The sequence below is a fragment of the Crinia signifera genome, chromosome 6, assembly GCF_055691185.1.
Source record: "Crinia signifera chromosome 6, ASM5569118v1, whole genome shotgun sequence".
Classification (NCBI taxonomy): Eukaryota; Metazoa; Chordata; class Amphibia; order Anura; family Myobatrachidae; genus Crinia; species Crinia signifera.
In genome coordinates this window covers 263,083,174-263,145,388 of record NC_139222.1, presented here as the reverse complement: position 1 = coordinate 263,145,388, position 62,215 = coordinate 263,083,174, and the positions used below count along the sequence as shown (strand labels likewise).

Here is a 62,215-nt window from a genome sequence, read left to right as displayed (position 1 = left end):
CCTAACTAAGTTTGCTCCTTATTGTACCCCACCTAATATATTCTCATTACACCATATCTCACTACATGATTACTTACTGATTAGACATTGACACACATACAGACAAACAACAATAGAAAATTAACAATGAAAAATTTAGACTTGTACTGTTGGGTACACTGTGTGGTCCGTGTGGGGGGGCTGTTGGGAGTCCCCCCTGTCAGCTGCTAAGCAGTGGGGAATAGACGCTGTGCGCATGCGCACAGCGTCTATTCCCGCAGCCAGGGGGCATGGCTAGAGGCTCACAGAGCCTCTGGGTCATGCCCCCATAGCGGCAAATTGGGGGCGTGGCCTCGCGGAAGAGCCACGATTATAGGCCACGCCCCCAATTAGGCCACGCCCCCCGAAAATTTCAGCACGCCTCCGGCGCGCAGCAGCAGCGTCCCGACTGCTGAGCTGCAAATGTTGGGAGGTATGATTTTAGTGTGGGCAGGCAGCATTCCCTGCCTCCCAGCCTACAGCCAGACAGTACATGTCTGTGAGCGTACTGACTGGTGGATGGCTACAGCTATCTACCAATCGGTGTGCCCACTGTATGTAAGCATGTGGAGAGATGGTGAGAGGCCACAGGAAGGGGTGAGATGTTCTTTACTAGTTAAAAGCCCATCAAAATGATGGCTTCTGCAATGTAATTTCATGTTGAGCTGTGACAGTTTTTACTTTCACTTCGAGTTGTGACAGCTTTTACTTTCACTTTGAGCTGTGGCAGTTTTTAGCCCTCAAACTCTTCAGCCCACCCCTTTTCCCTATCTGCTCCTACCTCTAATCTCTGTCTTCACAGCTCCCTCTTTCCATATCCAGCAAGCTTGAAGCAGATCAGTGTCCCTGCAATAATCACTTTCATAGGTACAAAAGGAAATGTGCCGACAGGCGGCATTTCATGCCCTACCATCCACCAGGACGTGTTGGGAGAATAAAATAGTGTGCCCGAAGCATGGCGAGCGGACACTTTTTTAGTGTCCATGTCGATTGTGTTGACATTCGGGATAAAAGTGAAAAACCTCAGGTCAACCATGTGACCATGTGACTGTTGACCTAGCCCATGTCGACCTAAAGCTTGTGTCAACATAATGACATGTCACATCAACCTTCCCATGTGTCGACATTGACTCGTGTCGACCTTCAGTGGTCGACCCAATGCATAATAACCTTATGGCGCATACCCAAGTGTAGCTTGTAGTGAACAGCTGGTGTCTGTACATGTGTAATACCCCTGCACTACAGCACATGCTATTACACAGGTATGGATCGTAAATACTATACGGACGGAGTTTGACTGACATTTGCACAGACTGGGAAAACCATTAGATGTTTTGTGAATTGCAAATGTATTCGCAGGATTTGCGAATAGTGATCCATCCAAAATACACTTACAGATTAGCATGGAGCGGGTGTACACTTTTGCACTGTGGGCGGCGGCTATCTACTCGCAGTTCTCTGAATCAGGCTCTGTGTGTGCTGGAAAGATGACAGGGTAGACTGAACCAGCTGGGTGTGTGGGAGCTGTCCAGTGCTGAACGGATGTACAGTATGGGGCACATGTACGAAGCATTGGAGAGAGATAAAGGGTCAGATTCAGCCCTTTTCGTACAGGTTGGAATTTGGCGCCATCACCGATGCTGGGGGTGCGCATAGTCACCCATGAGAAAGCGTCCATATGAAGAGTAAGTCTAGGCTTACTTTTCATCACGAATAGGGAAAGAATAATTTGATGATGAGTAACCATTGAAGGGCGCGGGGGCATGCGAGCTGTTTGCTAGGCAGTGAATATATGCAGCCTAGCGATCAGGTCTGAATTACCCCCAAAGTAGACAATATGGTACAGGTTGTCTTTAAAAAAAGGACAGAAGCTAATTGGTCTATCGCTCCCGCAGGCATCCCATCGCACAGTAGAAAAAGTATATGCTACACATACTTTTTGTACTGTGTTTTGATCGCATCGCATGCACATCGCATGCAATGTGATGCAAAGCAATGCTATTTTAGCACAAAACGTACTGTACAATCGGTACGTGTATGGGCACCTTAACACTTCCCAGAGTTAATTACTTGTAGAATGCTCAGCAGTGCACTTGTGTACCAACACCAATCAGGTGATGCACACATCCAATTCTATTTAGCAGGCACTATTGGTGCTGCTGAACCCACGCACCCTCTGTAAGGCTGTGACACCAGCCTCAGTCACATTTGAGCATAGATGTGAGGCAGAGGTGAGGCAAAGTACATGCAAATAGTGCACCACAGGTTACAGAGGCGTAGCTAGGGTGGAGCCGGTGGAGCACGAGCTCCAGGCGCAGAATTATCACCTGGCGCCAGAGTCGTGCACCCTGCCACCGGCTCCCCCGCTCCCTACTGTGCCCGGCCTCAGAGTGCATAGTGCAGTGGCGTCACTAGGCACCCCCACTCCGGCATTTACTGCCGCTGTATGCAGACCCGCTGTCCGTGTCCCAGGCTCCCAGCAATTACCTTCACCACCCCCCATGATACATCCCTTGGCGGGCCGACCCGAGAGGACAATCCCTCGGCCGGCTGACAGGCAGGCTTGCTGTTGCTGTAAACCAGAAGCTGTTTTCAGCTAGCCGGGAGCAGCACTACAGCAGCCAGCCAGAAAATACTCCCAGGCCAGCGGGTAGTGGTGGCTGAGGGATGAGTGGATCGGCGCTGGGGCGCCGTGGCCAGCTCAGGGGTTAGAACGCCACGGTTCAGCAGGTAGTAATGCCTTCCAGTGGAGAAATGCTGAAAGCTACTTTAGTGCGGCTGTCGCCACAGAAACAGTTTGCGCGACTCTAGAAAGTTATATTTCCGTTGCAGTGTTCACTAGAGATTCTTCAGGTTCCCCAAAGCATGCAGGACAGTGGAAGTAAATCATCACTGTCTGTACCCTGGTCCTGGAGAAGTTTGCAGACGGATTGCTGCAGCAGGGCTGGTGCAGAACAGTAGTTGCCCCCCTCTTTGCTTTCCTCTGCCCTCCTACCCTCCCCAAATTCGTTCTCTTCCCGCCTGTTATGAGATGAGCGGCGCTTGATGCCTGGTGCCCTCCCCTCTTTTCCTCCTGGCAAACCTGTCACCTCAGTGCTTATGACCTATTCCTGTATAATCTGAGTGCCTTTCTCTGGCTGCTGGGGTGAGTAACAACTGCTTTATAAGTTCCAATGTACAGTCCAGGTTATGTGCAAACATCTGTGGGCTGTATACTGTTGGCTGAAATACAGTATGTGTGGGTGTGGGGTGTGTGCATATACAGTATGTGTGTGTGGATATATGGTGTGTGTGTGTAGGGGGGTGCATATACAGTGTGTGTGTGTGTAGGGGGTGCATATTCAGTATGTGTGTGTGTGTATTGCTGGGTACACACCAAAACGATTTGAATTGGATGCAAATCGTATGCAAATCGTATGCAAATCGTATAGTACGATTTGCATACGATTTGCATACGATTTACATACGATTTGCATACGATTTGCATACGATCTGTATTCAGATGAATGGATCTTTTACAGATCCTACCTGCGGCAGGTAGGATTGGATTAGGATCCAATTCAGATCCAACCAAACGATTTTGACCAAATCTGCATCCAATCTGCATCCAATCAGTCTGAATTGGATCCAGATTGATGGGATTGTGCCAAAATCGTTTTGGTGTGTACCCAGCATATGTATGGTGTGTGTGTAGGGGGGTGCATATACAGTATGTGTGTGTGGGGGGTGTGCATATACAGTATGTGTGTGTGGATATATGGTGTGTGTGTGTAGGGGGGTGCATATACAGTGTGTGTGTGTAGGGGGTGCATATACAGTATGTGTGTGTGTGTGTGTAGGGGGGTGCATATACAGTATGTGTGTGTGGGGTGTGTGCATATACAGTATGTGTGTGGATATATGGTGTGTGTGGTTGGGGGGGTGCATATACAGTATTTGTGTGTGTGTGGGGGGGTGTACATACAGTATGTGTGTGTGGGGTGTGCATATACAGTATGTGTGTGTGGATATATGGTGTGTGTGTTTGGTGTTTGGGGGGTGCATATACTGTATCTATAAATTATATATAAATATCTATAAATGAAGGAATAGGAAACGGTTACGGTGTGTGGTATAATGTTAGGCCCGCCCCCTTTTCGCTGCGCAAGAGCCCCGCCTACTAAAAATCAGGGGGGGGCATAACGTGCCCTTGCTCCGGGCACCGTGGCACCTGGCTACACCACTGACAGGTTAACAAATGAAGCTAAATAAAAACGACTGATTGTTATTTAATCCTGTTACCATGTGTCTCTGAAACACTACCATCCGTTGGCAGCAATTGAAACTACATCTACTAGCTTTCAAAGCATTTGCTTCGAGCAGGCTTACTAGTAACGCTATGTAAGTTGATTTATGAGTATTTTAGAGAATACTGTACTCCTGATCATAAAACAGTGGGCACCAATAAGCAAAGTGTCCATCGATGGCGTTATATTCACTTCCATCGCCAGCGCTGCCAAAGCCACATGCATTTTCTGTATAAACTGGTTTTAAGGCGCAAGCTCAAAGTTCTAATAGTTGCAGCTTGCCCTAAATCAATTTTACTTATGCAAGTTCAACTGTATAAATGAGTGACAATGCAGAAATATAGTATTTATTATCTAGTAAAATAATGATGGTCTAAACTTCTCAAATTGTTATATTTTTTAACTCTCGCACTGCGCATGTCAGAGTCTCTCCATCAGGCGCTCGGCGCTCTGCCAGCATGGTCTGGGAAGAGGCTGTCACTTGAAGCGCCGGTCACACGCTCCCAGTCTCTGATCAGTTACTCGGCGCTCGGCAGCTCCTTGTTTCCCGGCGGTAACATGGCGGCAGCGGTGGTGGAAGCCGCTTCGGTTCGGCACTTTGAGGAATTGCTCCAGAAGAGCGCAAAGTAGGTGATAGGATGTGAGAGGTAGTGTGTGAACACCTACAGGGGCGACAGCACGGCGATGGTGACCTTCGGGGGGGAGCCTGTCACTGCAGGGGGGCAGTGACGTCACTCACGTGGCGTATAGATGCTCTGCTCAGAGAGTGTTCTTTGGTATGTGCTGGGGCCCCTAATGCTGTGTGCTCTGCAGTCTGTGCCGGGGCATCCAAGTCTGTGCTGCCTGGGGTCCCTAATGCTGCAGTATGTAATGCAGGCATGTCCAAACTATGGCCCTCCAGCTGTTGTGAAACTACACATCCCAGCATGCATTGCCACAGTTTTGCTATTAGGGAATGCTAAAACTATGTCAAAACCTGTTGGGAGGTGTAGTTTCACTACAGCTGGAGGGCCACAGTTTGGACATGCCTGAAATGAGAATCCCAACCTCTGCATTCTGTACTGGGGCCCCCAGTGCTGTGCTCTGCATTCTGTACTGGGGCTCTGCAGTCTGGGGCTCATTCAGACTGTGTGCTCTGCAGTCTGTAACATGGATTCCTTGCGGTGTGCTCTGCATTTTGTACTGGGGCCCCCAATGCTATGTTCTCTGCATTCCTGGCCCCCAGTGCTGTTTTCTCTGCAGTCTGGAATAGTAAACAAAAATTTTCTTTACATTTTACATCCTACTCGCATAACGGAGGCAGCGAAAAGCCGCTCAGTGTGCCAGATAGATGCAACATTAATAGTCCCGGAAATTTTTTACACATGTACAAAGGGTCTGATAAAGCGTTGATAGAAAAGCAAAATCTTTCTCAAATTGGCAAAACCATTTGTAGTGCAGGTGGGGCAGATGTAACATGCAGAGATTTAAGGCCCCCATACACTTATGCGACTTCTCAAAGTCGTATAAGATTTCCTTTAAACTGCCCGGCAGCTTCTTGGAAGACAGGATCGCATAGGATACGGAGCTGAATCACATGCAATTTGACATTTTTCATACTGACTTATCTGCCCAATCCACCAGAATGGGATGAAAAGGGCACAAAGCGCACTAGTGTATGGACACCATTAAGGTGCCCACAGACGCTACAATTGTACTGTGCTATGCGTTTTTGACTGTACAATGGTTCTATACAATTTTTCTTCCAGCTTGCGATGCAATGTGCACTTGGATGCATGCGATGCGATGTGATGAACCCATGTTTGTAATGTTAAATTTCAGATGTAGTCTAAAAAGTATGTGCAGCACGTACTTTTTTAGACATACAATATCGGGCTCCCGGGAACGCGCATCGCACAAGCCCATAAACACCATCCAATAATTGTACATAAGATGCGTTTTGTGCTTAAAAAGTACAAAACGCATTCGATTATTGTAGCGTCTGTGGGCACCTTTAGATTTGGGTGAGGTATTTTGTTTCTGTGCAGGGTAAATACTGACTGCTTTATTTTTACACTGCAATTTAGATTTCTGTTTAAATAAACTGCACCCTAATCTAAAGATGCCTATAGACTATGTGACTCAACCCCCCCCCCCCCCCCCCCCCGGAGAGGTCACATCCAATCCCCCTTCAGCTGCCTTAGACACTCCCGGGTGCTAGGATCACATGTGATCCCCTTGCCGCAGGGAGGGGGTCCGACCTTAAGATCTTACATGCAGCATGTATGATCTCCAATCGGATTTGATGTCGCACACATGGTATTTGGGGCGATTTCACCCCGATTTCTTGGCCCGAACTGCCGTAATCATGTAAAGTCGGACCCAAATCGCATAGTGTATAACTTAACTCTCTGCACTTGTCACATCTGCCCCACCTGCAGTGCATATGGTTTTGCTGTTTTGAGAAAGATTTTGCAATGAACTCTGAATTAGACCCAAAGTTACCAATGGAGCACAATAAGGGATGTGAGGAACGACACTGGTTGCTCACGTGAGCTGTTTTTACACCAATTCACACTGTCGCACACAGGTGTACAAATGTAATTGATCAAATTTGTTAGTGTGAGCTAGCAATGTAGTTTTGCTGCTCCCAGTTTTATCTACACAAATAAAATGCACATTTTGAGTGAGAAAGCCGCTCAGCCGCATTAAAACAGTGTTTGGTGCTATTTAGTGCAACTGAAGCCATTGACAGAAAGGATATTTGTCTATACACATAGCTGGCTCTGGGCATTCCAACTGTGTGGGACTACTAATCCCATCATTTCCTGCCAGCTTCTTCCATAGTATTAGGTTTCCCTTAGTTTTGCAATGAAAATCAAAGTCACACATGTGATCTGATGATTATTATTGTTCTAGTGATGGACATAGTAAACCGATAGTTGGAAACCATTGATGATCACAATTCAAAGGAAATGCTTTTCCATTTACACGGGGTTTTCAGTAGTTGCCACATGTTGGTTTCATTCAGTTTTCGAACACCAGTATAATGTTCATTCTAACTCTGCACTTGTCATCCGTGCAGTTCTACTTTCCTGTCTGTGGTGTCACTCTCAGTGCTGTTGCTGCGTCTAGCACATTCTGGTCTGTATGTCGGCACTGAGACCAGAGCAAAGACCTAGACAGGAAAGCAGAATCGCACGGATTGTAACTTGCAGAGAGCAGAAAAATTCTAATTGCATTTTGCAAATTTTGTAACGCCCTCTCTCCCCCCAAAATAAAATGTCAATAATAAGCACACACAAATGTTACTTGTCCTAAACGCAGCCTTAATGTCACTTAGACTTCTGATTACAGTGCGCACAAGTGAGGCCAAACTGAGCAGTATATTGCAAATAAACTGAAATAATTATTATTAGAATGGAAATCCCAAGCCTGGCAATCCGACGGGCTGAAAGAAGGGTTTACCCGGGTCGGACCCGGGTTACTGGGCAGTTTGAACAGATAACCCGGGTCAAGCGTCCCGGGCCCCGTTCACACGATAGGGAGAAGGCACCGCTCCAAGTGCTGCCTCCTCTCCTGCCCCGGTGATGCTACGTCCCACCCTCCCGATGACGTCAAGGAGGGCGGGAGCTTCACCTCCAAAATGCCTGATCACTCCCGGGACGGACCCATGTCCGAATCCCGGGTGCGACGCGTCATTTGCGATATAAAAGGGTTGATACCATGTTTCCAGGTCAGTGGCAGTAATATAATATTTTTACACATTAGCTAGGTATACAAATTAACGTCCATCTATGAATAAGACCCTATGATGTCAGGGTTATACTAGTGCACGGTACGCTGTCTGTGACCGTATGGCGTTCTACTGTACTACACACACATCCACAGTGGAATGTCAGGTTACTGCTGTGCGGAGAATGTTACCCTGCTTCATATGAATCCCCATTATGTGGTGTGCTGGTGATACTACTACTGACACTTATAGGTGACTGCTTCTTTTTATTCATATTAATAACTGCGATGATCGATAGATGTATATAATTGTCAGCATACTGTGCGATATAGTGACGCTATAATATATATGATGTCACTATAACGTACAGTAGACTGCAATGTGTGTATGTATTTATATATTTCTACACCAGTCAGGAACTTGAGGTGGAAAGACCTTTTTATACAGATGTTCTTAGAAGAGCAATAGTTCCTTCAGCCACCTCCTGAATGCGGTACGTGGAACCATCCTCTAAACCATGGTTGTCTTCATTTTCAGATCTCTGCTTGTTGTGCATTTCTGGGCACCATGGGCTCCTCAATGTTCTCAAATGAATGACGTTATGGCTGAGCTGGCCAAGGTCCACCCTGAAGTCACATTTGTGAAGGTATGGCCTCATTGATAGCATCCACATAGCTCCACACTGTGCTCAGTAGTTGGGTAAATGATCTGTAAATCATCAAATTGTCCTGGATATAGAAATGGTTTCCTAACGGAACATTCATTGGCTGCACGTTCTGCAGTAATCCATGGAAATGCATTACAGCAGGGCTCGACAAATTATTTTAAAGTGTAGGAGCCAGGATGAAAGTGTAGCAGCCAGACAAACTAATAGGGGCCGTACGTGCCGAAAATTTACACTGTAATCCCTATTCCCTAACACTCATTCCATATTATACCGCATGACATAATGCCCATTACACGTTATGCCACGCACTGTAATGCCTATCGCATGTTATGCCACGCACTGTAATGCCTATCGCATGTTATGCCACACACTGTAATACCTATTACATATTATACTACACACTGTAATGCCCATTATATATATATATACCACACACGTAATGCCCATTACACATTATACCAAACACCGTAATGCCCATTACATATAATAACACATGCTGTAATGCTTATTACATATTATGCCACATAAGTGCCGCTTACCTACATGCTTATTGCTACGGGTTTTTCGCTTTACTCCAGGGGTTGCATGCTTGCTGCCGTGGTCGATTACCCCTCCTCTTCTTACCTTCCCCTCCGTAACAGCCGTGCAGAGCGGTGGAAAACTCACCTGACTGTATCAGATCAGGTCCACGGTACGGCTATTTCAAACACGAGGCAGCTATTAAGCCTATCGGGAGCTACCACCGCCGTTCCTGAATGGCTGCCAAATCGCAAGCTCCGATTGGCTTGCGAGCCACCTCTAGTTTTGAGAGGTGGCTCGCAAGCCAATGTCACCCAGGTTTTGTCGAGCCCTTCATTACAGTTAAAGGCCAGATAGTGCAGCTTAAAAGCACCCAAGTGGCTTGAAGCATCTGAAATCATCCTCCAAGATGCAAATAGCATTTTATTTTCTGAGAATACTTTCAATTTTATATGCAGGCTTCCCCTTATCTAAATGAGCATAAAGCGTTCTTTATTTGTGTAACGTGAGCGTGCACTGCAGTCTATTGTGACTTTTAAAACACAGAAGCAGCCGTTTTGATGTGCTGGGGTTCTAGATTTGTATTTCTTAAAATGCGGCCCTCCAGCTGTTTTGGAACCACACATCTCAACATGTCCTGCCAGTGTTTTGCTGTTAAGGCAGGCCCACATACATCAGAACAACCTACATACTACCGGTCATATGCAGGTCATAATTGCAGTCGAACAAGCGATCTTATGCTTTAAAAGCGCATAAGATCTGCTCAAGAGTGCAATGTAAAGGCCCCCATACACTATGCGATTTTGGCACAATTTCACCCGATTCGGATGAATTGGGCCGTGAAATCGGCCCAAATCGCACTTGTAGACATCCCGTCCGATCCGATGCGTGGTCCCGTGCACATTGGATCGAGGTCGGACGGGCTGCACATAAGATTTGCTAAATCTTATTGGACATTCACATCAGTACCTGCCCCAGTGGAGCTTACAATCTATATTCCCTACCACATATACACGCACACAGACATTCTAGTGTTAATTTTGTTGGGAGCCAATTAACCTACCAGTATATTTTTGGATTGTGGGCGGAAACCGGAGTACCCGGAGCAAACTCATGCAAGCACGGGGAGAATATACAAACTCCGCACAGTTAGGGCCATGGTGGGAATGGAACCCATGACCTCAGTGCTGTGAGGCACTAATGCTAAACCATTACACCATCCGTACTGCCCATGGTTAATATGTTGTAGTACAAAATAGCACCTTATTTATCGTTCAATAAGAGATGTGCCAATGCGGAAGGGAACATTGCATTTATCCACATCACACGTTTTCCCCCATAGAGATGAGCAGGAAAACTTGAGAGGTCGGCAGAACCTTATATGGCTGATATAAGTAATGATGTTTGGTGGTATACTGCTTTGAACTGATTCCCCTCCCCTCCCTTGTATGTCTTTGTGGGTACAAAAACTGCCTGGGATGCACTAAGGGGCAAACTATTTTTAAATGTCTTTTTTTATCCATTACATAATCTTCAATTGTTTTTTATACAGGGGGTGTTTTTTTTATTTTATTTGGTACTTGTTTCCTAGCACGGCCACAATCGTTGGGATCGTGTACCTTTAAGTTAAGGTACACGATCCCAACGATGGACCCGATTTCCTTTGAAATCAGGTCCATTTTGCCGGCATAGGTAAAAAATCGGGGGCATCGCGTCGGTCGGGACCATTAACATTGGTCCCGACGCGATGCCCCCGATTTTGCCATAGGCTTCAATGTTAAAATATTTTTTAACATTGAAATTGTGAGCATCGCGTCGGTCTTGTGCCATTATAATGGCACAAGATGAGATGGACTTGATTAAGTCCATCTCACATAGTAAAAAATGTGAAATGGGCCAATATGACCCATTTCACATTATAGCCCCCGTCGTCACCCCACGATAGACGCCAACCCGAAGCGTGGCGAGCGCTGCGAGCCCGCGAGGGGCAGCGGTGCGCGTATACCTGTGAAGCTATATGCGTCCCCTCGCGGGGCTCGCCACGCTTCGGGCTCGGTGGCTCGCTGCGCTCGCCACACTATATATTCTCAACTCCACGCCGACGTGGATAGTAGGGGAATTAAAAGGTCGGAGGACGCGCACCGCCGCCCCTCGCGGGCTCGCTGCGCTCGCCACGCTGTGGGGTGGGGTTTACGTTGAAAAATTTGGGGGTCTAGGGAATATTTTACATTGAATCCAATGTAAAATCGTATCCCAGGGACCCTATTCACATTTGATTCAATCAAAAAATCGGGTCGATCGCATCGCATGCGACCAAATCGCATGCGATGCGATCGACACGATTTTTCCGACACGACCACCCCGATGTGAATGCAGGAAACCCATTTGTTACGGATGCCAGTTCTGTCCTGTCCCCTAACTTTGGAAATAATGTAAGTACGTTCCCAAAATGTTTAAACCAGTAACACACAAAAGAAATGCATTCAAATCTTGCTGGTGCCATAACAAGGGAGGCAGAGGTGGGTTATTACCGGGTTAATTAGAACTGGGTTCTTCTCAAGGTGTATGAATGTTTTTCAGAAGGAGGATGGAGCACACGGCCGCTCTCATCTGTCAACCGTTACAGATTTCTATATTACCCCCCCCCCCCCCCCCCCTTCACTACTGTAAGGGCATGGGTCATAGACCCGACACTATGACGGTTGACATACATCATTAGGGGTTGACACTTGAAATAGGTCGACATGGTCAGAAGGGCGCAACACAAGCATTAGGTCGACAGTAAAAAGGTTGACATGAGTTTTTCACTTTTTTTTTGTCCTGAATTTCACTATAAGTGGACATTGATACCGTATAAGTGAACCGGGTCCCCTTGCATGACTCACTGCACTCTGCACACTATTATATTCTCCCTGCATGCCTTAGCGGGTGGTAGGGTAGGAAATACGCCTGTCGGCACATGTCGGTTTGAAAAATAAATGAAACGCTCATTTCAGCCTTTTGACCGTGGACCGATGCTTGTCGACCTTCGGACCCTGTCGACCTTAGCCATGTTGACCTATTTCATGTCTTGACGTAAGTCCTGCTTACCTTTAGTGGTTAATGTATGTGGACCTTAATACGGTCGCCCTAGCAACCGTATCCCCTACCGTAGCAGGTGGCAGCTGTACAGAGGCCCTGTCCTTCTTCTTATGCCAGAAATGATCTGACGGTGATTTGATCCGTTTAACGATCCTCTCAGCTAGTGACCACACACTGGCATTTTGCTGTTAAAAGATCCAGAGGACATTGCTAACGGCCTGCGTGAATGCGCATCGCTATCGAAATAGCCCCTCATTTAGCTTCAGTTGTAGTTTTGCAAATCTTCCCAAAACTCCAACTATCGGCGGCTTGCAGGTGGCCGCCCCGTACGCTGCGTTTTTCCCCGCTATGCGACCGCAGTATTTTGCAGTCGCATCACTATTAGTGTTCATTCTAGCACCCGCCATATTTTAAAACCTATGCAGTTCCTCTTCCCTGCCTGGGGTGTCGCTGTCTGCTGTGGTGTTTCTAGCACAGGTCTGTTTTGCATATCAGTGCTGATATACAGACCACACTGTGCTAGAGACATACAGCAGACAGCGACACCCCAGGCAGGGAAGAGGAACTGCGTGGGTTTTCAAATATGGCGGGTACTAGAATGAACACTAACAATTGTGTGAAAGCTTTGGTATTGTGGGAAGCGCTTGCACATTAAGGGTAGCACCTGGCTGTGCAGCCCAGATGCAAAGCCAGTCGCGGAGCTGCCATTTTTTCCGTGGTGTTATGCAGCCACCACTCCCGCTCCTCAATAATGCTGCATCATGCCCCGATAATGCTCCGTGGCACCCTAGACTGTGGAACCCTAGACTGCGGTCACATTTATTGCAATGTACAGTAACTGCAGTTTAAGAGGTCGCACACGTGCAGATCACTGAAAATCCCATCTAGCCATTTTTCGGGAATCTGCTTACCATGCCGAATGAGGGCCATAGTGCGTATACACTAGACCAGGCATGTCCAAACTGGCCCTCCAGCTGTTGTGAAACTACGAGTCCCATCATGCCTTGCCGCAGTTTGCTATTAGGGAATGCTAAAACCATGGCAAAGCATGCTGGGATGTGTAGTTTCACAACAGCTGGAGGGCCACAGTTCGGACATGCCAACACTAGACGATATGCACGAAAATGTTAGGACTCGTCGTTATCGTGCATATTGTTTAAAATCTCATCTAATATGTGCGCAGATTATGTCCCCTGGTAAGATCTATTTGCTTAGAGTTGCTGACACATCCCTGCCCATAAGTAGTCATTTACCTACTGGAAGTGCCGACATATTAAACTGCAGAGAAATATTTCAATGTCTTGTAATTAATTTATTCCATTTAAAAAACAAAACACTGCTTGAATCAGACGATTATAATACAAAAAATCTGTATCATTTTTCTTTCTTTTTTTTTATTTTTAGGTCATGTTATTTTAAGAGCAGCAGACGGGTATGGGTCATTAGATCAGCACATGAAATAGGTCGACAAAGGCAGGGTCAACAGTCAAAAGGTTGACATGAGTTTTTCACGTCCCCCCCCAATGTCTACATGGACAACGTCCAAGTGAACCGCGTCCACTCGCATGGCTGGCTGCACTCGCCATGCTTTGGGCACAGTACCTCACTGCACACTATTATATTCTCCCCCCACGCCCTAGTGGAGGGTAGGGCATGAAACGCCGCCTGTCGGCTAAAAAAAACCCACACCAAAACGTGAAAAACACGTCGACCTTTTCACTGTCAACTAGGGAAGCCAATCCCGGGGCATTTTTTCTATCCCAGGATACGGGATTGAAAAATGCTCAATCCCGGATTTCCTGGGATCCCGGGATTGGCTTCCCTAATAATAAAAAAAAACCTGGCCACCCGCATATTACATTTGGGGAGTGGGCGTCCGGGAGCCGGGTTGCTCGGTGGGAGGGTGGGAGGGCTGCTGGCTTGCCGGGTTAGTAGGCCGTCTCGGTACTTATGTAGTATCTGGGCTGCCGATTTTTTGATTGTATGCCTTAAGTTAAGGCATACAATCAGATGCGATGCGATGCGATGACCCGATTTTTCCATAGGAATCAATGTTAAAATGGACTGAGTCCATTTTAACATGGAATTCAATGGGAAAAAGGGGTCCTTTTCATACCCCTACTATCCAAGTGGGCATGGAGTTGGATATAAACCTGTGGCGAGCGCAGCGAGCCACCGAGCCCGAAGCGTGGCGAGCGAAGCGAGCCCCGCGAGGGGACGGTATTCTGTGTCCCCTCGCGGGGCTCGCTACGCTCGCCACGCTTCGGGCTCGGTGGCTCGCTACGCTCGCCACAGGTTTATATCCAACTCCATGCCCACTTGGATAGTAGGGGTATGAAAAGGACCCCTTTTTCCCATTGAATTCCATGTTAAAATGGACTCAGTCCATTTTAACATTGATTCCTATGGAAAAATCGGGTCATCGCATCGCATCGCATCGCATCCGATGGTCGCATGCGATGCGATGCGATGTACCCGATTTAGAAATCGGCAGCCCAGATACTACATAAGTACCGCCGTCTCCTATGGCTGGGTGGCCGGGAGCCGGGAAGGCTGGGTGGGCGGCCGGACGGCTGAGGCGGGATTTGCGACTGTGCCCTATGCAGCGTGACCTCTGACCTCGTCACGCTGCGCAGTGCTGGGTAAGGGAGAAGCCGGGCAGCGTCTGAGTGCTCAGACGCTGCCCGGCATTAGACTGCGCATGCGCAGTCTAATCCCGAAATCCCGGGATTGGAAACTCCAATCCCGGGATTGAAATCCCGGCGTTTTGGGGGCCAAATCCCGGGATCCCGCTGATCCCGGGATTGGCCACCCTTCTGACGACTATGCCATTGTCAACCTAGTGCTTTTATAGACCTTAGCCATGTTGACCCAATGCATGTCGAACTAATGGCCATACACCCAGCAGATTTGTGTAAAGGTTGACATAACCAGAATCTGCATCTTTGTACAGGGTTAATACTGTAAAAGTAATGTCTGGGTTATCCTGCACTGGAACCACAATGCCTCTGTCATTCGCCTTTAAGAGTCAGCTAGCATTACACCGCTCATTGCTCTAACCAGAAACGAGCTTGGCACCGGAGCTGCCACGCGAAGGGTTAAGTGTAAAATTTACTAGACATCAATAGCGTATTGAGAAAAAAAAAATTCTCCTTTCTCCCCCTTATTTTATTTTTTGCTTCATAATTTGCAGAGAACTGAAAATGTCAGCCTTGATGTACTGCCTCTCGAAATTAGTCAATAGAGCAAACAGCTAGAATTGCTCTGGGCAGAAAATAAGCACTGTAATCATGACATAACTGGGGTCAGTGAGTTATGGATTCCAATATAGTCGTAGCTGCATATGATTGAAAATTTACTAGGTCACTAGTGCACCAAAATTTTTATTCGCAGCCTCCGGGCGTCTTTTGAAATGTGCAACAAAATAAGAACCCTTGAACCTGTTTTGTCATAGTGCAAGCACGCCGGATGACAGGGCAGCCCGGCGAGCCTCATTTAAATGCAAATGACTTGCAAACTTTTGCATTGAACTCCATTTTAAACATCCTAAGTATCCCTGCGAGGGTTTCCTAAACACGTGCCGTAAAAAGGGGACATGAAACTAAAATCACTTCAACATTGTATTTTTTTTCCATCCTTTTTTTTTTTACTATTTGTAGCTGGAAGCGGAAGCCATTCCTGAAGTATCCGAAAAGTACGAAATCATCTCCGTGCCAACGTTTTTGTTCTTTAAGGTAAGAAATGCACGGAGGTGCCCGCGCTTTAGCATATTCTGATTGTGACCATCAGCGGAGGGTGGGTACTGCAATAGGGGCGGCCAAATCTAAAGGTGCCCATACACTAGTAAGATTTATCTTCAGATCTGGCTGGTTGGAACAAAAACATGGTTATGGATGAGTGACAGTTTGTTAGTTTTCCAGCATTTCCAAGCAAATGGTCAACTGTCATTTGCTCTCATCCATAACCATGTTTTTGTTCCAACCAGCCAGATCTGAAGATAAATCTGCGTGTGTATGGCCACCTTAACGCTCAGTATTATCACATATATGTAAGGCAGCACAAAGCCTATTCAGCAATGCCTCCTGAGCCTACAGTAACTGATAACAGAGAACAATAGCATGCAAAGAGGCGGCTAACAACATTTAATGTCACACATGGCCAGATGTATCAAGCTTCAAAAAGTGATAAAATGGAGAGTGATAAACCACCAGCCAATCAGATCCTACCTGTCATTTTTCAAACACACCCTGTGACATGGCAGTTACGAGCTGATTGGCTGATGGTTTATCACTCTCCATTTTATCACTTTTCAAGCTTAGTACATCTGGCCCCTAAACTTGTTCACATTGTGATTATAGCATACATGATTGTGAAGTTGTATTTCAGGTTCAGGGGGCCTTAAGCCTACATTATGGATATAAAATATATTTTTAATCATTAATATTATTTTTTAATGCATGCAATTACGTCTGTTTTATAGCCATCTTTAAGATGTTACACTTTAACTAAAAAAGAAATCATGCATATTTCTGGAAAGAATCTGTAATTTCCCTCATTATCACATGCTCGCTATTGTTAATGCTTCTGCTAGAAGTGGGACTGTCTGGAAAGGAGAAGATCATCCTTCAGTGGGTACACAGCCCCCTCTATTGGTCACATTGGTGTATTACCTCTTCATCAGCCTTTGGTAGACATTTCTGTTTGAACACTAAGCACTAAACTCTTTGTTACTCCCCCATTAGGACTAGATGGTTTATCATATTTTGGCGGTTGGTACAAATAAAACTTGCAATTCTTTAGTCCATTTAAAAATCATTTATTAATTTATTTTTTTATTATTTTTCTTAATCTATCTCATTAAGCAAAGTAAGAAATACGTTCCTATTGCTTGTATAGTGCTAACAAATACACAGCCATGTACAGAGAATATTCATTACTGAGTCTTAATGCGCACACACATTGTAGTCAGTTGCCAACTGATTTACCAGAATGTGGAAGGAAACCTGTGAAAGTTTGGAGAGAACACACACACACACACACACACACACACACACACACACACACACACACACACACACGTCCACGTCCTTGGTCAGAATTAATCAAAGATAGAATTAGGCAAATCAGTCTACACCAAATAATTTCTCTAAATAAGTCGTTCTACGGAGTATAAACCACATCTGGACACTTCCTATAAATACTGACATTATAGGTTTGTGGTTTTAATATCACACACACACACACACACACACACACACACATCCACGTCCTTGGTCAGAATTAATCAAAGATAGAATTCGGCAAATCATTCTACACCAAATAATTTCTCTAAATAAGTCGTTCTACGGAGTATAAACCACATCTGGACACTTCCTATAAATACTGACATTATAGGTTTGTGGTTTTAATATTTGTTTTTGTCCGGCCACTTAGTGCTGCAATGAAATATGTATATTACCCATGGGCGCTCATCTTTAGGGTCTAGGTTTGAGGGGTGTGGGGTTGGCATTACATGGACAGATACATTAATAGTAGGGGAGGTAAACACACCTTTTTTTTCCTTTTAAAATCTTAGTGTGACCCTGAGTCTGTGTGACACACATGTATGCACAATATACTGTATATATGACTGGTGGAGTTTTGCTGTGTAGGGGTAGAGTGTAAATGAAGGAACATATTCTATTTTATCACTTTTAATTAGTTTATTGCAGTATCTTCCTATGAGAAACCCCTTTTATAGTGAGGGGTTGGTCTGGTGGATTTTCCAGGCAACTCGCCCTAGACCAAGTAGATCGAAATTCAGTTTTCTTGAGATCGCGGAGAACCGTAGAACCTTCCCTGCACTGAGGGGTAAATTGTATGAAGTTCAGAGAAGTGCAAGGTGATAATGCTCCAGCCAATCGGCTTCTCACTGTCAATTTACATATTGGAGCTGATTGGCTGGTGCATGATGATGATGACCTTGCACATAACGTTCTTTGGGGCAGATGTATTAAGCCTGGCGAAGAGATAAAGTGGAAGGAGATAACGCACCAGCCAATCAACTCCCAACTGTCATATTTCAAACACAGCTGATTGGCTGATGCGTTATCTCCTTTCACTTTATCTCTAGTTTATCTCTTCGCCAGGCTTAATACATCTGGCCCTTTATGGGGAAAGATACCACATCATTCGATTTAGTTCACTGGGAGTGGGGGCTGTAGGGACCACTGGCGGTGTCTGTCTGTGTACTTTAGTGCTGTGAAGGAGTGCTGGCGGGCGGTGGGGATCAGCGTTGGCGGCAGAATTTGAAAAACTGTTTAAAACACCCGGCACGCCTCTGATTGGCTGAGCTCTCTCCGCTAATCAAAGGGCCGCTCAGTGTTTTACATTTTTAGTTCCTCCCGCTAACGCTACTTCATAGCATTATGCTACTCCATCACCCTCTGCCCGCAATGTTCCATCGCAAGATGGCATGCGGCATCGGCTGCTGAAAGTGGGCATTTTTTTACACCATAAGATGCGATCAGATGCAATGTACGTCGCACTTCGATGTCGCATCGAATCCGAACACGAAAGTGTATGAGCAGCGTCACTGTTTGATAATAACAAGTATTGTGGAGAATAACTCCTAACGCTAGATACACAGATCTGCAGCAATATAAAGAGACTTTGTGTCTTTAAATTGACTTAATGTTTAGCTTGCTGTTGCTATTACTGATCATATTAACTGAAGATAAGGAAATGACATTATCCAGTACTGACAACTGCCCATTGTGATACATTCACTGCAATCAAGTGAGGATTTATTTGGCATAATGACATTTACACTTCCACAACTACTTCGAGCAGCAAGACCTTGTAATTGACAGTAAAGTACATTTATTCCATGATGTCCTGTGAGGGATATGCTGCACACCGTGCCCAGCGGACCTGCCGAAGCTTCAGAAATCAGTGCTAAGTTAGTTAGAGATCTCCTGCCTCTCCTCATTGTGACTATTTCATGTGCCTGCTTTCATTGCCCCGGACCGCTCAGCATGTCCTGTGTTGTGTCTTTAGAACTCTCAGAAGATTGACAGGCTAGACGGGGCCCATGCACCTGAGTTGACCAAACGAGTCCAGCGCCACGCTTCAAACGCCTCCTTTCCAGCTGCCCCCAACAGCACTCCCAAGGAGGATATCTCTGTGAGACTGAAGAAACTAATCAGCGCTGCCCCTTGTATGTTGTTCATGAAAGGATCTCCCCAGGAGCCCCGGTGTGGTATGTACTCTATGTGAATGGGGTCATCTTTAGCTGGGGAAAGATAACAAAGGATGAATTATTATTATTATTATTATGAAAAATAAATGTGGGTGTTTGTGTCGATGGTCACGGACAAGCAACGTCTGACTAATACTGATTAGTAAAATATTTGTGTCTTCCACTGGATAAAATGTGGTAAGCGGAATGGCAGAGTGCTAGGGATAACATAAGGGAAGTAGACCTAAATCGTTATCTGTGTACGTGTGGTGGCTGGGAACGGGATACGGTCGCTAGTCGACATTGTGAAGGTCGACGTAAATTAGGTCAACGCAAGAAATAGGTCAACATTGGTAAGCGGAATGGCAGAGTGCTAGGGACAACATAAGGGAAGTAGACCTAAATCGTTATCTGTGTACGTGTGGTGGCTGGGAACGGGATACGGTCGCTAGTCGACATTGTAAAGGTCGACGTAAATTAGGTCAACGCAAGAAATAGGTCAACATTGTAAGGTTGGAAGGGTAACACAAACATTAGATTGACAATGGAAAGGTCGACATGAGTTTTTCATGTTTTTTTGAGTCGACAGGCGGTATTTCATACCCTACCATCCTCTAGGGTGTGGATGGAAAATATAATAGTGTGATGAGCGCAGCGGGCCATGCAAGGGTACGTGGTTACGGTGTCCATGTCGACTTCCGTCAAAATTTAGGGCATAAAAACGTGAAACCGCATGTCTACCTTCCCATTGTCGACGTATTCTATGTGTCGACCTAAGCCTTGTACTTGTATGCCCACTGGGATCGGGAAGTAAGTTTGTTTAAAAAAAAAAATCAAGAAAAACGGACGTTGACCTTTACCTGTGTCGACCATTGGTATGCCAACCTTTTCAATATGTTGACCAATTGGCTGTCGACCTAGCAACTGTTGACCCAATACCCGTAGAGATGCCATTCTTGCCTGTTGCACAGCCGTGTGCCAGCACTCCAAAGTAGGTGCACTGCAAGGGGTAATAAACTGTTTGTATTATGATTCTGGGTTAAATGTGATAAATCGCATATTTGAAGGGGGTCTTTAAAGTTGCGATTTAAAAAAAAAATTAAAAGCCAAATTCAGATGGGTTGGGCTTAAAATATGACTTTACTGATCGCTGTAATGTAGGTTGATCTTCATACAGTCGGCCCTATGACCCCCCCCCCTACCCCTGGGAACATCTGTAAATGCAGAATTTGATCCCTACCCAACTAGGGCGGAACCCACTGCAGGGTTCACCAGGTCCACATTGCAAAGCCCATTTGTTTCACTTTGCCCCATGTTCAAACTTTTTTGTCCACCCTTGAGATTTCATGACACCCTCTTCTGTCTGTATCATTACGGCTTGTCGCGGCTGAAGCTCGACTTTGTTATCTTATCGGTAAAGTAATGTGTTTAATGATTTTCATACTCCAAGGTTCCGCAATAAAATGCTCTGAAGCTGATGCCTAAACCCCATCTAGCAAAACTGAACGTGCCCCTCCCCAGCACCCTTACACTGACCCCCCTCCGGCGTCCCATTCTCTGTCTGCCGTCTGAGCCTCCCAAGTCTGGAGAATATTCATAGTGAGTGAGGCTGATACTGAGCTGCAGGCGGTGGGATAAAGACTGGAAGATTGATGGTCTGGGATTCAGTTGTATGAGTGCAGGATGCACAGTGGAAATATTGTGCTTTGGGACAAAACTATACAATGGTTTTATTTTAATATTGAAACAAGAAAAGAAGAATTGTTACACAATATCATGCAGCATCTCCAGATTTCTTATGTCCTGCAACAGAATTGTGGCAAGACGGCGTTCTTCTCTATCTTTCACCTCCTGATAACTTTGTTTTACTTATGATTTCTCTGCTTTATTGTTGTCTCTCAGGTCTACGGATGTATTTGTTGTCATAAAGCTATAGGAGAAATAGCGCTACTGGATCTATTCCATGTTCATATCCCTTGTTTTAATTTTACATTCTTTACAGACCTAAAAATCGCTGCTACAGATTCACGTCTTTAACCGTGCTACTTATCTCAGTACTTTTTCTTTGTCCGAAATGTTGTTGCAACAGACGTTGTCCTGAGCGCTTGAGAATGCAGAGTCCCCCCCTCTAACCTTCCGCTGCATGAATCTGTATTAAATTCTTATATAGCGCAGCATATTTCGTTGTGCTTTACAATAGGAGACAGGGATACAACAAACTGACTGTCTGTAAATACCCAAAGGTATGAGGGCCCTGCTTACAAATCTATAGGGAAATAGGCATTAGTTTCACCAGAATGCAAGGTTTCTGGTGTGCTGTAAGATACGGTGGCCCAGCAGTTTGGCCAGGGGTCAGAAGCATGAAAAAATGTGAAAAAGAAAGCGTGTACAGTGGGGATGTGATTAGATAGGAACGGTATATGAAGGTTAAGTGGCTGGTTCTGGAATTTGATAAGCTTGCCTGAAGAGGTGACTTTTCAGGGAACGCTTGTAGGTTTGGAGACTGGAGGAGAGTCTTATTGTGCAAGGGAGGGCATTCCACAGAGTGGGCGCAGCCCGAAGAAAGTCCTGCAATCGGGAATGGGAGCGAGTAATGAGTGTGGATGAGAGACTCAGATCTTGGGAGGAGCGTAGAGGTCGGGTTGGATGATATTTTGAGTTCTTTCTGCCTTTATGTTCAAGTTTGTTATCTACAACTCTGGTTTATTACCCCTGTTGATGTGCTACTACAGATAGGTGTCTTTGTTTGAAAATATATATATATATATATATATATATATATATATATTGCAATAACTTATTACCCATGTTATTCCTAGGTTAGAGGGCCACCCATGCGGCCTTTTGAAGTGTTTCCATTTGCCTGTCGCAGCTTTAGATTATGTAGCGTACTCACCGTTACGTTACCCAACTCATACCTTTTAATGTTTTTAAGAAATCTATCCGTAGTGTTTATTCTAGAAACCTGCACTTTTCAAAACATGTGCAGTTCCTCTTTCTTGCCTGGGGTGTCACTGTCTGCTGAGTTGCATCCAGCACAGTGTGGTTTGTTGATCAGTGCATAGAAGCAGACCAGAGGCACCACAGCAGAAAGCGACACCTCTGGCAGGAAAGAGGAACTTCACAGATTTTAAAACACAGCCCCCCCCCCCCCTCCCCCCCCCAGCTTGGTTTTAGTGTGTAGAGCCAAAATGCCATAGGTAATAATTTTATTTGTCTCCGCATATAGTATTGCATCTAGTTATTCATCTCTCCTTGCTGCAATGCTGAATAAAACCCTGCGATAGTTTTGTCCCAAAGCACAACATTTGCTCTGCAGCCTTAACCCTTAAAATTGAAATACAGGCCATCAATCTTCCCAGTCTTCATCCCATCGCCTGGAGCTCTAACAAAGCTTTCTGGTGGGGCCAGTACAGTAAAAATGATTGAATGTATTGGAAACAGAATATCCAAAAGCAATCAGCCTACAGCTATTTACTAATGAACTCCCACATGAATGACACATTTCACAATCTGTGTTTTACTCCAGGCTGTACATGAACTTAACAATGGAGGAGCAGCCTTCAATAAATAAAGCACCGCGGCACCTCACACCTCACCGCCGTATGCAGATGGCGGCAGCATCGAATCTCTCGCTCCAAGGGAAAGCCCATATTTTTTAGCAACATCTATAGGAACGGAGGTCACATAAAGGGTATTCACGTACCGTGGGTTGTAAATATGATTCTGCTTGGATAAAGGGGACTTCTTAATGAAGACGCATGGTTCTTGTTATCCTGGGAAACATCCAGGGTTATGGAAATAACAGCCTACAGTTGTGCCATTCTGTTTCTACGTCTTGTCCTTTGAAATTCCAAATCGCCAAAACTGTATCTCTTGTATGTAAAGGAAAATGAATATAAGCTGTGTTCCTTACAATGGATTAGATAAAGTCATGGGTTCCATTTATTTATTACCAGTTATTTATATAGCGCACACATATTCCGCAGCGCTTTACAGAGTATAGTTGAACATTCACATCAGTCCCTGCCCCAGTGGAGCTTACAATCTATGATCCCTACCACATGTACACGGCACACAGACATTCTAGGGTTAATTTTGTTTAGAGCCAGTTAACCTACCAGTATATTTTTGGATTGTGGGAGGAAACTGGAGTACCCGGAGGAAACCCACGGAAGCACGGGGAGAATATACAAACTGCACAGTTATACATTGTTAACGCCACCCCACCATCAACGCCAACACGAAGCATGGGGAGCGCAGCGGTACGCGTCCTCTGACTTTTTCATACCCCCATTATCCACGTCAGCGTGGTGTTGACTTTATATAGTGTGGCGAGCCACCGAGCCCGAAGCGCGGCGAGCGGACGCGGAATACGAGCCCGAAGCGTGACGAGCGCACGCGGATTACTTACATGTATTCCGCGTCCCCTCGCGGGGCTCGCTGCGCTCGCCATGCTTCGGGCTCATTTTCCGCGCCCCCTTGCGGGGCTCGCTGCGCTTGCCACGCTTCGGGCTCGGTGGCTCGCCACACTATATAAAGTCAACTCCACGCTGACGTGGATAATGGGGGTATGAAAAGGTCGGAGGACGCATACCGCCGCCCCTCGCGGGCTCGCCATTCTTCGGGTTGGCATTGATGGTGGGGTGGCATTTGACCTAATAATTACCCATCAGGGTGGGTATACAATTAAAAATGGGGTCTGGGGGCATTTAACATTGGTTCCAATGTAAAATCGGGTCTCGGACCATTTAACATTGGATCCAATGTAAAAATGCGATCGATTTTTCCGACCCGATGTCAAAATCGGGCGCCCAGATAATACACAAGTACCGGTTCTGATTCTCTGTCCACATCGTCTGATGGCTGCCTACCTTACGACTGCATGGGGCTCTAGGCACTATTATGGTTTAAGGCCCCTTCATGTACAACTGATACAGGCTGATCAGTATACACAGGCCACACTGACTGCAGGCCTCATACACACAGGCCACACAAATATCACATGCCTGATACACACTGATCACTCATACACCTCAAATCGACTGATAACTATAATCTCAGTGACCGGAGCAATGCCGTAGCTCATCTGTAATATGCTAATGTCCAGCTCTGCCAGTATCTCTCAGCATACACCCCAATTTTGCTGAACAGGAGGTCAGAGCAGATTGTGACTGGAGGTAGTACACACACATTCTCTTTTGACCCCTGTGATTGGCTGAGAGGAGAGAGTCTGCTGTGCCAGGAGCTCCGGTGCCACTACTAGGCTTGCAGCCTGCCAGTGCCCCGGAGCTGGCTCTACAATCAAGGCCCTGTAGCCTGCCCCAGCACGGGAATTCAGGCCTACAAGGGGGTTTTTCATTAAGTATTTTTCATTTGGGCACTTGGTGGCCCTCCCCTATGTTGCCTGGAAAATACAACCGTAACCTTATTATTTATTTATTTACAGTTTCTTATATAGCGCAGCAGATTCCGTTGCGCTTTACAATAGTAGACAGTGATAAGACAAACTGGTTAACAACAGACAGACTAGGAGGTAGGAGGGCCCTGCTGCAAGCTTACAATCTATAGGGATATAGGAGGGAAAAATAAGGACAGGCACCAGTAATAGCATAGCAGTTACAGGTCCAGAAGGGAAGCTATATAATACATAAGTGCCTCGGAGGGTTAAGCATGTAGAACTTAAATATGATAGGCTTGCCTGAAGAGGTGAGTTTTCAGGGAACGGTTGAAAGTTTGGAGAGTCTTAATGTGTGTAACCTTACCCTTATTTCAATAATAAGTTAAAAACCATACATGTAATGAGTGAGGAAGATGTCTATTATGTCATCTCATATCAGCAGGCGTGTGAGTGTCGGCAAGATAGGTGTTACAAGCTCCATACACATTTAAAGCAACATTAGACAATATTTACCCAGCCCAACAAGTACAGCTGGTGATTTTAGAAAGCAAAGGGATATGTGTAAACCTCAGTCTTTTTTTACGTGTTTCTCTGCTCCCAATCCATACAGCGGTTTCATCAGAAATCATTTGATCCTACCTCCGATCTCTGTCCTCACAGCTCCCTCTCTTCATAACCAACAAGCTTGAAACAGATCGGTGTCCCTGCATAAATGTTTTTCACTTTCTGTTATGACATTTTTTAGCACACAAGAGTGATTTGGTCTGCGTGCCCTCTAGTGGTCACTGGCAGTACTTCACCTCATAGTGAGGCGCGGTTTGCTGTAAAAGCAGTATGTATTGTAAAGTACATATACAGCTGTATAAATTTGAATATAACTAATAAAAATAGAAAAACTTTGAACCTGACCATTTTTTTTTTTTGTCGCTTCCAGGGTTCAGTAGGCAAATATTGGCCATCCTTAACCAGCATAAAATCCAATTTAGCACCTTTGATATATTGTCCGATGAGGAAGTGCGACAGGGACTGAAAACCTTCTCCAACTGGCCCACTTACCCCCAGCTGTACATCAATGGAGAGCTTGTCGGAGGCCTGGACATAGTCAAGGTGAGTTCCGTTGCTAGCAGCGACTGTCATTGTACATCTAGGAAACGGCTCTTGTCATTTATCCTATGTTCACCTTTATAGGAGCTGGAGGCATCAGGGGAGCTGAGTACAATGTGTCCCAAGGCCCAGAGCCTAGAAGACAGGTATGAGGAGTGTTCCTAGTGTACCCCTTGTGTCTAGTTATTGTCCTCCCGGACAGCCACATAATCTGTGTACAAACACTGAGATTTCAGCTGGCATTAAGGTAATAATGTAACAGAAACTGGAGATGCTCTCTGAATATTGGACACACGGTGGTACATGCGATGTGTACTTAGAAACAGTGCAGATAATTCTAAATACATTTTGTGCATATCCTTTTTAAGTTGGTTTTCGTTTCTAAAAAATATGTATGAATTTACCTTGGGGACCATTATTGGCTAGATAGGACAAGTGGGTCTTATCTAATGTCTAATGCCACGTTTCCACTGCACTCAGTCTCCTACAGCTTCCATTCCTTCTTCCACTTTTCATCACATCATCACTTGGCCTCTCCCAATGAACATACTCACCCTCCAAATAAGTGGACACTCACTTGATCTGGTCTTCACTAATTTGTGATATTTCCTCACAAGGCTACCATCACTATTGCCACCATATCCTCCCTGCTCGACTCGCTTCTCTCCCCCTATCTTACTTATGCACTTCATTCTGTAGCTCGGGCGGTCACTACTTACCCTCACAGAGCCACACCTCAACCCTTGCACTCCAAAGGCACCAGATACATGCAAAAGTTCCCACAAACCGCCACACGACAATGAAGGCGTAAATGATGCTCTTCTGCAGACTTTACACCATTTTATATTTCAATAACCTAAAATTGACTCCATGCATCAGGACTTCACATTCTACCAGACCTTTAGCACCCCAACCCCTCCTTTACCAGACCACACCACCCTAACCTTCTTACCAAATCTGACATCTTTCTCCCCTGTATCTGGAGATGAAGTTATGCCCTCTTCCCACCTTGACCCTCTCGCCGCCGCCTCTATCTCTGTCTCTGCCCTTGTCTTCCTCATTATTAAAAAAAAAACCCCTGTCTTAAACCTAACACCATCTCCAACTACCAACCAATGTCTCTTCTACCATTTGCCCCCAAACTCCTTCAGCATAATGTATACCGTCACCTTACTGCTTTTCTGTCTGCCCACTTCCTGCTTGACCTGTTTCCCAGTCACAATATGGAGGAGGCAGCACTTGGAGCAGCACCAGCTCTAAGCGCTGCCTCCTCCCCTGCCCCCGATGACACTCCGCCGTGCCCCCACATGACGTCAGTGAACTGGCAATATTGCCGGTTCACTGATGCGATCTGAACAGACAGACCGCACATACAGGGTCGCACCGGGACTGAACCATTTCAAAGTCCCGGTGCGACCCTGCATTTGCGGTCTGAAAGCGGCATCACGTTCTACAACTAAAGAAAATATTGAGGTTCAGGTAGTTTTACAGTTTAGCTACTGTGGCAATAGTAAATAGACCTTTTTTATTTTTTAGGCTCAAGGCACTTATTAATAAAGACCCAGTCATCCTTTTTATGAAAGGGAACAAACAGGTATGTCGTGTCGTCTGTATTTGTATTTATTTTCTTTAAGGTAAAGACTTCAGTGACATGGTCATTTCTCCTGTGTGTTCCAGATGCCTAAATGTGGGTTCAGCCGACAGATCCTAGAAATCCTGAATAACACCGGGTGAGTGAAGCTGTTTATCCGCACACCGCTCTCCGGGCGATCTATCCTGTGCACGCCATAATTGATATGCTTTGTTGGCCAGTAGTAAATACTAATATGCAGCTCTGGTTATTGACGAAATGTCATTTCTGTCTCCTGAAGTTATTTTTCCTCGTAGGCACGGGCTGGCGATTTTTGTTCCGTTTCACAATATTTATTTGTTTTACAGTGGAAAGTATTACAAATCCGCAGTATTATAGGCCGGAAGATTCAATTAGCCGCTGACATTTTTGTCAAGTTTAAAGATCTTGAAATATAGATTACAATGTCTGCCTGAGTGCCGTGCAACATTCGTCTTACATCCGGTTACGGTCTCTACTTGTGTGGTTGTTCCGCAGTATTCCAGAGGCGGATCGTCTTATACCCCTTTCACATTGCAGCTGTAACACGGTATATTGCCGTTTTTTTAGTGCTTTAAAACGGTTCCAGCTGCAATGTGAAAGCTACATTGTCAATTTACCGGTTACAGAAAACCAATATTTTGACACGTGTTAAAAGCAGGATCCTACACGTTTCTGAGCCGTTTTCCCTGCAGTCTGAACAGCTCAGAAACGGTATTTGCTACAAATGACACATTATCCCCGCCCACAAGCAGGAAAAAAAACATTTAAAATGACATTGTATGGCTTTCTATGGGTGAAACGGGTTGAATCTGAAAGGTACAAAACGGTATTTAAACTGCAATATACCTTTACATCATGCAATATGAAAGGGGTTTAACTGGCTTTTGACCAGTTTTAAGACACGTTTAGAAAAACGGGTTGAAAGCAGGTTTTTGCAATGTGAAAGCAGTATTAAACAATAGTGCGATTTAAAAAGAGGTTTTTTAACAATTACAAAATGTTACTCAAAGAACAATTAGTGGTTTATTTGCTAAAGCTCGATTTTACGTAAATGTTGGGCTTCATTTACTAAAAGATTGTGTTTTTTTTTTTTATATACATTTATAATGTTCGCTCTGGAAGTTTTAGCCCTGGAATACTAACACGGATGGTTCTGGTAGAGCAGATCGACAATCACATGATTGACCACTCATGGCCGAACGTATCTAGATAGATCTAGATAGATACAGTACCTAAAGATAGTCAACCAAGTCTAGATTGACATTAATGGAAGATAGATGCAGACATTAGGTCAACGGGAACGTGATAAACAGTAACAAAGTCTACAAGGTTTTTTTTGGTATTGGTCGCCATAGGTCAAGATGGACACCTTATAAGTGTACCGTGTCCCTTCTCGTGGCTCCCTACGCTAGCCATGCTTTGGGCACAGTGCCTCACTGTGCTCCCTCTACTGTATGTCCACTGGGATGTTAAAGTAAGAACAAGTCGGTTTAAATAAAACAAAAAATCACAAAGTCACGTTGACCATGTGACTGTCCATCACGTTCTTGTCCACCGAATGCTTACGTCTATCTTCTGTTACTGTCAATCTAGACACATTCCACTATCTTTAGATGTCTAACTAGTTACATTTGACCATAAGTGGTCAAGCATGTGATTGTGGATCTAGACGCCGTCGCTGAGATCCGAAATGGATTTAGGTAAAAAAAAAATTATTATAGATTTATAATCCATGAAAATCAACCATAAGTAAATATACCTCTTATTCTTTGTGTAAAGAATAAAGCGTTTTGTTCAATGATTTTGTATTGTCATCACCATCCTGAGCCGTATCGCCACATTTCTTGGCAAATAGACAGTTTGCATCACCAGAGATGGGCTATTCACGCTTTATTGAATAGCGCCGTTCATCCCTTCAGAAATAAAGAACATGATGGATACTGGGAACTACTGGATAATGAGTGTTCCTGCTTGCTCAGATGCTTGAACTTTTGTCAACTTACAGTAATTGTTTTGTTTTTGTTTGTTTTAGCGTGGAGTATGAAACCTTTGATATTTTGGAGGATGAAGAGGTGAGCGAGATTGTAATGTGGTGGTTGAAAGGAAACTTGTTCTGAAATAAATGTATTTTTCACTGGAATTGATTGTTTATAGGTGTGGTATAGAATATCTAAAGTGTTTAGGTTGACACTGGTTATGATCGACACTGTTTTATCATATGTGATCACAATCAGTAGTATGCTGCTGGATTCAACATGGCCACCACCAGCATTTGGCAAGTGTATTTGCCCTTAGATTTGCCTGCTCCCCCGCTGGGTTCCGTTGCATGTGATCTCACTGGGTACACACGTGTAATGTGTACCTGGGATTAAAAAAATAATGTTTGGACAATAATCAGAGGGATCTGGGATAAGCTCCCTATCCCATGCGTTGTTGCGGCTCCGAGGGGCCGGTTTGCATGGATTTTACGTTACATGCCTAAGGCACCAAAAGCATAAACCCCGATAAGTGCCAGCTTACGGAGCTAATTGGATAGCCCCCGGTGACCCAATAAGCAGCAGTAATTTACCGCTGTTAATAGGATACCAGCCTTTGGGGGGTATTCAATGTTGTCTAGATTTTTCAGCTACCTATTTAATTTAGCCAGCTTATCCGCCGATGCAGGTTCAACTTTGTTTAAAGTCGAATCTGCACCTGTAGAAAAATCGTTGAAAATTTACAAATTTTTTACTAAAACTAATTCTCCGATCCGCACGTTTTCCAACCATGTGTTTTCGATGTTTTTTCCAATTCTAAAAATTGGCACTTGGATTGGTTAGGTCAAATGTAAATTTGAACGAAAGTCTGTGAAAAGTGCAGATTTTTTCCAACTGCTGGAAAAATCGAGACTGATTGACTACTCCCCTAAGTCAGGGCACTGAAAGCTGTAAAGTACATTGGTTTACTATGGGTAAAATTTGAACCACAGTCTGAAGCCAACATCTTCATTCCTACAATATTTTTAAAAACATTTTGGGCCAATCAAGTGTATGTCGGATCTCTAAATTTAAAGTCCTAAAGGGCTACAAGAAATAGAAGTATTTTGTAAGGTACGTTTATCACCGTTTTAAACCGGGGCAAATAGCTTTACCTCGCCTGTACAGGCAGACAGCGGTGCAATCTCTCTGAGCAGAGTGACGCTTCAGCATCTGTTGCAGGCGTGTTCTATTGGATTGTGACAGGATAGTCTGGATATTGGCTTTTGGTTATTGCTTTGGATCGGGGATGGGGGAACTTTGGCCCTCCCAGTTGTCGAACTACACATCCCAGCATACTCTGCAACAATTTTAGCATGGCCATATAGCAAAACTGTTGCAGGGCATGCTGGGATGTTGTAGTTCAACAACACAAAGGTTCCCCATCTCTGCTTTAGATAATGAACAAGGCTGATATGGTTTTGCTTTTCTCTGTTTTTGTTTTAGTATATCTTTTTGTTTTGTCTTGTGAAAGGTTCGGCAAGGATTAAAAACATACTCTAATTGGCCGACTTATCCTCAGCTGTATGTAAAAGGAGAACTTATTGGAGGATTGGACATTATTAAGGTAACTTGTTACTCCTTTTGGTGCTAAATGTGTATTAAACATAGGGTGAACAAGAGATGTAGGGTGTAACGAGATTTCTGAATAAGCCTCAAAGACTCTGCTATGATGTAGATGGCGACCGTCATGTAGCAGCCCTGTTATTTCTGGATCTTAGAATGGGTTGCTTGTTTAGTTATACGTTTGATTGGAACAATGTTTCACCAAGAATAGGGGGTTGAGCGTTCTCATAGTGATGTAAACTACGTCGGCAGATGTCCCGGTAGTGTTGGTGCTGCAGCAGCTGTCCATACGGCTGAATATCTGCAGTTATTTCTGTGCACACAATGCGGCCTACTTACACGTTACTCTGGATCAACACTGACCTGTCTTGCAGCCTAATGCAGGATGTGGGTGCACAAGAGATGCGAGTGCCTAGAAGGGCTCCCAATTTTGTGTTTCTTCTGGTATCCAGAGTTCTAATTGGAAGTGTGGGAAGGGAACACGGTTTGCATTGTGCCCATGGATTCAGGACGCCGTTGGCGTAATTTCTTAGTCTATAGTAGAGACACAGGTGACCGATTCCAATACAGCCTTGTCCGAATGTTAAGTTACAACTTCCACCATCTGAAAAAAGAGAGTTACCGCCCATCAATCTGTATCTATAGGATTTGATCACATCTGAGAGTATCAGGGGCCGGACAGATCTAAGTTTCCCAAACCCCCCCTCAATCTCTGTTGCACTGAAAACTTAGTTTACATGGATGAAATGCTAAAATTGTGAATACACACCATTATTAAACAAATAAAAGTTCCTTCCAGTTAACATTATTCCATGCTACAGTGCCCCCTGTTCATCTTATTCCACGCTATGGTGCCCCCGGTTCACATTATGCCATGCTGCATTTCCCCTGTTTCACGTTATGCCACACTGCGGTGTCCTGGTTCACATTATACATCCCAACCTGTCATTCAGACCACCCCAATCCTACGCCACTCTCTGAACATGTGGCTTACTGTGGACTCGGCTGTCAGATTTGCAGTTCCACATCCTCATGCACCGCCCCCCTTGTTGTGACATTTTCTGAGTCACTGTTTCAATTCATAGAGATGTGCTTCTGGCGGGATGCAGTCAAAATCCTGATGGTCAAAATACCGACAGGGTCATAATACTGACAAGGTCCAAATCCCGACAAGGTCAAAATACCAACATATAGAATTTACAGGTGAAACTGTCAACATGACTTTGGTTCGACAGGTCGCGAGGTTAACATGGGTTTTTTCACTGTTTTTTCACTGTTTTTTGACCCGACAGGTGGTATTTCATGCCCTACCATCCACTAGGGCGTGGTGGGAGAATAAAATAGTGCCGAGCACAGCGAGGCACCGCACCCGAAGGATTTGCGAGCGATGCAGTTCACCTCTAACTGTGTCCATGTCGACATTCGGGTCAAAAAACAGTGAAAAAACCCATGTGGACTGACAAACCAGATATTTATCTGATAAGATTAGATATGATAAATAACCCAAACCAAATTTATTTACTTTATTACCTTTAAATATAACGGCAACGCTGAAATGATTGCACACCCACACAACCTTGTTATAAAATGTATGACAATGCTTTACTTGAAGAATAGCTTCATTACAGGTAATTGCAAATGCAGACTAACACAAGAAACATAAAACTGACTAGCTAATACTTAAACAGTAATTCTAAATCAAATCAAAATGGACACCTTTCAAGGACAGTGATCAGCCATGATTAAACCTCCTTCATAGTTACCTCCAGCCCCCTGTGCTTCCTTGTTCTTTCTCAACTGCCTTTCCCTCCCTCTATCACTCTGATATTTAAACCTTTATCACATTAATTAATTAATTACTCATAAGCATTGAGTCTTATTGGAAAGCTCTGCTTTCAATCATGATGTCATAATTAACCCAACACCCAACTTCAGTGGCCTTGTGGGTCTACGCATGTGTGGCCTTGTTCCCATATTATTCAGTTTGTGGAGACTAGGTGTCTGTCCTTGCTACATTATACTGTCAACATCACATTCTTAAGCTTCTAAAACCCAAAACAATTCTCTAACAAGAAATCACTTTTATAGCACTGTTCTGAATGATCGGCCATTTTAATAATATTATTATGCAAGTCATGATTCAACAAAATGGCTGCTGCTTCTAACAAACACCTGCTGCTTAGCGCAAAGGGAAGGCCTCATACGCAGTGAATAGTACATTGTGCAACAAGCTAAAGTCATCTGCAGCAATAATAGCAATATTTGAGAAAACAGAGTATAACAAAAGTATATAATTATTGATGCGTTATTTCAGTTTTAACAGTCCATCCTCTGAACTTCTCCAAAGAAAGTTCATATCTCTTGCAAAACGCATCATTTGTTTCTCTCTTAATACATCGGAAAACCTTCTTGAAGCATTTCACTAGTATACAGAAAAATCAATAATATTATCTTGGCAAAAACATCAAACTTCTTAAAGCATATATAACATTGACTTATGCGAACCAGTTATTGGGGTTCAACCAAATAAACCAACTGTAGGGAATCACATCACTCACACCTGTTCAATAAACTAATTTTTTCAACCCAAATAATTTAATTCAACTTTCCTTTTAATGTCACCATCAGTTTTGTACCATATTTTAATTATATTCACAAATTCAAATACAATTTTATAAACTTGGGATAATGTAACTAAGTGTGTTTCTTTAATATACCATGTGTTACTTTCAAATCTTCATGTTGAATCACCACTGTATTAATTAGTAAAAGTAAAATTTTATTACAATAGATCTTGTTTGTAACCATTTAGAAACCTTATAATCCTTGTGGTAATGTCCATATCTTAAGAGACAGTATGTTTGAGAAAACATCATAAGAAACAATTCAATGAGTACTCTTTTTTCTCTAGATCTTATACTAGCACACCCAACTCTGTCACATAACTACATGTTTTGTTGTACTCCAAAATATCTCCTGTTATTACACTCTTTACCAATTTTAAACCTAGGGAGAGTCAGTAACCTCATAAGATTCACTTGTGTAAATCCTACATAGAAAATTAAGTGTTGTTTGATTTGACTGCAAATATAAGTAGCCATTAACCCAACATTACCAGAGTGATACCGTAGATGACAATATAAACAACAATCAGTTTACCTTATTGTTCTTTCTATCAGCTCATGATGAGCGTCTTAAAGAAGAAATGTCATTTTGCATTTAGATATTATGTTTGCACCATTGTTACCATCCTTATTTAGAATGCCTCTTCTTTACTGATACCTTACTAGATGTATTCTATCAATGGTTCCTGTGTGGGCGTTCTCAGTTACTTTTATGTTATTACTCATATATTTATTTTAAACCTTTTAATTAGTTTAACATATTGGCTATCAGTATTTTATTACCATCCTCTGATGCATACCACTGTCGAACCAAAGTCATGTTGACCGTTTCACCTGCACATCCTATATGTCGGTGTTTTCACCATGTCCGAATTTTGTCCTTGTCGGGATTTTAAATGTCGGTATTATGAACCATTCGGGATTTTGACCGTCGGGATTTATTATTATTATTATTATAATTTTATTTATAAGGCGCCACAAGTGTTTCGCAGCGCCGTACAAAGGAACAGTACAGGGAGACAAAGCTTGGCATAACATTGAATAAATAACAAAAATACAGTACAAATAAATAGCGCCACAGATCAATACACATTACAGCTTAAATGTAAGTAGTGAGGACTCATTCAACATACAACTAGAGGCTTGAGGCCAATGATGGAGATGAGTATACAGCCAAAGATGGTCATTGAGCGTTGGAGTATAGGAGAGCTGTGAGTGACATGTGAAGAGGGCTTTCATACCGAATCCCTTCTGGCAGATATTCCATGGCGAACTAGCAAAGGCACACGGACACTGGGGGTCATAGCTGTAAAATAAATGAATGAGCACCACTTGGCTAGAAACAACTGTAATGCATATGCAGCAGAAAAGTAGATGTGCAAATAATCACTAAAGTAAAAAAAAATTGGGAAATTGGGAAAAAAAGAGCGCTTCTATGGGGAGGGTGGGGGATAACGGGTGCTAATGTGGACCCGCTTTACTTTGATAAATCACCATAGGTCTTTAATAACAGTAACAGGTAGCAACAGACCTGGCTAATGCTGGCCACACATCAGACCAACTTTCCTCCAACCATTTAACTAGTTGCTTGGATGGAATAAAAATATGGTACTGGATGGGAGCAAAGGACAATCAGAAATGTGCTCACAAACCCAGGAAAATGGACAAAAAAATTCAGTCAAATTGTTTAAATCAAACTGGTTCAACTACAGTACCGTGTCTGAGCGACAATTTTTGTCCTTTTCCAGATTTTGGGAGCAAATTTCTGAAGTAAATATTACATTTGCTCCCATCCAGTACCATATTTTTATTCCATCCAAGCAACTAGTTGGATGGTTGGAGGAAAGTTGGTCTGATGTGTGGCCAGCATAAGGATTCACTGTAACAGATCTGCGTTAATAAACTTTTCATGTGTTTTTTTTTTATTTTTTATTGTTCAGGAGCTTAAAGAAAGTGGTGAATTGGTCCCGGCGCTAAAAGGAGAACATTAACGTATGGATGTGCTATAGGTGACACTATATATAGACCAAGGGTGGTTCTGACTTATCCTGGTTCTCTGACCTCATACCTGGATCTCCATAAACCTTATTCTGTCTGCGTCTTTATTCTTTAAAAGGTCATGGTCCTGTACTGGATATAATGTGTTTCTGGAAATGGGGACAATATGTGAAATCTACAATATGTAACACAATATTTTAATTTAATAAACATTATTACAATTTCATGTTCTTGCTTTTGGTAAATGTATAACGTGGATATTCTATCTGATTAATAAGGAAAATACAGATGATCAGTACTATGGTCGTGGTGCTTTCTAAAGCATTGACATTAATACAATAGACTGGCTTTTATCAGCTGGGTCACATGGTTGCTCCCTACATCGGGAGACTAAGGGCGGTATTCAATCCCCGCAGCTATTTCCGATGGGGGAAATTGCGGTGGGAGCAGCCTATGCAATGCTGTCTTTGAACTGCATTGAAGAGGCATCTCGGCACAACAGACCCGACTTTAAAAGTAGTCGGGCCGTTTTACCGAGGACAGCCTCTGATTGTCGAGATCACAGCTGTGTCTCGGCGATCCACGGTTGTTTCCGTGGACACTCCCCCTTTTTTGTTGTTCGGCAGATGGGACTTTGAATCCCGCCTGCCTATAAAACAGGCGAGTGGGCCAAGAACGGGCCAGGGTCAAGACTGTTGGGACCCGGGATTGAATACCCCCCTAAATGTTCTCACCATAATGATGATGATTAGTTTCTGGTGTGACAGTGTCCTACACTATGAAGGCAGTCCAGTTAGGTGCGCGTGGCCTTGTGTGAGCCATACTATTCACTTAATTGGTCCACGTTTGTGGTTAAATTACCCCAATATTAAAAAAAAAATTGTTCGAATATGTACCCCAAATCTCAACAAAAATAGCTTTTTGATATTTTTTTTACATTCTTTTTAAAAATTAAAGTGCTCTCTGATTGCCCCGAAAGCCCCCCCACCCCCATTTTTCATTTGCTTTCTTTGTAATTAAATTAATCTTGTAAGCTATTGTCATTTTATTGCTTTAATGCCCAAATCAGCCTTTTTTAAGATCTTTTCAAAAGCGTGCAGTACGTTCCGTATGCCCTCTAACAGCTATCTACTGTGTATTATCCTGCTAACAAAGTTGTCCCTTATTAGGGGTCCAGGAAGTTTGCCCCACTTTTTCATGCCCTTCTCCTAGATCGCATTCATCACAAATTTGCACACCCTCACCGCAAGTACTGCAGATTATTCCGCCTGGAACTGAGAGTTCTCCTCCCAAATTGTGTATGAATAGCGATGAGAAATAAAGGAGCAATAATGAAAGACTATTGTGACTACTGTTATTTTCATTGATTGTGACCATAAGAAGGGGGGGGGGGGGGGTGTAATCAATAAGCTGCAGTTAAAAGCTCTTCCATAAAACAGCCTTTTCTCTGCGTGGTAAATAGAGGGATAATGAGCTTTAACCCATACATTCCGGGTAAGGATGGAATGTATGCCTTTCCCCATGCATTAAACTCCACAATGTGCTTTTTTTCCTATTACTTTTCTTTGCAGCTACTAAAGGTGCCCACACACTAGAACGATTTTTTGGCCGATTTCCGATAAATCGTCCGGTGTTTACCAATAATCAGTCGAAAATCGGCCGATTTCGGTCCGATGCGCGCTCCCCTGGATCTTTTCCTAAATCTTCTGATCTTAAGGCCCCCATACACTAGCCGATTTTGGTCCGATTTGATGTCCCCTCAGATCCGATGCGCGGTCCCGTGCGCATCGGATCTGCGTCGGGTGGTCGGACCTGCTGCACGTCCGACCACCCGACTTGGGACCTAGTGGGGCGACGCGGCGGTGGAGGGAGCAGGGGGGGCTGGGGACGCTGCGGGGGACACAGGCGGCATAGAGCCGGGCAGGGGGAGCCGGGAGCTGTCAGTACTAAATTAAAAAAAAAGCCCATACAATGAATGGGCGGCCTGTGATTGGCTGAGCGCTCTCTCAGCCAGTCAGCAATTGGCTGAGAGAGCGCTCAGCCAATCACAGGCTGCCCATTCATTGTATAGGCTTTTTTTTCTAGCACTGACAGCACCCGGCTCCCTCTGCCTGGCTCTATGCCGCCTGTGTCCCCCCCAGCCCCCCCCCCGCTCCCACCAGCAGCCCTGCTCTGTAGCCCCCCCCCCCCCCCCCCCCCGCTCCCCGGGTTTTTTACATGTGATAAATCGAGACGATTTATCACATGTAAAAAATGGCACATCAAGTGCCAATCTAATCAAGCTCCCCCGGGGAGCAGCCGGGGAAGCTCAGGGGGAAGTCGGGGGCGACTTGCCCTAAGGACAAGTCGCCCTAGTGTATGGGGGCCTTTACGTGCTGCATGAAAGATCCATAGGAACGCACACGGGATCTTAAGAAATCTTTTGGTAAGATGTGCGCTTGCCTGAAATCTTTTGGCCATGACAGGCAAAAGATTTGAAGGCTAATTTATGTGCGCATCTTATGATTGCGGATCTTTCTAGTGTGTGGGCACCTTAAAACTCAGGGTAGTAAATGGTAATTGATGTGGGTGGGGTGAACCCTCTGCCTAATTGGCTTCCTCCCTGTTTCAGCTTCCAATACTGAATACTTCTACAATATACTGACATCTGCATTGGAACCCCAAAGTTATATTATAGATTTATGAGGCTAGAAGTAATGCTGCAGAGTTCAGCGTCCGTGAACAATCCCTTACAAGGCAAATCCTTGCCTTGTAAGTGATCATGTCTTTAATAAAAAAAGTCTGAGTTCGTCCATTTAGTAGTCGTGGTAGGGATTAGATAGCGAAAAGGCCAGTGGTCAGGCCTGGTGTAACATATAGCTCAGTACCGATGTACTACCTATATAGCAGATACGTTTTGAGTTCCATAACTTTTATAAAACATGTCGCCTGTGGTCACAATGGCACTAGAACTCCATAGTGACTTCTTTTAATGACCCAAACAGGCAAAAGGTGAGTTTTGATTGTTGTATCCTGTATCTGCCTTATGTATAAGTTTGTTTCCAATCTCTTTATACAGTATATCAAGGTTTATTTATACAGCCTCCTTCATCCGTGTGATCAAACGGGTAACTACTTACAATACAGTATGCTGCATCTAGGCTTGTTCCCTATTAACCCCTTGAGGGATATGCCCGGAAAATTTCCGGGCATATCACTAATATAGAATAGGTGTGCGCCAGTGGTGTCCAGGTGTGCACCACGGTACGCCGGAGCTCCGTTGACCGTCCCGCCAGCCAGCCGTCACTAATTTTACAGGGACGTCGTCGGCAGGCTTGGTTATGGTCAGCGCGGCTCGGGGGGACTCGGGAGCGCTCAGGCACCCGAGTCCTCCCAAGTTGCCGCGAACATCCCCCAGCCTGCCGCTGACGTCACTGCTGAATGTGACAGGCGGCTTAGGCAGGGGGGACAGCGGCAGCACTGCAGGGAAGCTCTGGCGTACTAACGCCGGAGCGGAGGTGAGGGGGGCTTACAACTTTATGTGGTGGGTTTTGCTGGGGCAGGACAAACCTGCCCTGATAGGTTTGTCCTGCCCCAGCAAAACCCACCACTCAAGGGGTTAATAATTGAGTGTATCCATAACCCCCAAAAGTTAGTCAATTTGAAAAAGCAAAACTTTAATTTGTGAATTCAGTCACCCCAACATAACCTAAATCAGTTGCATTCGCGCTTATCAAGGGGTGAGATATGTAAGGCTACAAGTGAACACTGTTATTGCAGTTGATGTGAAAGGTAAGCTGGGCAAGTGGAAAGGTCTGTGGGACTTTGCCAAGGCCCAAATTCTGATGGTCAGAGCATCTGGAAAACAGCAGGTCTTGTGAGGTGTTCCCAGCATGCAGTGGTTAGTTACTTCTTAAAGCAGTCCAAAGACGGACAGCCAGGGAACCGGTGGCGAGGTCACGGGCAACCGAAGCTCAATGATGGGCATGGGGAGTGATGGCGGTCCCGTCCCGATCCCACAGAAGGGTTACTGTAGCAAATATTGCTTAAAAAGTGAATGATGCCTATGATGGAAAGATGCACGCCGTGTATCGCTGATTACTGCGTATAGGGCTGCATAGCTGCATACCGGTCCAATGCTGAATGCACCGACACCTGAGCATCGGAACTGGGCTATGCGGCCATGGTGTGCTTCATTTACCTGGGGAAGAGATAATAACAGGATGCACTATGGGAAGAAGGCAAGCAGTCATAGGAAGTGATCACGCCGGCCAATGTCCTCCTGGAAGCGTTGGGTCTGGCATTTATATGGATTTTACTTTGACATTTAACATGTTTGCAGATCAATTACACCCCTTCATGGTAATGGGTGGATTTTAAGTGTCAGGCCTCTCCTAGGCACAGCCACCACCCACCAGGTGAAGTGAAGACGATGCGCAAGTCTTGGATGGGTGGCAGCCATGCAAAAGCTTAAAGGCTGATGCCGAGCAGGTGTGGAGCAAGAGCAGCCATTCAAGAACACTGGTGCCCCAGCAGGTGCTGCATGTAGGCCCATGCCTCACGTGCCTAATGGGAAAGCCAACTTTCTGCAGGGCAATGGGCCATGCTACACTGCAAACATTGCTCATGAATGGTCTGAGAAACACAACAAAGGGGTATATTCAATGCCAAAAGGCGAACTATGACGGCGAGCAGTGTCGATAGCTTGCGGGTCAGTATTCAACTGACCACCCCCCCGCACTCGCTGTTTCACCTCGCCTGTTCCCTGAGGTGAGATAGAAACAGCGAATGTGACTGTCATAACCGCGAGGCTTGAGGTTCTATGCAGCATGCACGCCGTTTAGCAAAATCCTCGCTGTCTTCTAACAACAGCGAAGATTTCCCCGGAGCGTAGAATAGGGCGAGGAGGCTGGATTGCGAGGATGTCTTTTCCTCACTAAAAAACAACAAAAAAACATCCTCGTCGTACAAACCCCCTCGCGAGAGCATTGAATATACCCCAAAGAGTTCAGTGATGATTTGATTACAAATTTCCCCAATATCAATCTGATCGAGCATCTGTTGGAAGTGCTGGATCTGTGGGGCTCCACCACGTAGCTTACAGGACTTAAAGCAGGGATGGGGAACCGTTGGCCCTCCAGCTGTTGCTTAACTACACATCCCAGCATGCACTGCTACAGTTTTGCTAGTTGGCCATGCTAAAACTGTAACAAAGCATTCTGGGATGTGTAGTTCAACAACAGCTGGAGGGCCGAAGGTTCCCCATCCCTGACTTAAGGATCTAGTGCAGGGCTGGGCAACACTGGCCCTCCAGATGTTGATGAACTATACATCCCAGCATGCCTTGTATCAGTTTCAGCATGGCCACATAGCAAAACTAATGCAAAGCATCCTGGGATGTGTAGTTCATTAACATCTGGAGGGCCGGTGTTGCCCAGCCCTGCTCTAGTGCTAACATCTTGGTGCATGACCACACAAGACACCTTCAGAGGTTTTGTGGAGCATGAGGGGGCCCCGCATAATGATGGATCCTAATTCTAAGAAGCGCACAGCCGTGCCCCCATAGTGATCAGCGGCATATAAACTGCAGGAACAGACCCTGAATGAAGATATAAGTCTGCAAGTATGATTATAGTCCATGTCTGCTTTCTTCTACAGCAGGGATGGGAAACCTTTGGCCCTCCAGCTGTTGGTGAACTACACATACCAGCACTACACATACCAGCACGCCCTGCAACAGTTTTAGCATGGCCAAATAGCAAAACTGTAGCAGAACATGCTGGGATGTGTAGTCCACCAGCAGCTGAAGGGCCAAACGTTCTACAGGGATAGACTTGCATGATGTTATCAGTGGCTACTGTCCTAGATCACTAGGACACTGCTTTCCCTATGTGTATAATCATCACCTGAATGCCAAAATGAGCATCGGAGACTACAGTGTAATCACGATGATAGTGGGCAGGCATTCAGGAAGGATTATAGTTAGACTACTGTAGGGCGGAGGAGTTTGCAGTAATCACGGCAGCAGTTTTCTATCTTTCAATCTGAAATTATTTATTTTTTTCCATTTTGTTTCCCTGATTTAAAATAGTTTCTGCTATTTTTGCAAACTACCACTAGGTGGTGCTGGTGCATAAGAACCTGAAAATTGTGTTGCCGATGTAATACATTATGTACACTAGATGGTAGCAAAGTACCAGCTATGAATGGGAGAACGCACTGATCTCTAGTGAGCATGCAATTTGGGCTTTGCTTATGTATCTAAAAGTTATTCACAGTTACCTCTATAAAGGGCACATGTTTGGGTCCCTTTTTATTAGAGACTAGTTAAAAGCCTATCAAAATGATGGCTTCTGCAATGTACTTTCACTTTGAGCTGTGACAATTTTTACTTTTACTTTGAGCTGTGACCGTTTTTACTTTCACTTTGAGCTGTGACAGTTTTTATTTTCACTTTGAGCTTTGACAGTTTTTAGCCAACAAACTCTCCACCCCACCCCCAGTCCCTATCTGCTCCTACCTCCAATCTCTGTCTTTGCATTCCCCTCTCTCCATACCCAGCAAGTTTGAAACAGGTTAGTGTCCCTGCAAAAATTGCTTTTTATTTCTGTTATGGCATCTTTCAGCGTACAAACGAGTAATTTGGTCCGTCAAGTGGCCTCTAGTGATCAGTGGCGGTACTAGAGGTGAGGTGTAGTTAGATAGATATATAGATATATATATATATATATATATATACACATGCAGATTCTATAGTGTTCCTTGATTTCTTTTAAAATGAATGAAAACCTCTGACCTTATGTTATTTGGACCTGTCACACAGAACCTTTAAAGTATTAATGATTAATTGAAAGATGCAATAGCAGCTGTGATTGTGCCCTGAGAGTACGGCACGGTACGGTACTGAGTGGGATTTTGTTTTAGATCTGATTTTACATTTGGTATTGCCTTTAGTAGGTCTCCAAATGCAAAATCGCCCAATACCTGAAATCAGGTATTAGTAAATATACCCTCTAGACCAGTGGTCTCCAACCTTTTTTTGGGGTGTGAGCTACTTGAGACAAAATAAACCACCTGAAGAGCTACTAAAATAAATAAATCTGCCTAATAACCGAAAAAATGCCCTTTACACATTATGCCACACACTGCAATGTTTAATAAGCCGCATACACACCTCCAAACACTGGAAGTCATAGTAGGTCATGCCCTCTAATTTTGGGCGCATGACCTACTATCGTGGTACTCCTGGGAGGCCACGTTCCCCATCTGAATACTGTAGATGCTATGTCTATTCGCCACTGCTCCACCGCAGCGGTGGAGCAGTGGTTAAATATAATAGGGCTGCCATGGGGAGGAAATAATAACAGATTTTAGGGATAGTACAGAGTGCGCTCACTGTGGCAGCAATGTACAACAGGCATACTGTTACATTCTTCACACAAGTGGGGCAGAGGAGGGGTCAGCCAGGGCTTAGGACATGCTAGAGTTGGAGGCCAGCATAGACACAGAGTTAAGTCGTCTTTCCACATGCCGGGACTTCTGCTGGGGGTCTCACCTGATAGCCAGCAGCTAGAGGCAGCATCCTCCACAGCCCTGCGAGCACAGGCATCCTCCAGCCACATAAAGCAGACGCTTCTCCTAGATTCCTGCCGCTCCCCGATACTCATAGCAGGTGCTCTCCCCGGCTGGCAGTGCTTTGGCTGCCTCTCCTGCCTGCATGCATGTAACAACTCCGCCTCCTCCCTGCCCGCTGCCGCCTTCCCATGATGCACTCATCTGAGGAGACAGACACTAGAGGTCATATTTTACCTCTAGCATCTGACAAGGAGCACAGCGCTGCAGCATTATCTGGAAGTGCTGGGAGCGCTTAGCGCTGTGCTCCCTGTCAGACGCTAGGGGGGAAATATAACCTCTAGCGTCTGTCACAAAGTAGCGATGGAGGGATGGGCGGCTGCAGAGTGGTCGAGCCACCCGGATCGCTACCGCGAGGAGCAACCGGTTGGTGACCACTGCTCTAGACTCCACAACACCAGCAGTACCAGGGCCTAGTCCATATGTTGATCTTCCCTACATAGATTGTAAGCTTGCGAGCAGGGCCTTCATACCTTTGACTGTCTGTAAATACCCAGTTTGTTGTGACACTGTCTCCTATTGTAAAGCGCAATGGAATATGCTGCTCTGTGTAATAAACCACATTTACAGGTGATTAATATGATTTTTATTACTGAAATATCAGCAGTCACATATGTGTACGGCCTAATTTATGGTGCATAAATGTGGATTTTTGCTTTGCAACCTCTGCTGCTAATTTTGTATTATACAAACACAGGGGCAGTGTACGTGTGAGGTACAGCGGTAAAAAGACCGCTTATTATGGCAATAAAGTAATGATGCCGCAGGAGGATTTAGAGTAATCTGCCTGTAACAGCCGCCACCTCTCCTAACCCACGCCAGTCGCTGGCGCTGTATAAATAAAGGAAATTGAATTGCACTTTCCTAGATATTGTGGCAGAACTGTTGTTGCTCTGTATAATGCTGGTACCAGGTTCTACAATTGTGTCTTACAGAAATCCTGAATTCAAGGCCTGAATCATGTTTGTACATTGCGATGTTCCTGCAGCGGAGCGATTATCAGCAGACTGTGCAGGTTCTGTGATAGAAATGCGTATATTGCAAGATGAGGCTGCGACTCTGCTCTCAACGGGCATTTCAAGGAGAAGTGATTGACAAGAAGAGACAATTTGCAGGTGTTAATGGGGAGTGGTTGGAAAAATGCAGGCATGTCTATCTGTTATTGGCTGCAAGACCGTACACAGGGGTGCTGACCGTTCCGCCGGCCCCAGTAACATAAGGGGGTGTGGTCAATGGGAGGGGAAGTGAAAAACCCCATTTCGACCTTTTTAATTTCGACCTTACCCATGTCGACCTCATGCTTGTGTCAGCCTCATGACCCTGTCGATCTAATCCATGTTGACCCTCAGTCATGTTGACCTTTTATGCATGTCGACCTTCAGTGGTCAACCTAATGCTTGTAGACCTAATTTCTTTCTATCCAATGATCAATATCTATGATGGGCTAAGGAGAGAGGTTGCTGCAGCGGCAGTTAGTGCTCTCTCTCCCTGTGCCTGGATCTCTGCAACTGGGGAGGGGGGTACCGGGCCCCTCCATCAAACCTGGTCCTAGGTAAAAAGTACCCGCTACCCCCTCTCTGTGCCACTGCTCGTACTTTCAAAAACACATCATGTGACATCAGCCGCCCGCCCTGAGGATGCATGGACACATGCCCATAAAATGCCCATAAAACGCTGGGTGGTCCTATGTGTCTGTGAGACTCCTCTGGCTTTACTATGTCTGACCGTGACTTCCTATTGTAAGTCCGACCTGTCAGTCACCAAGGCAGTCCCATTGGGAGATGTCCCCTCCCTCTCCGGAACGCCTCTCTATGGGCTGCCGTGCGGCAGTCCATAAAATCCGGAGTCTGCGCATGCACAGTACCCACGTCTGTACTGCGCATGTGCTGTTCCCAGTGCCTGTACAGGTGCCGGGCCCGCGATATCCCTACTATGCACTGTTGCCGAAACAGCCCAAAGAAGCTGGCCGCAGGCGCAGTACAGAAGTTGGTACTGTGCATTCGCCAGTGCCGGCGCCTATCATCATAGTACAGGCACCGGGAACACGAAGGGGCCAGGAGGAGAGGTGGCTGCAGGGGGGTGCTGGGATCTTGACTAGCGGTAGCCCCCCTCCTGCAAAAAGGTACCAGCTGCCATTGAATTCGGATCTGAGTGATAAGGACGGAATCACCCCCATAATTTGAATCACGTTACTGAGAGATACTATTGAAAACACATTTACTGTGTTTATATATGTGACCTGTTTTACTGAGCGCCCAAATCCAAGTTTCCCGATGCCACCCTCCTGCAAGAGATACGACTTTAATTAACGTAGTTATGATTAGCTAATTACAGCGTATCAGCTGCATCTACAGTCAGCTCATAAGTGCTAATTCTCCGAGTAATTACCATCAGTCGCGATAAGAATTGCTCCAATTAATTAGCTCATTATTGATCTTTTTCCTCATGTTATTACACAACTTAATCTGGCGTTATCTAGACCTGACTGACAAGGGCGGCTCTTAGCTCATTTGTACTGTGCTGGGAACCCTGCTTGAAGATGTCTTATAAAGTTGTTTATGTCATGATTGGCAGATTTTTTATTTTCATGGGGGAGGGGGGGGGGGGGGGGGGACGGACTAGATCTAATAGGGGCTGGTTACATTAAATAGGCTACTTATCCACTGTAGTTAAACATTATGCTGTTACCAGTGGTTTTCCATCCATAGTATTAAAATCATTTAAGCATGTATATGTGAAACGGGTTCCAATGACTGCATTTGTCCTTGCAGTTGGGAGCAGCAACATTTTTGTACACTATCTGCTCCAGGACCAGATAGAGGCTTTGGGCTGTACTTCAATCAGCCCTGTTATGCCGTGTTCTCACTGCGAGTGAGAAAGACACGACTTTTACCCGGCTGGACCCCCGTTCTCACTGCAAAGCAAATTCCCGGGTGAAGAAGTTCTACCCGGGAATTTGCCTTTAAACATGGGTTTTTCGGCAGTGTGAACGGGTCAACCCGTATCTGCATACCCGGATCTCAGACACGGGTAAAAAGAAGGGTTTTACCCGTGTATGAGATCCGGATATGCAACCTGTTCACACTGCCAAAAATCCTGTGTTAAAAGGCAAATTCCCGGGTCCACATGCTAGACCCGGGAATTTGGCTGCAGTGAGAACGGGGTATAAGTAATACAACCCGGGTCTATTTACTGGCGTACAATGCAAGTGAATGCAAAATGGGTCAAATAAGTGTTCTGACAGCACCTTCTCCCAACAGGATACATACGGATGACAGCCAATGGGAATGTCAGTGGTCAGAATACCAACACCACCAGAAAACACAATGGCTATGTATATCATATAATAACATTATAATAACTTCATTTAAAAAAAAGAAAGTTATTATAGAGAGGGAGAGAGAGAGAGAGAGGAAAATGCTGGTTAATGGAGAAAATGTTTTGCTTCCATAAATAATAGCAATATTTCAGTATGACTGTGATTAATCCTTGCAATTATTTCTGTGTTTTTTGGTTTAGTAACAGGGTCTTGGGCTGCAACAGAAAATATCTTTTAATATTAACCTAAGAAAAGTTATGCGAAAACATAAAGTAACAAACTGCAGTGGCTGGACCGATTTAACCCCTTCCTGACAGAGCCAGTTTTTGCGTTCCTGACAGAGCCCTTTTTTTCAAATCTGACATGTATCACTTAAGTGGGGATAACTTTTTTTTGCTTTTACTTATCCCAGTGATTTTGAGATTGTTTTTTCGTGACACATTGTACTTCAAATTAGTGGTAAATTTGGGTCGATACAGTCTGTGTTTTTTTGTGAAAAATACCAAAATGTCGTAAAAAAATGGAAAATTTAGCAATTTGCAAAATGTTAAATTTTCTGCTTGTGAGACAAATAATCATACCACTCAAAATAGTTAATAACTAACATAGACCATATGTCTACTTTATGTTTCCATCATTATTTCAACTTCCTTTTAATTTTTTTGGACACTAGGAGGCTTACAATATGAATAGCAAATTCTCAAATTTTCAAGAAAATTTCAAACACTGATTTTTTTAGGGACCAGTTCAGTTCTGATGTGACTTTGAGGGACTTGTATGTGAGACACCCCCATAAATGATACCATTTCAAAAACTGCACCCCTCACAGTATTCAAAACAGCATTTTGGAAGTTTGTTAACCCTTTAGGTGTTTCACAGGAATTAAAACAAAGTGTAGGTGAAATTTCAAAATTTCATTTTTTTTGCAGATTTGCAATTTTAATACATTTTTCTAAGGAACACAGTACATTTTACTAGAGAAATGTGACTAAAAATTGATTCCCCCAATTCTTTTGTTTTCATAAATATCCTATATGTGGCCCTAGTGTGCACGTTGACCAAACCACAGGCTTCATAATAGAAGGAGCACCTACTTGATTTTGGAGCCTCCTTTTTATGAGATTATTTTTTAGGCACCATGTAGGTTTCTAGGCACCATAAGATGCTAAAAGTTAGGAACCCCCCCACAAGTGACCCCATTTTGCAAACTACACCCCTCAGGGAATTCATCTATGGGTATAGTGTACATTTCAAACCCCCAGGGGTTTCACCAATTGTGGTACAACTGGGCAGTGAAAATGAAAAATTAAATTTTTTACACAAAAATGCAGTTCTGGCTCAAAATTTTTCATTTTCAGAAGGTATGAAGTAGAAAAAGCACCCCAAAATCTGTGCCCCAATTTCTCCCGAGTACGGCAATGCCTCGCATGTGACCAAAAAATACCATTTGGGTGCATGGCAGGACTCAGAAAGGAAGGAGTGATTTTTGGATTTTGCAGCTCAGATTCTGGTGGAATGTTGGTGGGTGCTATGTTGCATTAGCAAGACCCCCCAAGCACCAAGACAGTGGAACCCCCCCACAAGTGACCCCATTTTGCAAACTACACCCCTCAGGGAATTCATCTAGGGGTATAGTGTACATTTCAAACCCCCAGGGGTTTCACCAATTTTGATACAACTGGGCAGTGAAAATGAAAAATTACATTTTTTTACACAAAAATGCAGTTCTGGCTCAAAATTTTTCATTTTCATAAGGTATGAAGGAGAAAAAGCACCCCAAAATCTGTGCCCCAATTTCTCCCGAGTATGGCAATGCCTCATATGTGACCAAAAAATACCAGTTGGGTGCATGGCAGGACTCAGAAGGGAAGGAGTGATTTTTGGTGGTGGAATGTTGGTGGGTGCTATGTCGCATTAGCAAGACCCCCAAAGCACCAATACAGTGGAACCCCCCCACAAGTGACCCCATTTTGCAAACTACACCCCTCAGGGAATTCATCTAGGGGTATAGTGTACATTTCAAACCCCAAGGGGTTTCACCAATTTTGATACAACTGGGCAGTGAAAATGAAAAATTACATTTTTTTACACAAAAATGCAGTTCTGGCTCAAAATTTTTCATTTTCAGAAGGTATGAAGGAGAAAAAGCACCCCAAAATCTGTGCCCCAATTTCTCCCGAGTACGGCAATGCCTCACATGTGACCAAAAAATACCATTTGGGTGCATGGTAGGACTCAGAAGGGAAGGAGTGATTTTTTGATTTTGCAGCTCAGATTCTGGTGGAATTTTGGTGGGTGCTATGTCGCATTAGCAAGACCCCCCAAGCACCAATACAGTGGAACCCCCCCACAAGTGACCCCATTTTGCAAACTACACCCCTCAGGGAATTCATCTAGGGGTATAGTGTACATTTCAAACCCCCAGGGGTTTCACCAATTTTGATACAACTGGGCTGTGCAAATGCAAAATTACATTTTTTACACAAAAATGCAGTTCTGGCTCAAAACTTTTCATTTTCACAAGGAATGAAGGAGACAAAGCACCCCAAAATCTGTGCCCCAATTTCTCCCGAGTACGGCAATGCCTCACATGTGACCAAAAAATACCATTTGGGTGCATGGCAGGACTCAGAAAGGAAGGAGTGATTTTTGGATTTTGCAGCTCAGATTCTGGTGGAATGTTGGTGGGTGCTATGTTGCATTAGCAAGACCCCCCAAGCACCAATACAGTGGAACCCCCCACAAGTGACCCCATTTTGCAAACTACACCCCTCAGGGAATTCATCTAGGGGTATAGTGTACATTTCAAACCCCCAGGGGTTTCACCAATTTTGATACAACTGGGCAGTGAAAATGAAAAATTACATTTTTTTACACAAAAATGCAGTTCTGGCTCAAAATTTTTCATTTTCATAAGGTATGAAGGAGAAAAAGCACCCCAAAATCTGTGCCCCGATTTCTCTCGAGTATGGCAATGCCTCATATGTGACCAAAAAATACCAGTTGGGTGCATGGCAGGACTCAGAAGGGAAGGAGTGATTTTTGGATGTGGAATGTTGGTGGGTGCTATGTCGCATTACCAAGACCCCCAAAGCACCAATACAGTGGAACCCCCCCACAAGTGACCCCATTTTGCAAACTACACCCCTCAGGGAATTCATCTAGGGGTATAGTGTACATTTCAAACCCCCAGGGGTTTCACCAATTTTGATACAACTGGGCAGTGAAAATGAAAAATTACATTTTTTTACACAAAAATGCAGTTCTGGCTCAAAATTTTTCATTTTCAGAAGGTATGAAGGAGAAAAAGCACCCCAAAATCTGTGCCCCAATTTCTCCCGAGTACGGCAATGCCTCACATGTGACCAAAAAATACCATTTGGGTGCATGGCAGGACTCAGAAGGGAAGGAGTGATTTTTGGATTTTGCAGCTCAGATTCTGGTGGAATTTTGGTGGGTGCTATGTCGCATTAGCAAGACCCCCCAAGCACCAATACAGTGGAACCCCCCCACAAGTGACCCCATTTTGCAAACTACACCCCTCAGGGAATTCATCTAGGGGTATAGTGTACATTTCAAACCCCCAGGGGTTTCACCAATTTTGATACAACTGGGCTGTGCAAATGCAAAATTACATTTTTTACACAAAAATGCAGTTCTGGCTCAAAATTTTTCATTTTCACAAGGAATGAAGGAGACAAAGCACCCCAAAATCTGTGCCCCAATTTCTCCCGAGTACGGCAATGCCTCACATGTGACCAAAAAATACCATTTGGGTGCATGGCAGGACTCAGAAAGGAAGGAGTGATTTTTGGATTTTGCAGCTCAGATTCTGGTGGAATGTTGGTGGGTGCTATGTTGCATTAGCAAGACCCCCCAAGCACCAATACAGTGGAACCCCCCCCACAAGTGACCCCATTTTGCAAACTACACCCCTCAGGGAATTCATCTAGGGGTATAGTGTACATTTCAAACCCCCAGGGGTTTCACCAATTTTGATACAACTAGGCAGTGAAAATGAAAAATTACATTTTTTTACACAAAAATGCAGTTCTGGCTCAAAATTTTTCATTTTCATAAGGTATGAAGGAGAAAAAGCACCCCAAAATCTGTGCCCCAATTTCTCCCGAGTATGGCAATGCCTCATATGTGACCAAAAAATACCAGTTGGGTGCATGGCAGGACTCAGAAGGGAAGGAGTGATTTTTGGTGGTGGAATGTTGGTGGGTGCTATGTCGCATTAGCAAGACCCCCAAAGCACCAATACAGTGGAACCCCCCCACAAGTGACCCCATTTTGTAAACTACACCCCTCAGGGAATTCATCTAGGGGTATAGTGTACATTTCAAACCCCCAGGGGTTTCACCAATTTTGATACAACTGGGCAGTGAAAATGAAAAATTACATTTTTTTACACAAAAATGCAGTTCTGGCTCAAAATTTTTCATTTTCATAAGGTATGAAGGAGAAAAAGCACCCCAAAATCTGTGCCCCAATTTCTCCCAAGTATGGCAATGCCTCATATGTGACCAAAAAATACCAGTTGGGTGCATGGCAGGACTCAGAAGGGAAGGAGTGATTTTTGGTGGTGGAATGTTGGTGGGTGCTATGTCGCATTAGCAAGACCCCCAAAGCACCAATACAGTGGAACCCCCCCACAAGTGACCCCATTTTGTAAACTACACCCCTCAGGGAATTCATCTAGGGGTATAGTGTACATTTCAAACCCCCAGGGGTTTCACCAATTTTGATACAACTGGGCAGTGAAAATGAAAAATTACATTTTTTTACACAAAAATGCAGTTCTGGCTCAAAATTTTTCATTTTCAGAAGGTATGAAGGAGAAAAAGCACCCCAAAATCTGTGCCCCAATTTCTCCCGAGTACGGCAATGCCTCATGTGTGACCAAAAAGTGTCAGGACTAAGAAGGGAAGGAGTGATATTTGGATTTTGCAGCACAAATTCTGGTGGAATGTTGGTGGGTGCTATGTCGCATTAGCAAGACCCCTAAAGCACCAATACAGTGGAACCACCCCACAAGTGACCCCATTTTGCAAACTACACCCCTCAGGGAATTCATCTAGGGGTATAGTGTACATTTCAAACCCCAAGGGGTTTCACCAATTTTGATACAACTGGGCAGTGAAAATGAAAAATTACATTTTTTTACACAAAAATGCAGTTCTGGCTCAAAATTTTTCATTTTCAGAAGGTATGAAGGAGAAAAAGCACCCCAAAATCTGTGCCCCAATTTCTCCCGAGTACGGCAATGCCTCATGTGTGACCAAAAAGTGGCAGGACTCAGAAGGGAAGGAGTGATATTTGGATTTTGCAGCACAAATTCTGGTGGAATGTTGGTGGGTGCTATGTCGCATTAGCAAGACCCCCCAAGCACCAATACAGTGGAACCCCCCACAAGTGACCCCATTTTGCAAACTACACCCCTCAGGGAATTCATCTAGGGGTATAGTGTACATTTCAAACCCCCAGGGGTTTCACCAATTGTGGTACAACTGGGCAGTGAAAATGAAAAATTACATTTTTTTTACACAAAAATGCAGTTCTGGCTCAAAATTTTTCATTTTCAGAAGGTATGAAGGAGAAAAAGCACCCCAAAATCTGTGCCCCAATTTCTCCCGAGTATGGCAATGCCTCATATGTGACCAAAAAATACCAGTTGGGTGCATGGCAGGACTCAGAAGGGAAGGAGTGATTTTTGGATCTTGCAGCTCAGATTCTGGTGGAATGTTGGTGGGTGCTATGTGGCATTAGCAAGACCCCCCAAGCACGGTGAAATGATGAACCTAATAATCCATAGATGTGTGGTATATTTTAAAACACTCCTTTATACATAGGCCGGGTTTGTCGGGGCAAGTTTCACAGTGGAAAATAGTTTCCTTTCTTATTCCCTTTTTATAGCAAACTTTGCACCTTTTTTGTGTCCTGCCCTTTCTTGCAGTGGAGGGGATTTCGTTCGGAAAATGCTGCCCTGGTACAATACGGGGGCCAGTACTAGAAGTACTGGGGCCCTCTGCCTGCTGGTTCCCAAATACTAGGCCCTTTATGACTTCCTCTTGAAAGAGCATAAATGTCCCCCTCTGGCCGGTAGAACGGAATAGCACGTAAGCGTTATACAGTGCCATCTGGATGATATACACGGCCAGCTTCTTGTACCAGATTTTTGTTTTCCGCAGGGCACTGTACGGCTTCAGTACCTGATCTGAAAGATCCACTCCGCCCATGTACCTATTGTAATCCAGGATACAATTAGGTTTTGAGGTGTGGGTACTGGTACCTCGTACAGGGACGGAGGTGGTACTGTCTCCGTGAATTGTTGTCAGTATAAGGACATCCCTCTTGTCCTTATATTTGACCAACAACATATTTTCGGTGCATATTCCCCTGCTTTCACCCCTTCTCATTACTTGGGCAATGTGCGTTTTTGGGAGGCCTCTTTGGTTCTTGCGCACAGTACCGCAAGCTGCTGTACCTCTTGAACCAAGGGCCTTAAACAGGGGGATGCTAGTGTAAAAGTTATCCACATAGAGGTGATAACCTTTATCCAGGAAGGGGTGCACTAAATCCCAGACAATTTTTCCACTAACACCTACGAGGGAGGGGGGGCATTCTGGCGGTTCAATTCTTGAATCCTTCCCTTCATATACCCTAAACCTGTGAGTGTACCCTGAGGTGCTTTCACACAGCTTATACATTTTTATGCCATACCTTGCCCTCTTACTGGGAAGGTACTGGCGGAATTTAACCCTTCCTTTAAAATGTATAAGGGACTCGTCTATGCAAATGAATTTATCTGGGATGTACATCTCTTCAAATTTGGCACTGAAATGATCAATGACCGGCCTGACTTTGAATAGCCGGTCAAAGGTGGGATCATCTCTGGGTGGGCACTGTGCATTATCGTTGTAATGCAAAAATTTAAGGATCGTCTCAAATCGAGCCCGGGGCATGGCCATACGGTAAAATGGGGTGCTGTACAGAACATCTGTACTCCAATATTGCCTAATTTCTGGCTTTTTTACTATGCCCATATGAAACACCAGACCCCAAAACGTCATCATCTCTACTGCATCTACAGGGGTCCACCTAGCAAATGATGACGTGGGGTTTTGAGCAATAAACTGCTGGGCATATAAATTAGTTTGGTCCACCATTAAATTTATAAAATCCTCAGAGAAAAATAATTTGAAAAAGTCAATTTCTCTGAGACCTGTGGAATCAAATTGGATTCCTGGCATGGCCAAAAACTCAGGAACCTGGGGCTCAAAATTGTCTGGTGGTGGGGTCCATACGAGATCAATTATTGGGGGGTGGGTCTCAGCTGCTCTACGGGGGCGTCTTTGAGGGGGTCCCTCATCACCAGAGGAGGAAGAGGAGCTTAAGACGAATCCTTCAAATTCCCCGCTTGCATCACTGGCTGTGTCAGAGTCAGAGGCAAGCATGGCATATGCCTCCTCCGCTGAATACATTCTTCTGGATGACTAGGATGACATTTGGGATGACATTTGGGATGACATTTGGGATGCCATTTTTATTTTTGTGTTACTGGTAGTGAAATGTTTCAACACGTGTATAGTGTAGGGGGGGGGTACAAACTTTATTTCAACCCGGGGGGTATGTAGTGTGTAGTGTGTATGTAGTGCAGAAAAAAAAAATACTTTATACAAAAAAAAAAATTGAAGGGGTTAAAAAAAAAAAAAATTGAAGGGGTTAAAAAAAAAAAAATTGAAGGGGTTAAAAAAAAAAAAAAAAAAAGGTCCTGCGCCAAAAATTGAGCACAGATGTTGGTCAGTAACGTCCGTCACTCAACAGCGCTCAAAGGCAACAGGAATTTGATCAAAAAAAAAAAAAAAATAGATCAACCCTGTGCCGAAAAAGATGATCAGTGATGTACGTCACTGATCAGCGCACAGTGGCCACAGGACACCCACAAAATCACAGTGTGTGTAAAAAAAAAATTAAAAAAAGACCCCACAGCACCCACAAAAAAAAAAAGGTGATCAGTGATGCGACACTGATTACCAGTGAGGGGCAGCAGGTGCACAACCTTTGGTGCAACTGACAGTGCAACTGGCAGGTATATATAAAAAAAAAAACCTTTGCACCCCCAAAAAGTTGCTGATCACCTCAGATATAGTGATCAGCACAAAAGGCGGGGGCAGCAGACACAAAATTTAGCACTCTCTATCACTCTCTGTCACTATCTCTCTCTATCTCTCTATCTCTCACTATCTATCACTCTATGACACTGCAGCAGCAGCACTGACAGTTATATATATGAAAAATAACCCCTGCACCCCCAAAAAGTTGCTGGGGGTGCACAAAATGGGGGCAGCAGACACAAAATATAGCAGTCTCTATCACTCTCTGTCACTATCTCTCTCTATCTCTCTATCTCTCTATCTCTCACTATCTATCACTCTATGACACTGCAGCAGGTATATATATATACAAAAAAGAAGTTTATCGGAGAGCGCTGAATTATGTACCACCTAGTCACCTTAGTGTAGTATTCAACATATGTAGACAATTTTTATATACAACGACAATTGATTATTGTCCCTTTCCGGAATGAAACGTGGAGTTCTTGTTCAAGGTAAAAAAAGTTCTTTTATTGAAACCCAACGCGTTTCGTCAGAACGACTTCTTCAGGGGTAAGACTAAAAATGGTACAGAAAGAAAGAGCAAGGGGCGTATTTTCAATATTTGATCACTTCATTTCAATATACATACAATAGTTGTAATTTTATTGATCTTTGAGTACATACCAGAATAATATTTTCCTGAGTGTATGATCAACGATAATAATTCATACAGGATAATAATAAAATCTAAAATGCAATTAAAATAACCAATGAATACAAATAATATGAACAGAAGAGCAAGCAAGTGAAAATAATAATGGAGGATAAAGACTGGTATTTCGCCAGGCTACATACCCGTAAAAGGTAAGTGGACGCCAAACTGGCTAGATGATTGAATGTAGAAGATTATCCGGGAATATCGGGGTTTATTAGGGTCTGAAAATATTTATTTGATAGTTCAATTTTTAACCTTTAGCTGGTAACCATAGAGTAATTTAATTTATTCTATTAATTAACATACCCCTAGTTGGATGATTCAGGGGGAAACTTTCTTCTAAGTAATGTGTGTCTGGTCTTTAGGCGTAAAAACACTCTAAAAAATTCTGAGTGACAAGAATAATAATAAGTTTACACAATTCAAAAATTGGAATGGGATTTGTTAGATAAATACCATAGACTACATACCAGTAAAAAAATGATCTAATATACAGGATCCAATATGGATAGGCGTGGTCTTAGGTTTTATAGGTCACCATACCTAAATAACAAATTAAATAATCATTTACTAGTGAATAATATGTAACCGTTATAGGAGTTAGGTGATCATTACATACCAAAATGGTGGATGAAATGGGAAAAACCACCGCGGCCTTACGGATTTAATGAAACACAATGATCATCGGGAGTGGGATTCACAAAATCTAAAAAATGTTATACTTAATTAATATTAAATTAATATTTTCATTACGGGGTTCCATATAAGGGGGGAAATTATATCAGACCTACCGTGTATAAGTAAAATTACTTCAAAACCAGTGAATAATTCCAAAGTGACTTTGTTTTGAGAAATTACTTCCCAAATATATATCACCTAGAAAGAATAAGTTAGATAGGTGAAGGTCACCATTTGTCTGATAACAATTCAATAACTTGGGGAGCGGGGAATAGCATAGTGTATTTTTATCAAATTTCTATATTTATCTCCAGTATAATATAATTAAACAGATCGCATAATAGCCATTAATTAGTTTCTTCCAAAAATTTAAACATAGTGAAAGGCATAATTCAAACAATGACATGATCAAACAAAGCACAATACAGTTTCTTATAAATATTAAGGTATCCTGAAAAGCAGCACAAGTCATTGGAAATGCTTTAAAGGATGTATCACAGTTTTACAAAGTGTTACTAGACAAAGTAACTAAAAAAGATTCCAGAGGTATCAACTCACCACAATGTAGCAGTATTATGTAGCTCCTTCACTGGCTGACAACAACTGCCTAGTGAATAGTGGAGCCTTTATATAGGGAATTAAACCCAGATCAACTTCCGGTTTACAATAGTCAAATAACGTCCTAGATGGCTGTTTTTTATATATAAAAAGTGGATAGGCTGTGTAAACGCAACCTACTATACTCACCCAGCGTAAGAAATAATGTTAAAGCAGCGTATAATATGTTTAATTCTTTTAATTAGTGTGGTGGAACGCACGCTCGCTCATGTGCGTTCCAACTGACTACTTCCTATGTGGGCGGAACTAATCGATTGTTTAAAGCTGGTCCGCACATCAACCAAATGTGTCCCAGCTGGATCGCCCAGTGTGCGCTATCTTACAATGTCCCAATGGATCTAAATGGTTCACCGTTTAACAGGATTATAGCGGTGGACCGCACGTCTATATACGCGTGCACCATATCAGGTGTACCATCAAGTCGGTCCCCGCAATGCTCAGTATTAATGTTCCGTGATAAGCCTTTCCTAGCGTGTATCCCTGCAATATTCAGTACTAATGTTCCTATCCGTGATAAGCTTTTCCTAGCGTGTGTTAATCAATGTAACTATTTTATTGCAATACTGCATTGACTTTTTAATCCCTGCAAGGGTTTGTTATTTCGATTCATTATATTGATTTAATACTCATTTAATAATATGTGAATAATATGTGAATAATAAATGAAGTGCAACCCCATATATATTTATTAAGTGTGTGTATCATATTAATATATTTTAGACAATCATTGAGTGCGGTGTGTAATTTAATTATAGGAGTGGGGGGAGATACCTTATAATAATTTAGCGCAAATGGGCGCGTATTAAACAAAAGTGGGGAATAAGGCATTATAATAGCCTTGTGATAATTTATAACCTTACAATACTTAAACTGAAGAGCAAGGTATTATAATAACCTTACAATAATTATGCGCAAAATAAGCGCGCATTTATTATAGAGTAATAAGGGAGCAAGGCATTATAATCATCTTGCTAATATATTCTATATATAGATATAAATAAATTTAATAGTGTAAAAGACTGTTGTTAATGGGGACCACTAAGTTATAATAATCTATGATCGTGTGAGCTAATAATATAATAATGTGAACTATTGATTAGAGACGGGAAGTCGGGGGGGGGGGGGGGGAGGAAGATCCTTAAAATAAGGATTTCAGCCTTAATAATACTGTTTATAGATATATAAACATGGACATCAAAAATGGATATATATAATTTACACTGCTTAGATGTGCAATCATGGACATCAATATATGATATGTTATAATAACCTGGAGGCAATTTAGTCCTATAATAACATTGGTTGAGCCATACCTTTGGAATGTACACTTTAGGGTTTCAGATACAATTTGAACTTGGTGTTGTGTTTTACAATACAAATGCACTTTGGGTTGTAATGTACATTAAAAAATGTTTAAACCATAAACTATACATAATCATTCCTATTTTTTATATTTAATGAAAAAATGAAAAAAAATGAAAAAAATGAAAAAAAAAATGAAAAAAAAAATATATACCCAAAATTCAGGAAACAGGGGAGGTGAATTCCGGGAATAGATTTTTGAGCCCTCCTTAGAGGGTGTATTCACCATTAGCTACATATTTTAGGGTTTTTTGTTTTATAAGAATGAAACTATGTCAATGTTTTCATTGAGCCCTTTCGGGATCAATGAATCAAGGACGTAGATCCAGTAACTCTCCTGTTTGGCAAGTTTTAATTCCCTATCACCTCCTCTTGAATCTGCTTTAATGTGTTCAATTACTGTAAAACTGAAGTTGTCTTTCTCTATCTTTGAGTCATGTTTCTCTAGGAAATGTCTCGAAAGACTGTGCAGTAAGAATTTATTTTTAATGTTCCGCATATGTTCCTGTATGCGGATTTTTAGTGGTCTTTTGGTTTTACCAATGTAAACGAGGCCACAACCGCAAACAATCTTGTAAACTACAAAGTTAGTTATGCATGTGCAGCTGGCATTCAATTTGTAGTTACGGTGGGTGCTTGTTTTATGGAAAAAAGATTTTTTATCCATATATCTACAACATATACATTTATTGCAGGGAATACACCGGTTGAGGGTACTTAGGAAGATCCTATTTTCCACAGGTTTGGGAGCTACATCTCTAAGTTTGCTCGGAGCCAGTATGCTTTTCAAGTTGGTTGCTCTACGGAATGTTACTAGAGGTTTACTCGGGAGGGTAGGTCCCAGTATTGGATCCTTTAATAGGATACTCCAATGTTTCTCCAACACTTTCTTCACTTGAGTGTTTTCTCTGTTATATTGTGTGACAAATGGTCTGATTTTATTATCTGTTGGATTCTTCTGTCTTCGCGCATTACATAACAGGCCTTCTCTTTCCCTATTATAGGCTTTACATTGAGCTTCTTTTAATTTCATAGGATTGTAACCTCTTTCAAGGAATCTTCTCTCTAAAATTATTCCCGGATAATCTTCTACATTCAATCATCTAGCCAGTTTGGCGTCCACTTACCTTTTACGGGTATGTAGCCTGGCGAAATACCAGTCTTTATCCTCCATTATTATTTTCACTTGCTTGCTCTTCTGTTCATATTATTTGTATTCATTGGTTATTTTAATTGCATTTTAGATTTTATTATTATCCTGTATGAATTATTATCGTTGATCATACACTCAGGAAAATATTATTCTGGTATGTACTCAAAGATCAATAAAATTACAACTATTGTATGTATATTGAAATGAAGTGATCAAATATTGAAAATACGCCCCTTGCTCTTTCTTTATGTACCATTTTTAGTCTTACCCCTGAAGAAGTCGTTCTGACGAAACGCGTTGGGTTTCAATAAAAGAACTTTTTTTACCTTGAACAAGAACTCCACGTTTCATTCCGGAAAGGGACAATAATCAATTGTCGTTGTATATAAAAATTGTCTACATATGTTGAATACTACACTAAGGTGACTAGGTGGTACATAATTCAGCGCTCTCCGATAAACTTCTTTTTTGTGTATCTCTTGCCTGACTCCCACTAACAGGGGAGCCTTATCGGAGTAGCAGCAGATATTAAGAACTGATAGCGCAATACGAGGTCCATACTGTGTTTTTGTGTTAGGATTTGACTGTTAGAGGTCCTCGTGTGCAGCTTACGTTTAAACACCCCAATCTTTTTACTATTAAGGCATTATGCCGATTTTTAAAGATAGAACCAAACGTTTACAAAGAGTAAAAAATGTATTTTCAGAAGAGGAGCAAGCAATACAGTTTGATGAGGAGGATTATTACTGTTACTTGAACGTACTAGAAAAACTAGCCGTTAAAGAGGTTAAGGGATGGTATGACATCATGACCCTTGAGAAATACATTGAAGTGGGACGCGTCCCTCGAGGCCTAAGGATTCAAAAAACACCTACCTTAGGCGGAGGTAGTGAAGCGTTCATGAAGAATTGGAATGCCATTCTTGACGAATGCTCAGGGAAATTAATCTCCCTGATCATTTCTGAAAGAAAAAAAGAAGTCTGTAAAATCGAGGATGAGATTAATAAAATAGAAAAGGCCTTAGAGAAATTTGAAAATAGTGAAGAACTAAAAAGGGACATTATCGACCTCCAGCAAAAAGTTGATAATTTAGAGAATGAAGTCATATCTAAAAAACAGAAAAAATTCCTGAGAGACAGGAATGACTACATTAGTGGACAAGTCCACAATTGGAACAATCAAGAAAGACGAGCTGAATTTAACAACAACATTAACCAACGTTTTGACCGTAGACAACATAATACCAGACAGAGGTGGAATGAAGATCATAAACCTGATCAATTTGACCAAGACCGCTACAGAGATGACCGATACAGGGGCGACCAGAGACGGAATAGAGATTACTCCCCCAAACCCAAATATGAAAGAAGGCAAATGGGTTCATATAATAATAACAACTATCGAAATAGGATTCCATCCTATCAAGGGAGACCAAGAAACAGATATCCGTCTTTTAGGAACAGATATGATGCCCTGAGATCACCATCCCCAGGAGTACAGAACACCAATCCTACTCATTTTTTAGATTTAAAGAAAGACAACACACGCTCATTTATCCACAGGAGAGAAGAACTGCATACTCGGCTGGATTCTCCTCAAGGGAGGAAACGAAGCCTACGTGGAGAAGACGAGGCAGGAGAGGAGGAAGAACTAAGCCCAAAACGAAGTCGGGGATTGACACAACTACAAGGAGGGTCGAGACAGGGGTTGTTAACCTCAGTGAGAGGGAATTACAGCCTTCTCAAATCTCGTTATTAGAAAAAGGATTGAAGTTTGCTCCAGATTCGCACCTGAACAAGTTCGATCTGTTCATTGATCTAAACAAATTTACACGAAACTTAACGTTACAACGACATTTTTAAAAAAATCCTTGCACCCCAACAACTACATCTACTCAAGCCCCTTCTGTATCTGTGAAATCTAAATTCTACCCGGTCGAATCGCGAGGTAGCTATATTGATGTGTTTTACGACTCAGTTAATGAAGACTTTAAGAAAATTAAAGAAATTGACCTACGTTACAAGAGTAACCTCAAATCTCAGGAGATACGCGCCATGAAAGATCTTAGTAAGAACACTGAATTGGTTATAAAAAGTGCGGACAAAGGGGGAGCAGTAGTTCTCCAATCAAGAGACGCATATATTACAGAAGCAAACCGTATCTTATATGATGGAGTAACGTATGAAGAACTGGCTGAAGACCCAACCAAAAAGTTCCAAGATGAACTCTATACATTATTGATAGGAGCTCTGAACGACCAGACCATCAACAAAAAGGAATTTGAATATTTATACCCGAAATTTCCGAGAACACCGTTGTTCTATCATTTACCTAAAATACACAAAGGTAAATATCCGCCACCAGGAAGACCAATTGTGGCAGGCATAGACTCTGTTTCTTCTAATCTTTCACATTTCGTAGATCTGAAATTACAACCCTATGTCTCAAAGAACCGGTCACACCTCAAAGACTCAACCAGCGTATTGCTAAAACTAAAAGATAAAGTTTGGACGAACGATATGTTTTGGCTAACGATTGATGTCGAATCACTCTATCCCTCAATACCACATGGAAGTGGTGTAGAAGCCATCAATAAAATTCTGACCGAAGACGCATCAGTCACACCAAAGATGATTAAGTTCCTACTAGAGAGCATCCGTTATATCTTGACCCACAACTACTTTGAATTTGGAGGGAAGTATTACCGCCAAACCCACGGAACAGCTATGGGTACAAAATTTGCACCATCTTACGCAAACTTGGTAATGGCTGTATGGGAGGAGCAACTCATTTATCAGTCTGAATTTTATCCCAAAATAGGATTTTACCAGC

The 62,215-nt window shown here is 43.5% G+C and overlaps 1 protein-coding gene across 1 annotated transcript; it reads left to right on the top strand.

Annotated features, from left to right (window-relative positions):
* The first annotated feature begins 4,772 nt into the window (after positions 1 to 4,772).
* On the top strand, positions 4,773 to 36,051 carry GLRX3 (glutaredoxin 3). The gene is made up of 11 exons (XM_083149470.1): positions 4,773 to 4,930; positions 8,557 to 8,665; positions 15,946 to 16,020; positions 19,325 to 19,526; positions 25,841 to 26,013; positions 26,095 to 26,156; positions 27,547 to 27,604; positions 27,688 to 27,740; positions 29,655 to 29,694; positions 31,112 to 31,204; positions 35,768 to 36,051. Exons 1-11 carry the CDS (start codon positions 4,863 to 4,865, stop codon positions 35,816 to 35,818), a joined length of 984 nt encoding a protein of 327 aa, XP_083005596.1. The 5' UTR covers positions 4,773 to 4,862; the 3' UTR covers positions 35,819 to 36,051.
* Positions 36,052 to 62,215: the final 26,164 nt, after the last annotated feature.

Coding starts and splice junctions, on each gene's coding strand:
- GLRX3 (XM_083149470.1), top strand. CDS start 4,863: ATGGCGGCAGCGGTGGTGGAAGCCGCTTCGGTTCGGCACTTTGAGGAA. Junction 16,021..19,324: donor CAACGTTTTTGTTCTTTAAG/GTAAGAAATGCA, acceptor TTGTGTCTTTAG/AACTCTCAGAAGATTGACAG. Junction 26,014..26,094: donor GAGGCCTGGACATAGTCAAG/GTGAGTTCCGTT, acceptor TCACCTTTATAG/GAGCTGGAGGCATCAGGGGA.